The sequence below is a fragment of the Raphanus sativus genome, chromosome 5 (genome assembly GCF_000801105.2).
Source record: "Raphanus sativus cultivar WK10039 chromosome 5, ASM80110v3, whole genome shotgun sequence".
Taxonomy (NCBI): Eukaryota; Viridiplantae; Streptophyta; class Magnoliopsida; order Brassicales; family Brassicaceae; genus Raphanus; species Raphanus sativus.
In genome coordinates, this window is record NC_079515.1 from 25,088,273 (window position 1) to 25,155,900 (window position 67,628).

The 67,628-nt window shown below is 35.7% G+C and overlaps 12 protein-coding genes and 1 pseudogene across 15 annotated transcripts; 11 read left to right on the forward strand and 2 right to left on the reverse strand.

Annotated features, from left to right (window-relative positions):
- The first annotated feature begins 258 nt into the window (after positions 1-258).
- On the forward strand, positions 259-2,582 carry LOC108856646 (probable serine/threonine-protein kinase PBL1). The gene is made up of 6 exons (XM_018630495.2): positions 259-536; positions 769-1,070; positions 1,168-1,303; positions 1,392-1,537; positions 1,629-1,752; positions 1,929-2,582. The coding sequence occupies exons 1-6, from the start codon at positions 506-508 to the stop codon at positions 2,345-2,347; spliced, it is 1,158 nt and encodes a 385-aa protein (XP_018485997.1). The 5' UTR covers positions 259-505; the 3' UTR covers positions 2,348-2,582.
- Positions 2,583-6,515: 3,933 nt separating this feature from the next.
- Positions 6,516-8,211, forward strand: LOC108858015 (16 kDa phloem protein 1). Its single transcript, XM_018632011.1, has 5 exons — positions 6,516-6,733; positions 6,842-6,907; positions 7,511-7,649; positions 7,743-7,878; positions 7,973-8,211. The coding sequence occupies exons 1-5, from the start codon at positions 6,667-6,669 to the stop codon at positions 8,030-8,032; spliced, it is 468 nt and encodes a 155-aa protein (XP_018487513.1). The 5' UTR covers positions 6,516-6,666; the 3' UTR covers positions 8,033-8,211.
- Positions 8,212-10,902: 2,691 nt separating this feature from the next.
- On the reverse strand, positions 10,903-15,746 carry LOC108863005 (AP3-complex subunit beta-A). Its single transcript, XM_018637292.2, has 11 exons — positions 15,470-15,746; positions 15,258-15,334; positions 14,932-15,181; positions 14,239-14,856; positions 13,951-14,124; positions 13,680-13,806; positions 13,492-13,601; positions 13,187-13,387; positions 11,867-12,810; positions 11,495-11,758; positions 10,903-11,420 (listed from the first exon to the last, which is right to left on the reverse strand). Exons 1-11 carry the CDS (start codon positions 15,683-15,685, stop codon positions 11,078-11,080), a joined length of 3,324 nt encoding a protein of 1,107 aa, XP_018492794.1. The 5' UTR covers positions 15,686-15,746; the 3' UTR covers positions 10,903-11,077.
- A 1,170-nt stretch (positions 15,747-16,916) lies between these two features.
- LOC108860853 (FBD-associated F-box protein At4g10400-like) lies at positions 16,917-18,411 on the forward strand. Its single transcript, XM_018634703.2, has 3 exons — positions 16,917-17,741; positions 17,810-17,950; positions 18,028-18,411. The coding sequence occupies exons 1-3, from the start codon at positions 16,917-16,919 to the stop codon at positions 18,298-18,300; spliced, it is 1,239 nt and encodes a 412-aa protein (XP_018490205.1). The 3' UTR covers positions 18,301-18,411.
- A 622-nt stretch (positions 18,412-19,033) lies between these two features.
- LOC108858591 (FBD-associated F-box protein At4g10400) lies at positions 19,034-19,717 on the forward strand. The gene is made up of 3 exons (XM_018632497.2): positions 19,034-19,135; positions 19,213-19,356; positions 19,442-19,717. The coding sequence occupies exons 1-3, from the start codon at positions 19,034-19,036 to the stop codon at positions 19,715-19,717; spliced, it is 522 nt and encodes a 173-aa protein (XP_018487999.2).
- Positions 19,718-20,807: 1,090 nt separating this feature from the next.
- LOC108861087 (FBD-associated F-box protein At4g10400) lies at positions 20,808-22,756 on the forward strand. Its single transcript, XM_018634912.2, has 3 exons — positions 20,808-22,049; positions 22,130-22,273; positions 22,358-22,756. The coding sequence occupies exons 1-3, from the start codon at positions 21,129-21,131 to the stop codon at positions 22,628-22,630; spliced, it is 1,338 nt and encodes a 445-aa protein (XP_018490414.1). The 5' UTR covers positions 20,808-21,128; the 3' UTR covers positions 22,631-22,756.
- A 1,343-nt stretch (positions 22,757-24,099) lies between these two features.
- Positions 24,100-25,925, forward strand: LOC108857165 (FBD-associated F-box protein At4g10400). Of its 3 annotated transcripts, none has more exons than XM_018631109.2 (4): positions 24,100-24,286; positions 24,402-25,255; positions 25,324-25,473; positions 25,567-25,925. In XM_018631109.2, the coding sequence occupies exons 2-4, from the start codon at positions 24,404-24,406 to the stop codon at positions 25,834-25,836; spliced, it is 1,272 nt and encodes a 423-aa protein (XP_018486611.1). In that variant the 5' UTR covers positions 24,100-24,286; positions 24,402-24,403; the 3' UTR covers positions 25,837-25,925. The 3 variants fall into 3 exon arrangements, with proteins under 3 accessions (XP_018486611.1, XP_018486610.1, XP_018486613.1); XM_018631108.2 differs by having other exon boundaries at positions 24,101-24,286; positions 24,399-25,255; XM_018631111.2 differs by having other exon boundaries at positions 24,101-24,286; positions 24,445-25,255.
- A 205-nt stretch (positions 25,926-26,130) lies between these two features.
- LOC108858592 (F-box/kelch-repeat protein At4g38940-like) lies at positions 26,131-27,460 on the forward strand. Its single transcript, XM_018632500.2, has 2 exons — positions 26,131-26,832; positions 27,034-27,460. Exons 1-2 carry the CDS (start codon positions 26,355-26,357, stop codon positions 27,435-27,437), a joined length of 882 nt encoding a protein of 293 aa, XP_018488002.1. The 5' UTR covers positions 26,131-26,354; the 3' UTR covers positions 27,438-27,460.
- A 4,439-nt stretch (positions 27,461-31,899) lies between these two features.
- Positions 31,900-33,729, forward strand: LOC108836967 (FBD-associated F-box protein At4g10400). Of its 2 annotated transcripts, XM_018610053.2 has the most exons (4): positions 31,900-32,081; positions 32,198-33,008; positions 33,087-33,233; positions 33,308-33,729. In XM_018610053.2, exons 2-4 carry the CDS (start codon positions 32,274-32,276, stop codon positions 33,575-33,577), a joined length of 1,152 nt encoding a protein of 383 aa, XP_018465555.1. In that variant the 5' UTR covers positions 31,900-32,081; positions 32,198-32,273; the 3' UTR covers positions 33,578-33,729. The 2 variants fall into 2 exon arrangements, with proteins under 2 accessions (XP_018465555.1, XP_018465554.1); XM_018610052.2 differs by having other exon boundaries at positions 31,900-33,008.
- Positions 33,730-40,882: 7,153 nt separating this feature from the next.
- On the forward strand, positions 40,883-42,585 carry LOC108836968 (FBD-associated F-box protein At4g10400-like). Its single transcript, XM_018610055.2, has 3 exons — positions 40,883-41,945; positions 42,020-42,157; positions 42,240-42,585. The coding sequence occupies exons 1-3, from the start codon at positions 41,094-41,096 to the stop codon at positions 42,510-42,512; spliced, it is 1,263 nt and encodes a 420-aa protein (XP_018465557.1). The 5' UTR covers positions 40,883-41,093; the 3' UTR covers positions 42,513-42,585.
- A 3,714-nt stretch (positions 42,586-46,299) lies between these two features.
- On the forward strand, positions 46,300-47,598 carry LOC108857581 (FBD-associated F-box protein At4g10400-like; annotated as a pseudogene).
- Positions 47,599-47,793: 195 nt separating this feature from the next.
- On the reverse strand, positions 47,794-49,303 carry LOC108857582 (expansin-A16). The gene is made up of 3 exons (XM_018631578.2): positions 49,074-49,303; positions 48,626-48,944; positions 47,794-48,304 (listed from the first exon to the last, which is right to left on the reverse strand). The coding sequence occupies exons 1-3, from the start codon at positions 49,225-49,227 to the stop codon at positions 47,995-47,997; spliced, it is 783 nt and encodes a 260-aa protein (XP_018487080.1). The 5' UTR covers positions 49,228-49,303; the 3' UTR covers positions 47,794-47,994.
- Positions 49,304-59,543: 10,240 nt separating this feature from the next.
- LOC108833956 (protein REBELOTE) lies at positions 59,544-62,776 on the forward strand. Its single transcript, XM_018607337.2, has 11 exons — positions 59,544-59,700; positions 59,842-59,962; positions 60,117-60,186; positions 60,283-60,394; positions 60,484-60,523; positions 60,602-60,663; positions 60,746-61,225; positions 61,312-61,614; positions 61,688-62,014; positions 62,095-62,301; positions 62,395-62,776. The coding sequence occupies exons 2-11, from the start codon at positions 59,854-59,856 to the stop codon at positions 62,569-62,571; spliced, it is 1,887 nt and encodes a 628-aa protein (XP_018462839.2). The 5' UTR covers positions 59,544-59,700; positions 59,842-59,853; the 3' UTR covers positions 62,572-62,776.
- Positions 62,777-67,628: the final 4,852 nt, after the last annotated feature.

A 67,628-nucleotide genomic window follows, 5' to 3' on the forward strand; every position in this document is an offset into this window, starting at 1 on the left:
TGATTTAATTTTTAACTCTTTATTACTAAGAAATGCGTTAAGAACCAGCGATAATCATGCTCTTAGTGATCTTTCTGCACGTTAAGCTATATATTACCACTGAAGACAAAAAAACAAATTCTTTTCAAAAAAAAAAGGCAAAAAGAAAATTTATAAAATATAAAAACCGAAGGAGAGGAAAAGTACATCGATATCAAATTCTATTAAATATATTATTAATTTTCTTCAACTTGGTAATGTGCCTTGCTAGTCAAAGAACACTGTTGTCTTAGTTTGTGTGTTTTGTACTTTATCAGAGAGAGAGAGAGACATTTCTTCTTCTTCTCATCGTTCTTTAGTTGCCTCTCGTATCTCATCAACACCCATCATCTCTCTCTCTTATATTCTTCTTCTTCTTCACTCTGTTTCTTGATAACTCTGTTGTACACAAACACAATTCAAGAAACAACTTATTATCAGAAGAAGGCAAACACAAACTTCTTCCTTTTGCTTCCATTGTCTAGAAATGGGTTCTTGCCTCAGCTCTCGTGTCAACAGTACGTTCTCTGCAAACTTCAAAAGAGTTTCCATTTTTTTTTGTTTGTAAAAAATTTCCCGGGAAAAAAGTTGAGAACTTTCTTTCAGATTCGATCTCTCACGAGTTAATCAATGATGGGTTTTAAGAAAAAGGAATGAACTTTTCAAGAACTAAAGTTAAAAGTTTCCACCTTTTTGCTTTTCTCCTCGGTTTTGACTTTGGTCAACGCTTCGTGTTGTGTTCTTCTGCAGATAAGAGCAGTGGTCTCTACGACCTTCACCTCTCGAGTGTTCAATCTTCATCAACGGCGGCTCATAGGAGAGAAGGAGAGATACTTAGCAAGGCCAACGTCAAAAACTTCGACTTCAACGAACTTAAACTCGCGACCAGAAACTTCAGATCGGACTCTGTTGTCGGAGAAGGAGGGTTCGGAACTGTCTACAGAGGTTGGATCGACGAGACAACTCTCGCTCCGACTAAATCTAGCTCCGGTCTTGTAATTGCTGTCAAGTGTCTCAACACTGATGGTCACCAAGGTCACCGAGAATGGCTGGTACGGTGGTACACACAACAGTACTGTTCTTGTTATGTCTCTCTAATCTCAAACGTTAATTATCTGACTTTGTGTGTCTTTTTGGTGTGAAATTCAGACAGAAATTAACTACTTGGGGCAGTTAAGTCACCCGAACTTAGTTAAACTGATTGGTTACTGCTTGGAAGATGAGCAAAGACTTCTTGTGTATGAGTTTATGCACAAGGGTAGTCTTGAGGATCATCTATTCACAAGTGAGTCACAGATCAATATTTGTTTTTTTTTTTATTGAGACTCTTGTAGGAGATTGTTTGTTCTTATGTTTTGAATTGGTTTTTGAAGGAGCTGGTGTGAAGTGTAAGCCTCTCTCTTGGACTTTACGAGTGAAGGTTGCGCTTGATGCAGCTAAAGGTTTAGCTTTCCTTCATAGCGACCCTGTCAAAGTCATATACCGAGACATCAAGGCCTCCAACATCTTGCTCGACTCGGTATACAACAGCTCTTTTTCGAATAAAAGTCTTTTTGTTCTTTTTAATCAATAGACTTAACTTGTTTTGTATGGTATTGTATTGACAACAGGACTTCAATGGAAAACTTTCAGACTTTGGGTTAGCAAGGGACGGTCCAATGGGAGAAACAAGCTATGTTAGTACAAGAGTCATGGGTACATTTGGCTATGCTGCTCCTGAGTATGTATCCACAGGTACGTTTTTATCAATTTATCAGATACAAATTGTTACTAATTTATTAAGATGATGCAATCAATTGTTTGATAATGAAACACTTTTTTTAATTAATGTAAGAGTTTCATTTTTAGTTCATTTTATTTTAATTTTTACATGTTTAGTTCTTGTTTTCATACTTTTATATATTTTTCAGGTCACTTGAATGCTAGAAGCGACGTGTACAGTTTCGGGGTTGTGCTTCTAGAACTACTATCAGGAAGGCGAGCATTGGACCATAACCGACCAGCCAGAGAGCACAACCTTGTGGACTGGGCTAGACCGTACCTCACAAGCAGGCGAAAGGTTCTACTAATTGTGGACTCTCGTCTTGAGTCACAGTACAAACCTGAAGAGGCAGTAAGATTGGCAAGCATTGCTGTGCAGTGCATCTCGTCTGAACCTAAGTCGAGACCGACCATGGACCAAGTGGTCAGAGCCTTGTTACAACTGCAGGAAAGTATGGCTAAACGGGCTAAAGTTGATCCGGGTAAAGATACCAAGAAGGTTGTGGGAGTGAAAACGGAAGACAAGTACGAGAAAAAGGGATTTAACAAAAAGACTGTTGGTTTGTAGTAGGTAGATGATGTATGTGGTTTACTTATTGTGGTTAGGGTCTCATGTCTACTCGTGTGTTGTTGTAATATTGCGTGTAGTGATTTTGTAACACTGGTTGTTGTAGTTTTGCTCCTGAAATACTGATTTGGAGATTGTTTTTTTCTTCTTCTTGTTTTCTCTGTCTATTTGATTAGATACATAGTTACATTTTGATTTACTATGTCATCTCATAAAATTTTTGTTTTTGTATCTTTATCTCTCTTTTGCAAACATGGTTTACATTTTTTGTCACACTCTTTTTGCATCTAATCAGCAAGTATAAATGCAGACAGGACAGGTCTAACATTTTTTAATAATTCATCATGTTCTACACTTAAATTAAAGTGTGTGCATTTATTCTCTATATGATTTTTTATACTGCTAAAATTGCCGCTACCACGTCCACACCGTAACCACTGGTACTGGAAAGCTGGTATTGTATAGGTGGGATTCTTTATTATTAGAGAACGCTAAAGAACAAATGAATTTGAGAGAAATTTTGTTTATACTAACTCATCACGTTATGCATGTTCTTTTCGTTTTTTTCGAGTGAATAATATATGGTAGAGAATCCTTTTCGGTAGGTACGGTGATTCTTCATTGAGAAGAAGTTGTTGTCAAAGAAATGGAATATGCTGGGGATGTATTCAGGGCCAAAATGATGACCAGATTAATGTTTTCTTTTGCAACCGTTGTGGTTTGTAGAAGAAGATTATCTTAAAAACGGTTGGTGTGGTACATGTTAAAATATCATTTCAGTTAACATAATACAAGTGTAAGTTTTACATTGGATATGTGTTTACCTAAGCAAATTTACAAGCATACTCTATTTTTTTTTTTAAAAAGGGAGCAAGAAACTCGTACATCTGAGAATAGATTCACCATCATATTATAACATTGGCAACGCTTAATTATCCTTATGGTTTGTAACAAGGGTTACATATCTAACTAATCAACAATTATTAGCTTAATATCCTTTTACATTCACGAAAAACTTCGGCTACATGACATGTTGTGAAAAATGTCTTTTAGTAGTTTTTTACTTCTTTTTTTTGTTTGTTGCAAAACTCTGTTTCATAGCAATTTCTGCAGATAGTTTTTTTTGCTAAGAGAACTTTCTCAAGTCTAAAGTGGTTAAAATTTCAACTCTAAAATATTTTCAATCGGAATTTGATTATGTCTCTCCCAAATATACATTAAGATGGTCTACTATAATAGATTCGTTGATCAAAAACTATTTTTCGTGTGACCTTTGAGAGGTTTGGACCTGTGAGAGATGTCTATATCCCTAGAGACTATTACTCGGGGTGAGCCTTGTTCCTTACTCTTATGTCCTGATGCAATGAGTCTGACTTCGATTTGGTTAAATCTTTATAGATAGACTAGTTATGACTTATGTGCTGATTAGTATATGATTCTTCCTTTGTGATTTGAGCCATTTTGATTATGAATGATAAAACAATGTGTTATGCTAAAAGAAAGCGTGTGTTTCATAATGTCAAGGTGTGCAGAAAAAAAGAAGAAAAAACTGCGTTTAATTTCTTTCTTTTTGTTTCTATTTACTCTACTTAATGTTCCAGCTAAGGTCTGGAGATGAGAACTGACAAAGAGACCAGACCCTTTAGGTCTTTACTTTGTAGAGCTTTATGTTTTTGGATTGTTTTTTTTTCCATAGTACAATTAAATGTTGGAATGATTTCCCCAGGGAGTATGTTGGGTTGAAGTTGAAACAAGACCAAGCCCCACATTTGATGAAGCCCTCATGAATATATTGTTTTAGCTTATTGATCCCAAAGGATATTAAGAGTCAAAGTAGTGAAGAATGTTTTATGTTTGGAAGTGAAGAATGTTCTATGGAAGCTGTAATAAGTGAAGCATGTTCCTTATGAAGATAACTTAACTTTGGGAAATTTTACAAGATGTCTCTTGCGTTTTTTGGAGTTACTGTGCTTGAAGTGTTAAGAAAAGACAAGCTCTCGAGTAAGTAGAGATCTGCTTTTCATAGAAGTTCTCAGAAGCTGAGGTATTTGAGCATAGGTTGATTGTTTTGGTAAAATCTAACTTTTGTTCTGGTGTTGTGGTCTTCTTCTGCTATAGAAGACCATCAACCACCTGGGACGATAAGCTTCCACTGAACCATGCAGGGAACCTTCTTGCTCTAGAGGTCGATCTCATGGTCTGTGCTTTTCTTTTTGACTATGCACATCATGTGCTTCAATAGAAAGATTTTGAACGTATATGATCAGTTTAGATTGTGTTGTGTTGCACTTGTTTATGTTCACAGCTTGAGTATGTCTATGTTTGTTTGGTCACAGGACGGTCTCGTTCACTTTCAATATCTAGATCACGTTCTCCACGTCGTCCGTACTCTAGAAGGAGCAGGCACCGATCAAGGTCATAACACGTTTCATTACTTCACCATTTTTACATTTTTCCGAAGTCTAATATGATATATACATGATGGTAATATATACAGGTTTTATTCTCCAGCACCAAGAAGAAGAGGAGAAGACTATTCAGCATCTCCAAGGAGAAGACATGAGGAACGTCCACGGTCACCACCAAGAGGTCCTCCTCCTCGAGGAGAAGAAGATGGAAAATACAGTCGCAGGTCCTATTCCCCTGGCTATGAAGGTGGTGGTGATGCTGTAGACCGGGCTAGAAATGGAGACGATGAGAGTAGAGAGTAAGTGCGAGACATCACTGTGTTTTAGAGAGTAAGTTAAAGTCACTGTTTGGACATTGATTGGTCTTTTTTTCAGAAAACCAGGCTATGAACCAGAGGGAAGGCGTCGTGGTGGAAGATCAGTTTCTAGGTCCCCTTCTGGATCCAGGTCCAGATCTGTGGAGGCATCTCCAAGACGAAACTTATGTTAGTAAAGCAATATCCATCTCTCAGACCAAAGAACTTTGTGCAACTCTCTATGGGCTTTGTTTCTCTAGTAGTGGTGGGTCTGTCTCTTTGTGTGGTGATGTGATGATACTAGAGATCTTTTCTCAATTTGTGAGTTTTTATATTTTAATGTTTTGCATGAAGAAGTTTTTGGTTAAGCTTTTGATTTTGAGAAACGTATTGCAAATTTGCAAGTATCCAAGTCTTCTTTCCTATGAGTTCTCTCCAGCTGATGAAGTCAAAATCATCGACGATGTTTTTTTTGTTGAAGCATTCGTGTAGAAGTAGATGACTATGATGTGTTTATTAGGTCTATTTTGGACAAAAGTCCAAGTCTTCGGTTCTTGTTTTGGTTGGTTAGTAATCAATTCTCAAGGTGCCAATCACCATACGTCAAACCTCGAAATACAGGTTAATATGGTTATTTAGTTTGGTTGTTTGAGCATAGCATAGGTTATTATAGAGGAGTTCCATTGATGGTTTTCAAATGAATATCTGAATCAAAAAGGCAATAAAAATAAATCATAAAGAAAAAAATTAAATAAAAATTGTATCATCCGGTTCTCTGCACTCAGCTCTTTAAAACCAAAAACACCTACAGTTTAAATCATAGTTATATGTTTTATATGTGTTTAAAAAAAAGTTATATGTTTTATATGATATTAAAAATATTTTTACATTTTTGTATAAGTCTTAAAATGAAATTACTTATCTAACAAGATCCATGGTTCATAAATTAAAATTATGTATTAATACTGCTTTAAATTGAAATGATTGAAGTTTATGCAATACTAGTATATTATTTTTTAATTAATGTAATAGTACAAAATTGTAAATTTCAAAACTAAAAAAAAATATTATTAAGATTTGATACTATTATTAATTTATTATTTCTTTTATTTTTGGGATTATTATAAATGATATGTATATATATATATATATATAAATTAACTAATAAAAAGAAATAATTTTAAGTATATTTGCATAATTTAAATTTTATTTAGAAATAAGAAATGTTTTCAAGAATATATTTTCTGACTTATACTGCATTAAATAAAATTTAAAAAATCATCATATAATAGTGATTATAAATTTAATGGGTATCTTACAATTAGAGATAATAATTTTAGTGTAGTTTCTTAACATAATTTTTTACTAATATAATATTATCATATTAGTAAGATACTTAGTGAGTATCTAACCAATAAGATTGCTCTTAGTCTTTGCAATTGAAGAGAGAAAAAAAAGAATAGTGGTGGTGATAAATAATGTGAACGAGTTCTGTATTTAAGGACTTTCTCTGACACAACCACTTGTTCATTGAGATTTCATCTTTTCTTTCTTGGTTTAGAAAACTTCAAACAAACCCAAAATTTCTAATAAAAGAAAAAATCTCTCCAGAGAGATGGCTGTGGGAATCCTCGAGGTTGATCTGATCAGTGGGAAAGGTCTCAAACGATCTGAACTTTTTGGTAAATTGTTAATCTATATCTTCTCTCATTCAGATTTGTTATCTCTTTAATTGTGGTTTGTTCTTGGCTTTTTAATTTTACATAATTTGATGTTTAATCCATTTGAAGGTAAGATAGATCCGTATGTTGAGATTCATTACAAAGGACAAACCCGCAAAAGCAGCGTTGATAAAGGTAAAAAAGTTAACTCACGTATTACATTCTCTCCATATACTCCAGATCTCAGCTTTTTATTCGTCTTTTTAGATTGACTTTATCTCGTTTCATGCGCCAGACTCCATCATTATCATTATTTTAGTATTAGGGATAGTATTATTATTTTTTTAAAATCACTAGGACTTCAGAAAGAAACAAATTGCTAATACTTTTTCTTGGAGGAAAACAAATTGTCAGATTTAATGGCTGTAAGGCTTTTTGTGTTGATAACAGTAATATATAATGGCTGTAGTTCTTTTTAAAATTTGTGGTATTTGATTTTGGACCAGCCATGTACAAGATGTTTTTACTTGTTAAAAGTATAACTTGATCAAATGAAGTCATTAGATAATCACTTGATCTACAAAAACTAGTTTAATAACTGTGTTGTTTGGTTTCATTAGTATTCTGTGATCATTAACATGTGTTAATCTCAAAACTTCCTATTTATAACTTACATAACGATGTTTACTAAATTCTATAATTTAAGATGAAAAGAATACTTTGTCAATACAATATATTGATCACATAGACTTTCATACTAGATACTTTATTGATATTTATGTTATTTTAATGGAAAAGATGGAGGTAGAAATCCTACATGGAATGAGAAACTGAAATGGAGAGCAGAGTTTCCTGGCTCTGGCGGCGACTACAAACTCATTGTCAAAGTCATGGACCATGATACTTTCTCCGCCGATGATCCCATCGGCGAAGCTACGTAAGTATCATGTATATACACACTAAACTTTGCTTATGCACTTGACTGAAATAAAAAGCAATAATACTATGTGCGAATATAAATGATAAACAGTATATACGTGAAAGAGTTATTGGAAATGGGAGTGGAGAAAGGAACGGCTGAGCTAAGGCCGACCAAGTACAATGTTGTAGACACCGATCTCTCATTTGTCGGCGAGATTCTCCTCGGAGTTTCTTACTCTGTTATGGTTATTACTCTTTCTTTTTCTTTATCTACTTTTTTCTAACTTTATTTGCCATCTTATTGAAGCTCTTTCATTTCTTTTTATTGGGAATATTCAGCAAGACAGAGGAATGGATGCAGAAGAGTTTGGTGGATGGAAGCATAGCCAGTTTGATTAATTTCTCCTTTATTAGATGCTCGTTTATACTTTCCAGGTTTTACATTTAGTGTGAACACATTAAGCATTTCTTATTTTCGACTAAAAAATTCTTAACACATATTGTATGTCATCGTGTGTTGTGGTGAATCTCATTGTAATGTCATCTTATTTTAGTGTGAACACAGTAAGCATTTCTTATTCAAGAAAGTGTAAAACGCTGAGACAAAGATGACTCTGCGCCTGCCGCATAAAATACTTAAGCATATATATAGATTGATATATTAGAGTAAAACATTTTAATCAAATATTGTTTGATGTTCTCAAAATCATCAAATCTCCTTCTGAAAATGTTCAAATGAAATATTTTAAGGAGTTCTGATTGTGAAAACTCTTTAATAAATATATAAATATTTATAGATACATATAGCAAAAATACATTGTTCGAGACATTTTTGTTGGAGTTGTTCTATGCAGTCTGAAATTAATATAAAAGTAAATTAAATATTTTAAATAAATATAATGTAATATAAAATATTTTGCTTTATTATTTTTTCTTCTTCAATTGCCTACTTTTATTTTCCAAGTTTTATCTTTAGTGTGCAAAGTCGACGATAATAGATGTATCAAATTATTTACTTTTATTTTTATTATTTAAAACAAAAAAACATTTCCAAAAACAAATTACATAGATCTAAAAAAATTTATCTCCAAATATAAAATTTATGCATAATCAACGTTAATAGATGTATAAAATTAACTTACTAATTCTATTTTCTCTATATTTCTCCAAATCTTAGCATTTTATCAGCCTTTTTAGTTTGATTTCTGTCATTTCATGTGCCAAACTAGTTCTCCATTTCATGTGCCAAACTAGTTCTCCATTAATATTGTTCTAATTTTTTCAAATAATTACTAGGACTTCAAAACGATTTTACTCAATCTTTTTTTAAAAACAACAAAAAATTTACTCAAACGTAAGAAAAAAACACATTAAACTTGAATGTAAAAGTAAGCTTACCCATTTATAAATATGTATTGAACAAAAAGTCGATCCATTAGGCGCACACTCTCTCCTTACCACCCTTCTCTATAGTGCTATTTGAAAACCTTCTAACTTCTACCCAATAGAAAGCCTATGTTAAATTTTGTCCCATTTTGAGCAATTCTTCTTTTAAAACTAGAGTGTACCCACAAATTATGTTCCCTCATCCACTGTTATCAACCCTCCACACACCTTCCATCTCAGTAGGAATCAACATCGGGTATGACCTAAAATAATGCTGATGTTCGAACAGTATGTCCTATTCCGCAGTAGCAATCCATTGAGTCCGTGAAGAATGCAGTATCGCATTGACAACTGCAATGAGATCCTATTAGTATTATGATTTATCTATCTAGGCAATCATTGTTCATGATTAACGAGTATCTAGATATCGTCTCATTGTAATGTCATCTTATTTTAGTGTGAACACAGTAAGCATTTCTTATTCAAGAAAGTGTAAAACGCTGAGACAAAGATGACTCTGCGCCTGCCGCATAAAATACTTAAGCATATATATAGATTGATATATTAGAGTAAAACATTTTAATCAAATATTGTTTGATGTTCTCAAAATCATCAAATCTCCTTCTGAAAATATTCAAATGAAATATTTTAAGGAGTTCTGATTGTGAAAACTCTTTAATAAATATATAAATATTTATAGATACATATAGCAAAAATACATTGTTCGAGACATTTTTGTTGGAGTTGTTCTATGCAGTCTGAAATTAATATAAAAGTAAATTAAATATTTTAAATAAATATAATGTAATATAAAATATTTTGCTTTATTATTTTTTCTTCTTCAATTGCCTACTTTTATTTTCCAAGTTTTATCTTTAGTGTGCAGAGTCGACGATAATAGATGTATCAAATTATTTACTTTTATTTTTATTATTTAAAACAAAAAAACATTTCCAAAAACAAATTACATAGATCTAAAAAAAATTATCTCCAAATATAAAATTTATGCATAATCAACGTTAATAGATGTATAAAATTAACTTACTAATTCTATTTTCTCTATATTTCTCCAAATCTTAGCATTTTATCAGCCTTTTTAGTTTGATTTCTGTCATTTCATGTGCCAAACTAGTTCTCCATTTCATGTGCCAAACTAGTTCTCCATTAATATTGTTCTAATTTTTTCAAATAATTACTAGGACTTCAAAACGATTTTACTGAATCTTTTTTTAAAAACAACAAAAAATTTACTCAAACGTAAGAAAAAAATACATTAAACTTGAATGTAAAAGTAAGCTTACCCATTTATAAATATGTATTGAACAAAAAGTCGATCCATTAGGCGCACACTCTCTCCTTACCACCCTTCTCTATAGTGCTATTTGAAAACCTTCTAACTTCTACCCAATAGAAAGCCTATGTTAAATTTTGTCCCATTTTGAGCAATTCTTCTTTTAAAACTAGAGTGTACCCACAAATTATGTTCCCTCATCCACTGTTATCAACCCTCCACACACCTTCCATCTCAGTAGGAATCAACATCGGGTATGACCTAAAATAATGCTGATGTTCGAACAGTATGTCCTATTCCGCAGTAGCAATCCATTGAGTCCGTGAAGAATGCAGTATCGCATTGACAACTGCAATGTGATCCTATTAGTATTATGATTTATCTATCTAGGCAATCATTGTTCATGATTAACGAGTATCTAGATATCGTCTTTAATTATGGACATTTGTGTTATTTTAATGGGAAATACAGAGGTAGAAATCCCTCATGGAATGAGAAAGTCAAATAGAGAGAAGAGTTTTCAGGCTCTGACACTGACTATAAACTCATTGTCAAAGTCATGTACCATGATAAGTTCTACGTACGCATCATATACACTAAACTCTGCTTATGCATTAACTGAAATAAAAAACAATAATATGTAATGAATAAAATTTACAGGCATGTATCAAAAATAAAAATGTTATGAAACAAGAGTTTGGTAACGTATTACATTCATCACATGGTGGCGACATATAGTAAGTATATGACGAAAAAGAAAGTAAAACTCAATTTTGCTCAACCATGAAATTAGCAATCCTGTTCAACAGGTTTAAACCGAAAACCGTTTCTTCGCAGTTGATCTTAACTGTTAAGTTCAGATCTTCATTGCATTTACCTTCCACTGTGATGGTAATCAAAAGAGGGATCTCACTGCTCAAGATTTTGCTGCTGAATCTCAAACGCAGCCCAGTTGCATCTTCAAGTGTGTTTGCAACTGGCAAATCCACAGATACAAGGTGTAGATTTGAGTTGCTAAGCACCTTCAGCGTTATAGACTCGCAGATGCTAAGAAACTTGTCTTTCCCATTCTCCATTCTTGTGTCTCTGACATGATCTGTGAACGTGCACCTACCAAAAGCCATGATAGGTTAGAGAAGATCAATATGGTCGAAGTTATGATTAAGAAGAGAAAGAGCTGTAACCTTCGACTATACTCGAACATTCCAGGTAACCGAGATTCTGTGGCTAAGAACTCCTCGATGGGTATTGGAAACGGTTTGACAAGGTAACCGAGATCAGGTCGTAACTTGACAGGAACCTTCTTGCCATTGTAGTGTAAGCTTAACCTCATGGGAAGCAGGTGGTGATGAAACCTAACCTGGATATGCCTCTTTGCGCTCTGACCTGGTTCAAGGCAACTGATTTCCTCCATTGGGATTAGTGTTGGCAAATTGTTGTAAGATGCACTGCACAATGAGATAATCAGAAAAAAATAACATGAGAACTTGTCTTTTCATGTTAGCTCAGAAAGCAGGTTTTGTAAATCAATTGAGCATAATGAAAGTAAAACTCACTTTGCTTTACCCACCAAAGTCTGTTCAGCTGAGTCTGATACTTTCATGGCTTCTTCATCCTCCAAGTTAACCTCAACGATGGGTTCTTTAGAACAGTTCTCAAACATAACTTCTACACAAACGTGTAACGGAGATACAGTGGAGACTTCGGATAAAAAGGTATAGTCTATCTTCAAGCCACTGCCATTTCCAGGGTCTAAGAGAGTATAGGTTTTAGGCTTTACACTGTTTCCGATATCACCAATGGATATTTTGGCATAAGAGCTCTGATTCCTATCTAGTGCAGATGGAGTTTGATTTGATGTGCTAGACTCCTCGTCTAACCACAGATCCAGGGCTCTTTTTGACCTTAGTTCTTCCTGGTCGGTGGAAACGCTAATCTCTGAAAATTGAATTAAAGGATCATTTGCATCGTTGGCCTCATTTCTTTCATCACCATCACTGCTGAATTCTGAACCGTTATATGATTCAGAATCATATTCAGAAGAGCCATCCTCATCCACTGTTTCAGAAGATTCCTGAGAACCACTAAAATTATCTCTGGCCTCTCTTTGTCTGTTAGAATCTAACAGCTGATCATGTTCTTCAAAGACAAAACTACAGGGCTTTGGAAGGGGTTCATATCCAGGAGCCGCATGAAGAACTATCTGCGACAGAGATCCAGGAAGATAGAAACGGCTGTGCAGGGCTAAAGGTGAAAAGGGCTTCAGCTTTCTTCCAAAGACATGTTCCACAACATGCTCAGCGATAGGAGCAATATTTTCTTGTGATGCCACGCTGTCTTCTGCTGGCTCATGACAAGCTAATTTGTATGACAGCATTTTCTTGAGGAAACGAGTTCGATCACGAACATCATAGTTTAAGTCACATTCTCCCAATTCAAGCACATAAAGCACAATCCTCTTCAACATCTGAAAATCGTCGACCTCTGCACTTATTAGAACCTGCAAATATGAAGGTAATTAGAAAATTACTTGGTCAATATCTTTTCAGAACTGTACAGAGACGTGCCTAAGTAAAAAATACATATCAGCATAAGCAGTTAGTATTTTTTGTAATATGCTGAAGATAATTTCACAGGACATAAAATCCATCGGATGTAACTCTTATACTATAAGCTTACAAATGGATCTGGTATTTTTCTGAGAGAAAAAAAATGATCGTTCATATAGCACAACAAATGTAGATGGCATCTCGCATTAAATCATATAGCAAATCCTTCAACTGGTAAATGTATAGATATAATAGTGGTTATATTTAGGTTTCCTAAACAATATTGAACTCAGAAGAAGGGCCTTGAGGCAACCCCCCTAACTATACCTTAGCAGCAGTATTAAGAATCTGCAGTTTAGTCTCTGATGCCTCTGATTTAAAGCTCCATGCAAGGTACTTGGTTATTGTGGTCAGCATCTTCGGAATGATATGACCCAACGAGCAGTAGACACCTATCATCCAAATTATAGTTGCACGAGCAGCAGCTACCTTGACTGAATCCAGACTACGAAATAGTTGGATTATCACCTTCAAACAAGAACAATTTACAAAAATGTCAACAAAATATTTGAGATCATTATAATAGCTTGATAACGTTGAGATTCTTAATAAAGTGAATGAGCTGTATATACTTTCTCATGACTGAGGGGAGCTAGCTCTATGATAGTCTGAATTGACAACACGGCTTGCACCAACACTCCTGCTTCTCCATCCACTAACTCGAGATCGCCAGCAAAAGATTCTGCAACATTGTAAGAACTAATTTAACTTAACTGCAGAGTTTAACTAGTAAGTGCAATGGAAATGAATCATAACATACCTTGTCTAACTAATGCTAACAATCCATTAAGGCATGCAGTTGGAATTTCTGGCAGTCTTTTTGCGCACAAACCAATTGCTGCAACTGTATCTGCTGCAAATCTCCTGTCTGGATCTTTGATATAATCCTGGAAAAAGCTCACGATTACAAATTTCAGTCATGGACACAACATTTCTGCTAAAAAAAGAAGACAAAGATGAAGATCAATGTTCACGCAAACTTTCCAGAATGAACATGAAAGATCTATATCATATTAAGGATTAAGTATTACCTCGAACTCTCTCAAAATGGAAGAGATAGATGAAGTGGTCGCAATGAGAGAGAGCATCTCGAGCTTATGTGCTTTAACTTGATATGCATCTGATGAACAAATAAAGAAATCTTCGAAGTGTGGAGCAAAGAGAGAAGGGACTGCTTTGGCAAAAACTAGGATATTGCACAGGACCTGCCACAAAATATGAATGAATAAACGCTCAGAGAGCAGACTGTATCACGCCTACACAGAAGTATGTAGAGTAAATGGGATGAATCAGATAAACATAAATAAAAGAATGGTTACCACATATTTTGAGGCAGTGGATGATCTAAGCAGAAACAGGAGCGGTTTAACAATCTTTTTAACATCTTCCAGAGGCGCCATTATCCACTGAACACCAGCTGCTGCTAGTACAACTGCACTATTGTTACTCCATAACAACGGGGATGTACACTGAAGCAGGATCTTAACATCTTCATTATCTCCAACAGATGTGGTCTCTTTCGTATCAAATGAAGATGGCTCCATATCCACGCAATTAGATCGTGACAGGTACTCGTCTGGACCTTCAATGTAACACTTAGATACAAGCCTGACAAGATTAGCATCCAACGAATCACTCTTATCACCATCCCCTTTATCACTGACCAGACCCTCCTTCTCGTAGAAGCTGTTACTTTCCAAACCATGTGAAGACAGCATCAACGATTCCCGTACAAGTCCATGCCTTGCAACAACGTAGCGCAAAAGAGTACCTATGAGTAGTATCTGACCCCACTCCTCCACGTCAGGAAGAATCTGGCACAACTTCTTATAGTTCTTCCCGATAACTCCGAAGTTATTTGGACAGATGGAGGTGAATGCCGCTGCCGCCGCTCCAACCACTCCTGGAGAGTGGTCATTCAACAATATCCCCACTAGCTGCATAAACGAAAACCAATCGTATTCAAATCCTATAAACTCATATCTATAAAAAGAAAGTATTTTGAACTAAACCTCTTCGATCGCAGGCGCGTGTTCTTCAAGGCGCAAATCATGCAACTTCGGAAGAGCATTGGCAGCGCACTTTCGAACATAAACGGCTGGATCTCTGGCGCATTTTCCCACAGCTGCAAGTGCAAGAGGCGCGATTACGTGTAAGCGAATCCCCGCCATTGTACGAAGCGCCCAAGCTCTTACCAACGGGTTTGGATCCCCCAAGTCCTTCTGGAAGTAGTTGATCGATAGCAATGCTTCATTAGGACGCCTAACCAAAACCAAATGAAAGCTAATATGTAAGTTACATTCACATATAAACATGTATACTATATGGTTTCACATACTTTTCAGCATAGTGGAGGAGATACAAGTAAACCAGCTTCTTCACTTTCGATGACTGTGACGCCACGTTCTTCACCACCTGCCAATTGAAAGACAGTTTTATGAATCTGAGCTCTACTGATATTTCTAGGATTGTAATTTTAAGATCATTCGGCTGATAATGGAATTCTATTGAATCGAATGGGATCATCAAATCAAGTCGGCGAAAAGGAACCTGGGGGAAGAAATTGGAGACGTCGAAGCCCTGAGCGATGAGAGCAAGGAGACGCTTGAGAGCTTCGCATTTCTCGGATTCGAACTTGCTGTCGAGAAGTGGAGCGATGCTGACGTCTTCCGGATCGTCGTACAGGTGAGCGTCTGTGCCGATCCGGAGCACCGCGGCTGAGGCCTTGCTCAGAGTATCAGCCGTGGAACCAAACTGGTTGAACATCGGATCAAATCCACCTCCGGAAAATTCAGAAAATAACTAACCGAGAGAGACAGATACAGAGACGATGAATGATATGTAGATCGTATACCGGTTTGATTACCCAAACTAAGCCCATTCGTAGTGGGCTATTTTATAACCCAAAGCTCATTAGAGTGGCTTTTTTTATAAAACCCAAGGCCCATCTTATAAATATGTATATTTATTTCCGTCTCTACCCCTTGCGCATAATTTAAGTTGCCGTCTTCTTCATCGATGTTTTTTTTTGTTTAACCTGGGGGTATCCCAGGCCCAGAAGGCCCAGACTAATCCCCAAGGGGAAGGAATGCCCACGGATAGACGCCCCTCCCAGTTTTTCAAATGGGCCGAAAGCATGGCCCATATCCGTGTGGGTGACAAGAGCGTTGCAAGGTAGTTCCCTCCGGCGTGGATCGAACCCCCTACCTGGGTGCAGGCGGGGACCCGTCCTAACCATTGGGCTACAACGTCTTGTCTTCTTCATCGATGTTCTGATTCGTTTCCTGTGATTTTCTGTTGCAAATGTTTTGGGCATGATATCAATACCGAAAACCTAGTATTTAGGTGTATAGTTACACTTGCAGTTCTTATTCGCCGCTAGCGAGTTGGTTCACTATCATTTATACATTACTACACTGTTTTGAAAAATTATAAAGGGTAAATGTAAATTTGTAATGGTGTAAAAACGGAAAAGGATAAACGAAAGGTCGGCCCAGTACCACGCCTACCAAAAAAATTATAACATTTTCGGTGAGTAAACCTTTCAGTGACCAATGCATGAGTGATTACGGGAGTAAACCATTCATTGACCCAATGCATGAGTGAGTGATTGGTGTAGGTAATTATTAATGGGCGTGGAGTCGTGGACAAAGCTGGTAGTTCCGATGCTCATCTTCAGATAATTTAACTCCTCCATGTAGAGATACATTACTTTTTATATACGTCGATTCTTTCTCAGTCGAACAGTCTCTATAGTTCTCAAATCCCAAGCAAACAGTCTGATCAAGATACATTACTCTTTATATACGTCTGGTCACTTCTGATTTCATCTTCGGATTCTGGTTCTTCGTGAAACACCCATCACTTAACTTTCCACACTTTTTAAGGTTTTGTCTCGTTCCTTTCTTTTGTCTTTGGTTTTTGATTATTGATTATTTCTAATTCATTAGTTTAGTCTTAAAGGTGGTTTTGTGTGTGTTTTGTCTCCTTCTCAGATATGGACAGAATCAGTGGGTTGTCTGATGAGCTTCTTCTTAAGATACTAATGTTGGTTCCGACGAAAGTAGCTGCATCCATAAGCATCTTGTCGAAACGGTGGGAGTATCTTTGGATGTGGTTGCCTAAACTTGATTACGATCATAGAGATTGTTCAAAGCCTGAATCCAAGAGGCTACAGTGTTTTCTTGACCATAATCTACCATTACATAGAGCTCCAGTTATTGAAAGCTTCCGTCTTGAATTAGATAGTTCACGTTTCAAACCGGAGTGTATCAAGATGTGGGTTGCAATAGCTGTTTCTCACTGCCTACGTAAGCTGGAGATAAGATATGAGTCTAAGTCAAACATTCTGCCGAGTAACATGTATATCTGCAAATCTCTCGTGGTCTTGAAACTGGGTGGTGATATCCTCTTGGATGTTCCTCGAATGGTTTCTCTTCCCTCTCTCAAAACTATGAAACTTCAAAGTGTGAGATTCTTCAATGAAGAAACTCTTCAGCGGCTTCTATCTAGTTGCCCAATTCTTGAAGACCTTGTGGTGGATTTACGTGAGGATGACACTACTCGAAAGTTGACTGTTGCTGTTCCATCTTTGCAGAGTTTGTCACTCTATATACCTAAGAGTCATGAGATAGATGGGTATGTGATAGTAACTCCTGCTGTAAAGTATTTCAAACTTGTCGATGATAATTACAAGAGTCACTACTGTTTGATTGAGCATATGCCTAACCTGATCGAGGCACATTTGGATGTCTCACTCCCTGATATCAAAAGTCTTATTGGATCAATCACATCTGTCAAGCGTCTTTCAATTTGTTCAGCGGTAATTATTTTCCCATTTATCGTTTCATTTATGTAATCATTTGTCAGTAATTTTAGTATTGTGTGCAGGCTATGTTTGATGAAGGCTTTGTCTTCAACCAGCTTGAGCATCTGGAGTTATGTATATGCAAAGATCATTCCTCCAATCAACTTTTCCGACTGCTCAAATCTTCTTTGATATTGCAAGAATTAAACCTTTACTCAATGGAAGTAAGTTTTTTGGTTTAACTTTGTATAGGGTCTGATGCACAACCAAGTGTCATTCTAATTCTTTTGTTTGATCTCAGGATCATTTTCCTCAATATATGGATTACTGGAATGAACCAAGTACTGTTCCTGAATGTCTGCTGTCTACTCTGCAAAATTTCAGCTGGTCGTTTTCGTTATACTCGGGAGAACCACCAGACAGAGATATTGTGATTTACATTTTGGAACATGCTGTTCACTTAAAGACTGCAACAATCTCGTCATATGAATGTGAAGTTCCAAAATTTGAGATGTTACAGGAGTTGGCACTTTCTTCTAGAGCTTCAACAGCATGCAAACTCATGTTTGAATGAGTACGTTATCATTAAAATTGGTCTTGCTCTTTTTCTTTTCTTTTTTTTTGGCCAATTGGCTTGCTCTTCTATTCCTTGTATTTGCTCGGACTCAGTTTCGTTTGTCGTCGACTCAGAAAAGTTGTTTTCTTCAATAACTTGTTTTTTCTATAATGTTAGGAGCTAAGTTATATAATCATTTTAATATTAATATGTTAAGGGTATGTATGTGCAGTGGCGGAGCCAGCATAATCAATTAGAGGGGTCAATTTCTTTATAAGCATCTATATTACATGGGTCAATGAGTTAAAATGGTGATAGTTTTCAATTTTTTTCTTCAAAATACATGTAAAAAAATTTGGTTCCTAAAAATCACATGGGTCAAGTGACCACTGTGCTAAAGCACTGCCTCCGCTGTGTATGTGTATAAAACCTTGTAACGGAAGAATAGAGACAAAAGAAAAATCTATGTACTGATGACAATGTTAGAGCCATAAGCCATTGAAAAAAAAGGATTTATTAGTGTATATGAATATGATCATGTAGTGTGTCTATCCATGCGTGTCTCGGTTGGAGTTGTATCAATATGATTCATGTTTAAAAGGAGATCCAGAGAAAACACCGAAGCACTTATTTTACTTAACAGAAAGGTAAATTATTTTTAAATGTTACAGATGGGTATGTGATAGAAACTCCTGCTTTAGAATATTTCAAACTTGTGGACCATAATTGTAATGATCACTACTATTTGAACATGCCTCACTTGGTCGATGCGTATCTAGATGTTAATCTCACTGATTTGAAGAGTTTTATTGGATCAATCACATCTGTCAAGCGTCTTGCTATATGTTCAGAGGTGATCGATCGCTTTACTTTTTTTATCAACTCATTTTATGTAATCAAATGTTAGAACTTTTTAAGTATTGTACGCAGACTATGCTTGACGAAGATTATGTCTTCAACCAGCTTAAACATTTGGAGGTATGTATATGCAAAGACCATTTCCCCAGTCAACTGTTACGGCTGCTCAAAGCTTCTTCCAACTTGCAAGGACTTCACATTTTTTACATAGAGGATGTAAGTTTTGTTTTATTAAAACTTTCAATTTTATTGAGTCTGACGACGCACAACCTAATTTATTTATTTTTTGGTTTGATCTCAGGATCATGATCATATTCCTGATGGTATGGAAGACTGGAATCAACCAAGTACTGTTCCTGAATGTATGTTGTCGAGTTTACGTAGTCTCAGCTGGTCGATGTACAAAGGAGAACCACAAGAGAAAGATATTGCGATTTACATTTTGGAACATGCTCTTCACCTAAAGACTGCAACAATCAAGTCATCATCTGAATCGGATGTTCCAAAATTGGAGATGTTAAAGGAGTTGGCTCTTTCTTCTAGAGCTTCAGCAAAATGCAAACTCATGTTTAAATGAGTTTGTGATCGTTAAATCGTGTCTTGTTCTTCTATTCCTTGTGTGTTTACTCGGACTAGTTTCGTTTGTTTTCAATTCTGAAAACTTGTTTTCTAAGTAGAATTTTTATTTCTATATGTTGACAGCTAAGTTTTATGATCACTATAATATTTTGTGAGTGTCTAAATTCAGAACGGAGAAAACTTGTCATTAAAGAAAAGAGAATAAAGAAAAAGCATCTGGTGCATTGATGTATACAATGATGGAGGCTTGGAGTCTGAATTATTATTGATGGCAAAACTCATAAAACAGAGGATTGAAAGTTGACGAAGAAAATAGAACAAAAAAACAGAGCATTGAAAGTTATGTGATCAATTAGAACTTAGCAAAGCATCATTGTTCCATGAGTTAAATGAAAAATGGTTTTAGAACCCACTAACTACCAGGAGACGCAGAGATAATCAATGCTTCATTTGGACGCCTAAAGAAACCAAATGAGAGGTAATATGTAAGTTACACTCGCATACTTTTCAGCATAATGTAGTAATTACAAGTAAGAAGAAAGAAGAAGAAGGTTTAGAAATGTGAGGAAACAGAAGTAGAGAAAGACTAGGAATCCACATGGGAGAGAGGTTTTGAAGAAGAATCTGTGTTTACTCTCTCTGCTTCTACCCTTAGCTGGAAAACCAAGGGCTAATAAAGCTTTCTTCTTTAAGGTTTTGGATTTGCTTTTCTCAACTGTTTTGGCGTTGAGATATTTATCAGACATTGTCTCTCATTGGTAAGCAAGGTTATACTATTACTGCTGGGCATTAATTTAAAACTGATCATTGCCTATTTGGGACTAAAATCACAGTTGATGAACCGGACAGTATCTCATTTCATCATCAATTCGTCGATAGCGGGTTGGTTTCATTATTTCATTTTTTAACCGCCAGATTGTTTCACACTTGTATAAATGGTGGTAAACTGTAAATCTGTAAAGGTGTGTCAAACGAAAAAGGAGATGTGGAATCATCGGCCCACAAATTAGGCCCACCAGTGATTCGCTAACCTTACATGTGTTGGAGTAGCCTGTGGCGCGTGTGGACGAAGCTTTGTATTTCCCGATAGACTCCCAATAACTTCTGTTAATTTAATCTCCCTTCATCGTTGGTCAAAAAAGAAAAAAAATCTCTCTCTACATCTTCCTTCTCGTAGATTCACTGCTAATTCGCTTCATCTTCCTTCTATGTCGATTATTTCTCAGGCAACCTTATCAGTCAATACAGTACTAACAAATGCTTTCCCAGTCTTCAGGTCACTACCAGTTATCTTCTGACTCTGCTTTCTAGTGGAACACTCATAACCTAACTATCCAGATTCTCTAAGGTTATGTCACATTCTTGTCTCTTTGGTTTCGCTTGTTAGTTACTAACTAGTTTGGTTAGTGATGTTCTCTTCTGTTTTATGTCTAGATTCTGTCGACAGTACATTTGGGTTTGTTTATATGGACAGAATCAGTGGGCTGTCTGATGAACTGCTTCTTAAAATATTACTGTTGGTTCCTACGAAAGTTGCAGTATCCACAAGCATCTTGTCGAAACGGTGGGAGTATCTTTGGATGTGGTTGCCCAAACTTAAGTACGGTGACAAACACTGTTCAGAGCCTGAGTGCGAACAGTGTTTCCTTGACACTGTTCAGAGCCTCAAGCTACGGTGTTTCCTTGACAGAAACCTGCCGTTACATAGAGCTCCGGTTATCGAAAGCTTCCGCCTTAAATTGTGTAATCCAATTTTCAAACCCGAGAATATCAATTTGTGGGTTTCAATAGCTCTTTCTCACTCCCTACGTGAGCTGGATATAGTGTATAAGTCTGATCCGGATAAGCCAATCGTATTACTGAGTAGCTTGTTTACTTGCAAATCTCTCGTGGTCTTGAAACTCGATGGGGATATCCTCTTGGATGTTCCTCGGATGGTCTCTCTTTCTTCTCTCAAAACATTGAAACTTGTATCCGTGATATACTTCAGCGAAGAAACTCTACAACGGCTTCTATCTAGTTGCCCGATTCTTGAAGACCTAGCTGTGGATTTACGTGATGATGACACTACGGGAACGTTGACTGTTGCTGTTCCGTCTTTGCAGAGTTTGTCACTCTATATACCCCGTGATTACGTTATAGATGGGTATGTGATAGACACTCCTTCTTTGAAGTATTTCAAACTTATGGATCATAACTATAAGAGCCACGACTGTTTGATTGAGAACATGCCTTTCCTGGTCGAGGCATGTGTAGATTGTTCTCGCCCTGATATCGATAGTCTTATTGGATCAATCACATCTGTCAAGCGTCTTGCTATATGTTTAGAGGTAACATAATCACTTTTTTCCATTTATCAACTCGTTTTTATGTAATCGTTTTGTCAGTAATTTTTTAATAATGTGTGCAGACTGTGCTCGATGAAGGTTTTGTCTTCAACCAGCTTGAACATCTGGAGGTATGTGTATGCAAAGACGAGTCCCCCAATCAACTTTTCAGGCTGCTCAAAGCTTCTTCTAACTTGCAATCACTACACCTTTTTCACATAGAGGATGTAAGCTTTGTTTATTAAATCTTTTTTTTTATTGCGACTGATGCAGAACCTAGTTTAAGTCTAATTCTTTGGTTTTGATCTCAGGATCATGTTACTAATCATCATGGTATGGAAGACTGGAATCAACCAAGTAGTGTTCCTGATTGTATGTTGTCTAGTCTGCAAAGTCTCAAATGGTCCTTGTACACAGGAGAACCAAAAGAGAGAGATTTTGTGGTTTACTTTCTGAAACATGCCGTTCACTTACAGACTGCAACAATCGAGTCATATCAGTGGGATGTTCCAAAACTGGAGATGATAAAGGAGTTGGCACTTTCTTCTAGAGCTTCAACAGCATGCCAACTCATGTTTGATTGAGAGTATTTTGATCTTTTAAATTTGGTTTTTTTTCTTCGGTTTCTTGTATTTGCTCGGACTCGTTTTGTTTTGTGGTCTTCAACTCTGAAAACTTGTTTTCTTCAGTAAAATTTTATTTCTGAGTTATATGATCACTTTAATAATTTTTATGGGTATTGACGTGTATAAATACAGATGGGAGAAATCTTTTAACTGAAGAAAAGAGAACTGAAAAGCACCTGATGTATACAATGTTGGAGCCACTGGAAAAAGGGATCTGTCGTGTATTTAATATGATCATGTATAATGATGAAGAAAAGAGAACCAAAAACAGATCATCTGTGCCTAGCTCTACACTACGTATTAGTCCCCATCTTTCCTGCGAACGTGATCGCATTTCACCATAAAATCGCCACTAGCGAATTGGTTCGTTATCACTTAATTCACCGCCGCACTGTTTTAATAAATTAAACTTTCAACCAACATCCGTGCAAATAACTTTTCATTTTATAATTTTTGAGCTTAAAAAACTATATGATTTTTTGATTTTTTTTTGTTATTGAACTAATACATTATTTTTATATAAAAAGGTGAAAATTTTGGTGAGATTGTTTATAACTTTTAAATATGTTTTGTCATAATTAAAAATAAACATTGAGTTTTATTTAAAAAATTAAAGATTTCGAATAGCATATTTTGTAAATAGCACTTAAAGAAATGTTAGCTATATTCTATTATATTTCGTATATAATTATTTTAGATAATATAATTTTGTAACTTTAAAATAAATAAATAGATAATATATAGTTGTAAATATAAAATTTTAACACATGTTAACAATTTTATTTTATTTTATATAAAATATTACATAATTTGCAAATTTTATTCCTTTTAAATGGTGAATAATATTTTAATCTTTTAAAATGTTGAATACTATTTCATTTATTTATTTAAATGAAATTTATTTTTTAAATATGTTAATTTACCGATTTAATATTATTCATATCTAATCCATATCATTCATATATTACTTTTATTTTAATATAATATAGACAATAATTATAAAATTTATTAAAAATAGCATAAAATTTTATTTTATTTTATAATAAACTTTATTTAAAATTAATAATAATAATATTATATTACTATTTACGAAATTATTTAATATTTTTGGTAAGATTTTGTTAGATTTTTTTCAATAAATTTATAATTTAATATCTTTGTAGTTATTAAGTTTTTTTATAAATCTTATATATTCTATAAATTAATGTAAATAATCAAATATACGTAATTAAAAATGGTACTAGTGTAATTTTTTTATAATAGATAAAAATGGTATTTTTCTCTTTTTTTAACAGAGATGGTGAATCGCAAATTTTGTAAACGAAGGAGGAGCCATGAAAGGTCGGCCCTTAATCAGGCCCATTAATACCCGGCCCACCAAAGATTTAGATCCGGTGAGTAAACCATTCGTTGAGCGTATTAATGGCGTTGACGAAACTTTTGGTAACCCCCCGTTTCATCTTCCTTCTTGGGGACGATTCACTACTCTTTATATTTGTCGATCCCTTCTCAAGCCAACCCGTCTCTTCAGTACTAACAAATCCTTTCGCAATCTTCCGACTCTGTTTCCTTGGGAAACGCTCACTCATCATCTAACAATCCCGATTCTCTAAGGTTCTGTCACGTTTCTTTTGAGTCTTTGGTTTCGCTTTTTACGTATCCGTGTGGTTGGTTAGTCTTTTAAAGTTGTTTTTGTTTTTTGTTTTTTGTTTTTTGTTTTTCTTAGAAGAGATGGACAGAATCAGTAATTTGCCTGATGAACTGCTTGTTAGAATATTATCGTTTGTTCCGACGACAAAAGTAGCTGTCTCCACAAGCATCTTGTCGAAACGTTGGGAGGATCTTTGGATGTGGTTGCCTAAACTCGATTACGGTCGCAAAGATTGTCCAGTCTCTGAATGCGAGAGGCTACGGTCTTTCCTCGACAGTAAACTGCCCTTACATCGATCTCCGATCATCGAAAGCTTCCGTCTTGAATTGTCTAATTCAATCATTAAACCGGAGAACATCAACACGTGGGTTGCAACTGCTCTCTCTCGCAGCCTAAGTGAGCTGGATATCTCATTGCATGACGACACCGATCCGCCTAAGTTTCCAAACATACTCCCGAGTGACTTGTTTACTTGCAAATCGCTCGCGATCTTGAAACTTGCTGGTGAGATCCTCTTGGACGTTCCTGGAGGGGTCTCTCTACCTTCTCTGAAGACTCTTAAACTTCAGAGTGTGAGATACTTCAACGAAGAGACTCTTCAACGTCTTCTATCTAACTGCCCAGTTCTTGAAGATCTAGTGGTTGATTTACGTGAATTTGATGAGGAATCTGCGGGGAAGTTGACTGTTGCTGTTCCATCTCTGCAGAGTTTGTCAATCTATTTATTCTATTATCAGGATCTAGATGGGTTTGTGATAGAAACTCCTGCCTTAAAGTATTTCAAACTTATGGATCACAATATTATTGGTCACTACGTTTTGATCGAGAAGATGCCTGACCTGATCGAGGCATATCTAGAAGTTACTTTTACCGATTTGAAGAGTATTTTTGGAGCAATCACATCTGTCAAGCGCCTTTCGATATGTTCAGAGGTAATCATTTTCTAGTTATTATTAAAAAAAAAAAAATCATTTGTCAGTAATTTTATTATCGTGCGCAGGCTATTAAGAAGCTTGATGATGATGTTGTCTTCAACCAACTGGAACATCTGGAGGTATGTATATGCACACTGTTTGCCTCTGCGGATCAACTTATCGAGCTGCTCAAAGCCACTTCCAAGTTAAAGAGCCTAGGCATTTCCTTCTTTGATGTAAGTTTGTTTGTTAACTCTCTTTTTTTTTTCTTTTACGGTCTGATTCACTGTTTGGTCTTTTTTAAGTGTAATTTATGTTTTTGACATCAGCAACATACGCCTTCTGGTATGGTTTGCTGGAATCAACCGACCACTGTTCCTGAATGTATATTGTCGAATCTACAAAGTTTCAGCTGGTCCAAATACAGAGGAGAACCAGAAGAGAGAGATGTTGTGGTTTACTTTCTCAAACATGCTCGCCACTTAGAGACTGCAACAATCAAATCTTCAGAATCGTCGCGTGTTGCGAAATCTGAGATGTTGAAGGAGTTGGAGCTTTCTCCTAGAGCTTCAGCTACATGCCAACTCATGTTTGATTGAGTATTTTGATCTTTGAAAATTTGTCTTGTTAGCCGACTATTTGAACAATTGACGGTTATCTAATTTTAAGAAATGGTTTTTCCATTTTTTTTTTTAAGTTAGCCAACTATATTAAAAGTTAAGTATTCATCAAATATCTTAGTGAATAAAATAATATAATAAATAGAAAGTTTACATTATTTAAAGAGTTATTTAAGACTGTTTACCTATTGAAAACGCTTATCTTTTAAACATGCCAACTCATGTTTGATTGAGTATTTTGATATTTTAAAATTGGTCTTGTTAGCCGACTATTTGAACAATTGACGGTTATCTAATTTTAAGAAATGAATTTTCCATTTTTTTTTAAAGTTAGCCAACTATATTAAAAGTTATAAGTATTCACCAAATATCTTAGTGAATAAAATAAATAGAAAATTTCATTATTTAAAGAGTTATTTAAGACAGTTTACCTATTGAAAACGCTTATCTTTTAGGTATTTGCTTTCCTCTCTTGCACGGCATTGTCGATCTTGACGATGGTTTCCAAAATAAAGGCAGAGGATGAGAAATCCTCAAAACTACTACCGTCTCTGATTCCCTCACTTCCTGAAGATGTCATCATTGACATCTTAGCGCGTTCATCAAGATGGGACTATCCAAAACTCTCCCTTGTTTCTAAGCACTTTCGATCACTAGTTGCTTCGCCTGATCTATACGCAAGAAGATCCTTGTTGGCCTGCACGGAGACCTGTCTCTATGCTGTCCTCTATGACTATGATGCAAGCGACTTGGACTTGGATATGTGGTATATCCTCCGCCGGAAAGCCAACGGCAGTCGCTGCTTGGACCGTATCCCGATCCCCTCGACGCTTCCCGTTTTGGAAACATGTTCAGCATCCTCTGTGGAAATAGATTCGAGAATATATGTGTTTGGTGGGATTGACCATCAAAATATGACCACAAATGCGTTAATAATGGATTGTCGATTCCATGGAACCTCTCCCAAGCATACCTGTGCCTATGGCTAGTAGATTATCTTGCTTCATCGACAAGAAAATATATGTAATTGGAAATTGCAATCGTTACCCAGACAAGGCTATGCTGGTGTTCGATATAGAAACACAAATGTGGGAGCATGTGGTGACTAAGCGAGAGATGACTCAAGTGCTCAGAACAAGCAGTCGTTGTGTGGCGATGGCTGATAAATATACACAGTGGATGGTTATAAAAGCTATGTGTACGAGCCAAAGGAAAGTAAATGGGAAATAGAAGATATGATGAGTTCTGAGTATTGGATGGATCCATGTGTGGTTGATAATGTATTGTACTACCATGATTGGTGTTCGAAAACCTTAAAAGCCTATGATCCAAATCACAAGTGTTGGCTATTGGTGGAAGGCTTGGAAGACTTGTTGGTGACAATATGTTCAAATTGGTCATATGCTTTGAACTACGGTGGGAATATGGCTTTGTTTTTCAGTAGACCAAGTGATATTTGGTGTGCGGAGATTTCCCTGGAAAGACGTCAAGGAGGGAAGATTTGGGGTAATGTTGAGTGGTGTGGTCATGTTCTGACTGGATATTTTGGAATTAGGAAATTTCTAGCTGTTACGGTTTAATGCATGCAACTCAACTTCATATATACATAACTTGTGTTTTATTTAAAATTATTATGTCCAGCTTCATCTAAATGCCTCTTTCATTAATCTAATCGACCATCTGAATGTCCAGATGGTAACATATTGGTTTGGATTTAAGTTTGTAACTAGATTTTGACCCGCCCTTCGAAGGGCGGGTATAGTTTTTGTTTTAATTTTTATTTTAGAAATTAAATTTTATATTTGTGTTTTTGTATACATATCTGTGTATACATTTTTAAAAATTATTACTAAGAAGTTTTGATAATTTAATTGAATTTTTGATTTTACATAACTATAAACTTTTACCCAGTGTTTTGAAATTTGATCTGGACCCGCAGTTGAATCGGTAAATTTGGTGTTTCGGTTTAAGTTTTCAGAAAAAAATTATTTTTTAATAAACCGGTAAAACCATGAAAATCCATTAAAACCTAGAATCCAGTTACCAGTGGAAACACTGGTAGAATCAATATATAACTTTTTTTAAAAAAATTAGTTATATTATTAGAATGTTTTTTGTATTCTAATTAGGAAGTTAGATTTTTAGTTTTTATAATAGAAAAGATTATATAATTTTGTGGATTATGAATATATTAACAAAACTAATTTTTTAATTTAGATTAGTGTATTTTTTTAATCGATGATCTATTATAATTTTATGATGGTCCACATTATATATATATATATATATATATATATGTGTGTGTGTTGTAAAATATAATAAAAGAAAATCCATAAGAAATCTGCATAACTGATTCGTACAAAAAATTAATTTACATTATTTTATTGTAAATAAACTTAAGAAATATATTTCCATCAGCCTTTATATATATATTTCTGTTTTAATAGAATAGATATATTCCAAAATATTTTAAATTATACAATTTATTTTAAAATTTCAGACAAATGTAGCTATATATTAAATTACGAAAGAGATTTATTAATATACATTATTGTAGCATGTTGGAAGCTTGGCCCATTTTACAAACTTTTATTCTACAGATAATCATTTAGTGTGTATTGTTTCTTTTATTTTTTTGAGTCGCGTTCTTGTAATTGTATCTCTCCAAAAATATTTTAGATTTCTCTGCAACATTTCAATGGCCACCGTATTTTCCTAACTGATCAACTCTTACGTTTTGCTTGTTTCAAAACATTGCGATAGATAATCACTTCCAATATGAAATATTTGAATAACATTTCTTACACATCAGTTTGATTATTTAACGCTTAGACAAACAAAATTTTAAAACTGCCATAATATATAACGCAGTTGACAGTGCAAGAATTAATTATTTACTTTGGCTTAGTACATTGAGTTGTTGTTATTTTCACAGCATGTCACGTGTTCGAACCTATTACAACATTTTTTTTTTGTTTTTATAAATAATTTATTTAATGAATGGTACTATTGTAAATATATCGTCGTCTTCCTAATGACAGCTTTAGGGTTCTGCAAAAACATTTCCATGGCCGTCTAGAAAAGTTATCACTATAGGCTGCAATATTGCGTTTTTCTTTCAGATCCTTCATCAATTTTGTAGATCTGATATATAAATTCCATTCCAAACATTCAAAACCCAGAAAAGTGGATTATGTTTAGAAAACCAATTTATTAACCAAATTTGGTTAAATCGCAACCGTAACCTCCGCCGAGCAATCAATCACCACGTCCGCGTTTTGGAACCTACAGATATGTATGTTTTTGTGATTAAACCTATGCAATCTTTTGTTTGTATTATACTCACACAAATTTTAGTTATATGAAATTATACTTTCTGAAATTATAGTTAGTTGACAGTTCCAGAAAGAGAGAAGTGCGTCCCGATTTTGGAATTGAATTAGTAGTTATAATATTTGTATAAAATGCATAATTATCAGTTATTATTAATATTTAGAAGGTGGTTATATTTTAAATTGGACCTAACCCATATCAATTGGTCATGCTGGAGAATTAATAGTATTGACTAGATTAGGACCCGCCCTAAAGGGCGGAAATTGATTTGTCAAATTTCAATTAATAATATATGGTATATATAATATGTGTATATAATATTATATATATTTTGTGTAATATTTATATATATACATATTAGACATATATAATATTTTATAAAATATATATAAAATTTAATAATGTTATAATTTGTGTTGTACTTGTTATTAGTTTGTATTTAATCTTCTTTCATTTTTAGTATAATAATTTGCCTTGTCACATCTTTTACCTTTTAACTTATACACATTGTTATGCCTTTTTTCAAAAAAAAAACTTATACACATAGTCTCGTAAAATGTAATATATAAAAAAACATATTTAAAAATCTACTGACCATATGCCACCATTATTTGGTTGTTTGAACAAAAAAAAAAATCATGTTCTTGCATAACTGTGTATGTTGTGATATGATGTAGGTGAAGAATAAATATATGGAAGTAAAGTTCGTGATACGAACATGAGCCTATGTTGGTCTATGCCACATTATTTGGTTTTTGGAAGATCAATGAGCATAAGTATACACGGTCTTTGTGTGTTTACGTTGTAAATGAGTCGGATATTTTTTCTCTTATGTCTGAAATGATATGAAACTCGTTGATTTAAGAATGGTTCAGTTTTATATGATCTAATTATATTAAGAGATTAACCAAAATATTATAAAAGTGTTACTGGTTAGGTTTAACTAATCTATGTTGGTTAAGATTTGGTTTAATTTAAGTTGGTAGGTTGCATTGTATAGGAGGCATGATATATTCTAACAACAACTATGAAAGAGTCCAAAATTTAAATGAGAAATTCAAATAGTAGATAATCCCTAAATTAATAGATTAGATGCTTACATTTAGTTCTCTGGTCAGTTAGTTCAAAATTCGTTTTATGTAACTAAATTCAGAGTGTGAATGAAAAACAAAAAGAATTCTCTTGTTTTCTCTATAGTTTCTGAAATCTTCTTTCATTGTCCGCGTCAGTTCGTTTGGTTCATTGTGCAGGTCAAAACTACATGGTTTCAATATATTTCAAATCGTTATCTTTGGTGAAAAAAAAAATGAGGATTGTAATGCGAGTTTCTGGCCGATAAATTCATTCAATGGGAAGGGGGAGGATATAGAAGCTCTGAAGCATCTGACGCGCTTTTTCCATTAGCCATAATAACCAGTGAATTATTCCTTTTCAGTCTCACAAATATAATATTATATGTTACTAGATATTAGACACGCTTCATAATACCAACATTTTGTCACAAAAAAAACAGATGTTTTGTTCGTCTCTCCAAACTAAAAGTCGCTTCGTACCTGCAGCTATGCGTAAACCGCATCATTTATATTTTGTGAATGTCTGCTGACTTTAATCAGGGAATCAGTTATGTTATGGTGCTTTTGTTTGTATTGCACTCTTAACTGTTCACTGATGTCTCTTAGACAGCTTGATGTGGATAACAATAAGTTGGCTAGTCTACCAAATAAATTCATGAAATTGTGTTTTAAAATGATTTCTAACCTTGTAGATATGGTCTTGTTACGAGTTAAAACGTGTGTGTTTAGAGTCTTTTAACGAGTATTTTTTTTTTGGATACTGTTGCTTTGATTGATAAATCATGTTTTTTTCTTTTTTCTCTAAATCAATTTTTTTAAATCGCGTTTTTTTGTAAATCGATCCTTTTTTAAATCTTATTTTTCATTTTTCTTAAATCACGTTTTTGTTTTTTTTTTTTAAAAATCAAATTAATAAAAATAAAAAACTGAATATTTCCAATTATTTTATTCTCATAATTTTCGGAACTGATTATTTTAACTGTAGAATCTATATTCTACTACATAATGTAGAATACATCAAACATGTTTGAAATCGATTTCTACTAGTTTTAGATTTACAATAAATGTGTAGATTCTGATTTCTACAGATTTTAGATTTATAGTAATGTGTAGATTTCGATTTCTACAGATTTTAAAACAATATATTAAGCGCGGAATATGTTTTCCAGACATTTTTAAATTACTATTATTTATGTAGAACACATATTTTAAACATAATAGATCCTGTGAAAAAATAAATTTTATTTTCTACTTCGTAGAATGTCAATTTTACTTTTTCTAGAACATAATATGGAATTATGATTTAAATATTTTTAGAATTATAAAAAAATATCACTAAGTTGATGTAGTTATTCAATCAGTACTTATTATTTTCCAATTTTTTTGTTTTGTAAAACTATTTATTTTCGAAAATACTAAAAAACAAAAGAAAATGATATAAATAGAAATTAACCTAATTGGACACAGTTATCATTTTTTGCGTAAAACAATTTTTTTTTAATAAACTGCAAATTTGTAAACGAAAAGAGGAGCCATGAAAGGTCGGCCCTTAATTAGGCCCAGTAACAAGCCCCAAAAGATTTAGATCATTATTTTACGGTGAGTAAACCATTCATTGACGTATTAATGGCGTTGACGAAACGTTTGATAACCCCCACATTCATCTTCCTTCTTGGGGACGATTCACTACTCTTTATATTTGTCGATCCCTTCTCAAGCCAACCCGTCTCTTCAGTACTAACAAATCCTTTCGCAATCTTCCGACTCTGTTTCCTTGGGAAACGCTCACTCATCATCTAACAATCCCGATTCTCTAAGGTTCTGTCACGTTCCTCTCTTTTCTCTTTTGTTTCGCTTGTTACTAATCCGTGTGGTTGATTAGTCTCTAAAGATATGGACAGAATCAGTAACTTGCCTGATGAATTGCTTGTTAGAATATTATCGTTTGTTCCGACGACAAAAGTAGCTGTCTCCACAAGCATCTTGTCGAAACGGTGGGAGTATCTCTGGATGTGGTTACCTAAACTCGATTACGGTCGCAAAGATTGTCCAGTCTCTGAATGCGAGATGCTACGGTGCTTCCTCGACAGGAAACTGCCGTTACATAGATCTCCGATCATCGAAAGCTTCCGTCTCGAATTGTCTAATTCGATCTTTAAACCGGAGAACATCAAAACGTGGGTTGAAACAGCTCTTTCTCGCTGCCTACGTGAGCTGGATATCTCATCACATGACGTCATCGATCCGCCTAAGTTTCCAAACATACTCCCCAGTAACTTGTTTACTTGCAAATCCCTCGCGATCTTGAAACTTGCTGGTGAGATCCTCTTGGATGTTCCTCCAGGGGTCTCTCTTCCTTCTCTGAAGACTCTGAAACTTCAGAGACTGAGATACTTCAACGAAGAGACTCTTCAACGGCTTCTATCAAACTGCCCAGTTCTTGAAGATCTAGTGGTTGATTTACATGAATTTGATGAGGAATCTGTGGGGAAGATGACAGTTGCTGTTCCATCTCTGCAGAGTTTGTCACTCTATATACCCTATTGGCAGAATCTAGATGGGTTTGTGATAGAAACTCCTGCTTTAAAGTACTTCAAACTTATGGATCATAATATGAGTGATCACTACTTTTTGATTGAGAAGATGCCTAACCTGATCGAGGCATATCTTGAAGTTTTTCTTCCTGATTCGAATAGTATTTTTGGATCAATCACATCTGTCAAGCGACTTTCGATATGTTCAGACGTAATCATTTTCTGATTATCAACTCTTTTTTTTTTCTTTTAAAATCATTTGTCAGTAATTTTGGTATATTGTGCGCAGACTAATATGCTTAATGGAGGTTTTGTCTTCAACCAACTGGAACACCTGAAGGTATGTATATGCACACTGTTTGCCTCCGCGGATCAACTTATCGAGCTGCTCAAAGCCTCTTCTAAGTTAAAGAGACTAGACATTTCCTTCTTTTATGTAAGTTGTTTGTTAAATTCTTTTATTTTTCTTTTAGGGTCTTTTTAGCCTAATTTATTTGTTTTTGACATCAGCAACATACGCCTTCTGGTATGGTTTGCTGGAATGAACCAACCACTGTTCCTGAATGTATATTGTCGAGTCTGCAAAGTTTCAGCTGGTCCAAATACAGAGGAGAGCCAGAAGAGAGAGATGTTGTGGTTTACTTTCTCAAACATGCTCGCCACTTGGAGACTGCAACAATCAAGTCTTCAGAATCGTCGGGTGTTTCAAAATCTGAGATGTTAAAGGAGTTGGAGCTTTCTCCTAGGGCTTCAGCTACATGCCAACTCATGTTTGATTGAGTATTATTTTTAATCTTTTAAATTTGTCTTGTTCTTCAATTTCTTGTGTTTGCTCGGACTCATTTCGTTTGTCTTCAACTCTGAAAATTTGTGTTTCTGCATAATGTTTTGAGAATCGATTAATGACCAGGAGACACAAAGATTACATGTAATCACGCCATTTTTATTCCGACTAAGTCTTGTCTTCAAGCACATGATTAACTGGGTTTAGTATCGATCAATATGGTTAGTAAAGGATTTGCAAATTGATCCACCGTCCTCACTCCAAATGTATTCCTTGTCAAAAATATGAAAATCATCATTTTATGTTATTTAGCTTACATGTTGTGGTTTCGCAACTGGATTGTTAATTTTTGGAATGGAATAATGTGGAATGGCTTATTCCATTAATTCCATAATTTTTTTCACCATTTGCAAGGAATGAAATGGAATACTCATTCCATCAATTCCAAAAATAAATAGATAAAATACAAAGAGAATCTCCATGACAAATTTGATCATGAATGAATGGAATGAATTCCATTCCATTTTTTGCTGTATTCCATTCCCTATCATTCCATATTTTTCTTTTTTTTTTTTTTTTTTTTTTGGCTCAACAACTACTTCTTATTACTTCCAAATCAAGTTCTTACAACCAAATTATCAGACTCTAAACAAGAAGACAACCAAGAAGGCGACATAGAATATAACTTGGGGACAAAGGACGTAAACGTAGAAGTCTCCCTTGCTATCCTATCCGCGGTTTTGTTACCACTCCGAGGATAATACACAACCGTGATCTCCTCCCTCATCGACATAAGTGCAGCTATCTCCTGGATGATGGGCTCCAACAGTGGCCAGGTTTCCTCCTCTCCATTTATCATCCTCATCAACTGAAGTGAATCGGTTTCAAACTGTACTCTGTCATATCCAAAACCTGTCACCGTTTGTAAAGCCCACCTCACTGCCTCTGCTTCCGCCTCTATAGCTGATCTCACTTCTGCCAGTTTCTTTGCACCAGCCCATATCAATCTCCCCCGATGATCACGTAGTATCCAACCAGCTCCACCATTTCGTTCTTCTTTAAACCACGCTGCATCTGAGTTACACTTCAGATACCTCTCCGCTGGTGGTTTCCATTTGACCTCCGGTTTTGGGGCTGTGGGCTCTTTAACCTCCTTCTCTTTCACCTCAGCTCTGCTAATCCACTCAAGCACATCCTCCCAAACCTTCCAGACCGTTAGGGCTGCATCATGATCGTTCCCTCTAAAGACGAAATCATTCCTGTTCTTCCATAACCTCCACATTAACCATGGCGCAAAGCTCTCTTCTACCTCTTCCAGTGGGTACTCTTTCTTTAGATTTAAGACCCAGTGGATATTGGCATACAGAGAGTCCGACCATACTCCAGCTGGAGGAATATGAACATTTGCCAAAGCCCAAACTAATCTGGCATAATGACACTTAAACAGCAGATGGTTTACGCTCTCCTCCTCATTTCCACATCTACTACACATCTTTTGTTTAGCTATGTGTCTGTGCACCATATTTAACGCCACCGGGAGTGCATTGTTGAGACATCGCCAAAGAAAGTGTTTAACTTTGGGACTAGTCTCCACCTTCCACACCTGCTGGTAAATGCTATCTAGACTTGGTTGGGTGACTTTTCTAGCTTCAGGTGCGCCTGTGACCTCATTCATTTGAACCCAATAGCCCGACTTAACAGTGTAGTGCCCTGTTTTAGTATAGTCCCAGGAGTAAGTATCCTTGCTTCTTTTTCCTGCTGGTCTTATTTTGATGATCTTTTCTTTGGTTCCTGCTGTAAACAGCCTCTCAATCTTCCCAACATCCCAATCTCGACCATTCTCACAAATCAACTCACTTACTCGCATATCAGAAGACAATGGTTCGCGGTTCTGACCTGGTACCAACCGTACAGACTGGATCATTGAAGCCGGTGTGTTTCCAATCCATCTTTCTTGCCACAGCTTCGTGTCTTTACCGTTCCCAATTACAACCCGGGCTCCTTGCTGAATGAGCTTCTGTGTTGCATGAATGCTGCGCCACGCATAAGAGGGTCGAGAACCCAGGTCTGCATTGAGGGGATCAGAGTTCCTAAAATATCTGCTCTTGAAAATCTTAGCCATTAGGGATTCTGGTTTTTTGATCATTCTCCAAAGCTGTTTCCCTAATAATGCCAGATTATAAGCTTCCAAGTCTTTAAAGCCCAATCCTCCAACTGCCTTCGGTTTACAAAGACTATCCCAACTTTTCCAGTGCATTCCTTTTGTTTCATGACCATTCCTCCACCAAAAATCAGCCATGAGTGACATAATCTGCTTGATAGTAGTCTTAGGTAAGAGGAAGCACACCATTGTGTATGTTGGCATCGCCATTGCTACAGCCTTTAAGAGTACTTCTTTTCCTCCTGGAGATAGGAACTTAGACTGCCATCCATGGACTCTCTGGTTCAAATTCTCTTTGATATAACTCAGTAAGGATACCTTTGAACCTCCAAATGACTCCGGGAGTCCAAGATAGAGCCCATCGCCACCCACTGTCTCTATTTGTAGTTTCTGCAGAATCTCGTTTCTTCTATTTTCGGGAATATGCTTCCCAAAGTAGACACTCGACTTTTGGTAATTGATCTTCTGTCCTGAAGCCATACTGTAGACTCGGAGAATTTGTAAAATCTGCTCTAACTCCTCCTCAGATCCCTTACAATAGAGCATACTGTCATCTGCAAACAGAAGATGAGAGACCGGTGGGGCTCTTCTCGCCACTCTGAGTCCAGATATCTTCCCTGAATTTTCTGCGCGTCTCAGCATTTGCACTAGAACTTCAGTACACATCACAAAGAGGTAAGGTGATAGTGGATCACCTTGTCTCAACCCTCTTGATGGAACGATCCTGCCGAACGGGGAGCCATTAATGAGCACTTGGTAGTTCACTGAAGTCACACATGCCATAATCAGCCTCCTCCACTCTTCAGAGAAACCCATCGCCTTCATTGCTTTATTTAAGAAAGTCCACTCTACACGGTCATAAGCCTTAGATAAATCTGTTTTGATGGCAATGAACTCCGACGCACACTTATTGTCTGAGCTCAAAGCATGAAGGAGTTCATGTGCAATCAAGATATTATCAGAAATAAGACGGCCTTCGACGAAGGCAGCCTGTGTTTCTGAGACTACGCTGGGGAGGACCTTCTTCAATCTACTAGCCAACAGTTTGGATACTACCTTGTAGGCGACATTGCAGAGGCTAATAGGTCGGAAGTCACTCATCTTCTTCGCATTCAGCACCTTGGGGATCAAACATATGTTGGTTCCATTCATCCCGTCCTCAAGTTCTCCAGTGCTGAAGAACTTTTGCACCATAGTTGTAATGTCCAAGCCACTTGTATCCCAGAATTGTTGAAAGAAGTACCCGTTCATCCCGTCTGGACCAGGACACTTGGATGGGTTAATTGCGAACACTGCTTTTCTAACTTCCTCCTGCGATACCGGCTGCATTAGATGACTGTTCTGCTCCGCAGAGATCAGTTCTGGCATGTCCTGCCACTCGACCTCGTCCAAACCAACGTCTTCTGATGAGAACAGGGTCTTGAAATACTGCTCTGCTACTCTTCCTAGGTCCTCATCAGCGAACCATTCGGTCTCTTCCTCGTCGATCAGGCTTTTGATCCTATTCTGCGCTCTTCTGTTTTTGGTCACCGCATGGAAGAACTTCGTGTTCATATCTCCTGATCTCAGCCAGTTGATTCTGCTTTTGAGAAGCCAGAAAATCTCTTCATTGTGATATTCCTCTGCCAGCTCCTTTCGTAGCCTCTCGAGCTCTTCCTTTTGAAACAATTCCTGGCGGGTTGCTTCATCAATTTTGTAGCTCTGCTCCTGGATTCTCATGGCTGAACTTGGCTTTGCTTGTCGCTTCCATACAGATATAGCCTTTCGGCAAGTAGAGATCCTGCACATCAAACTTCCTTGGCCGCTGCTAGCTGCCCTCCAACCCCTTGTGACTGTCTCTACAAAACCCTCTCTTTTAACCATCCTATGATCGTACTTGAAGCTCGTGGGTTTCTTTCTCTGTAGACCATCCAGGGAGATGATGATCGGGCTATGGTCCGACTGCACTCTTGGTAGGTAGAAGGTTGTAGCGTGCGGGTGGGCTTCCAACCATTCTTGATTTGCTACCGCTCTGTCCAACCTACACTGCACCAATTCATTGTTCCTCTTTCCTGCCCAAGATAATGGATTACCTTTGTATTTAACATCCCATAGACCCCAGTTGAGTAGCATCTGCTTGAACTCCAAACCCTCTCGATCTGATCTGGCTACTCCACCTGATTTTTCTGACTGATCAATCACCTCGTTGAAGTCACCCATTAATACCCAGGCACCCTTCCTATTGGCTCCGATTCTCGAAATTCTTTCCCACACTTCACCTCTTTTACTTCTAACTGGATCGCCGTATACACAGGTGAGAAAGAACCAGAATCCTTGCCACCTTACTTGCAGATCAATCACCCTTTTATTCGCTTGAAGGACTTCAACTTCACAAGAATTCCTCCACATAACCGCTAAACCTCCACTCTTTCCCCTGGCATCTATAGTGACAAGATCATGAAAGCCCAACTTCCCAACTATAGATTCCAGGTAACCTCTCCTACTTTTGGTCTCACTGAGGAATATTATCTCAGGCGAATACTGACCATGTATTCCCTGTAGATGTCGAACTGTCGGGGTATTCCCCAGCCCCTGACAGTTCCAGCTCAGGATCCTCATATTGACCTCGAAGGGTTGGTATTACCCATCAACCCTTCTTTAGTCTGTGCTCCACTTGCCAATGCTATCCTACGGACAGAATGGTTTGGGAAATGCGCTGCTCCAAGAGCAGAATGAACTGGTGTGAAAGCTGCTACACGAGCAGAATGTTTGCCCTCCAAAGGGGTACTGCAGTCAGATACTTCAGTCGTCACCCCCAGTCGTTGAAAAACCGATGGACCCAGCGGATCCTTTTCTGTTGAAGTCTTCCTAGCCTTCTTAGATTGTCTCTCACCACTGCTGTTCTGTCTCCTTCTCTTTGAGGGCTGTGAGTCTTCCACGGTTCTGACATTGACTGGAGTTGAGAATCTCAAGCTCCCTAGTCGTTCAAAGACTGAAGGAGGACTGCGGCTGCCTTTGCTTGATTTACCATCATGTCTCTCCCCCGAGGATGTTCCACTAAGTTTCAGGCGAAGGTCCTGCGAGGAGGTGTTATCTGCTCTGCTTCCCCTGCTTCCTTTTGAACCCCACTCTTTCTCAAAACCTCCCAATCTGTTGAAAACTGAGTCTGCTTCAGCAGGTTCCACCCCTTGTTCTTTCCTTCCCAGTCTTTCAGTAGCACTTTTATTTCCACTCGTTCCACCAGAGCTTCTGGTATTTGCAATAGATTCTTCAGTGCTTCTCGTCTTTTCCGTTCCTCCCTTTCCTTTTATCGGTTGCCAGACTAGTTGGGGTGTTGAGCTGACTCGTTTCCCTCTTCTCTTCTCCTCTTGAAGTTGTTCCTTCTCTTTTCCACTTCTTCGACTTAGTGAGGCTTGAGTACTTCTGGCTGGTTGGGAGCTTCTGGAGCCTCCTTCCTTTGAAGGACCTTTACTTAGGCGTTCCTTAGCTAAGGATTCTTTCTCCTTCAGTTTCTTTCTAAGGTTAGGCTCCTTCCTCTTTTCCTTCTCCTCCCTTACTCCCACCTCATTACTCATGATCTGTAAGGGGCACTTAGATTGATCATGTGTGAGTCTCTTACATGTGTAGCAAACTTTGAGAAGTTTTTCGTACTCCAGCTCCGTGGGGTATGTGGCCCCAGATTTCAGTCTCGCAATCCTTCTGAACTGTAATGGTTCGTCTGAGTTGACAGTAATCATAGCTCTCACATACTCGATGGAGTTAGAGTTCTTAGCGTGAAGCTCTACTTTATCTACTTCCCCCAGTGGCCCTAGTAGAGTATCGATTACTTCCTTCTTCAGCATCTGTATAGGGAGACCTCTCACTCTAACCCAGAAAGTTATCTTCTTCAAGTAGTCTTCTGATGGGTTCGGGCTCCATTGGTCCAAGACCACAATCCAACCATTGACAAACCAGGGCCCTTTGTTGAGGACATATTGGAGGTCTGTATCTGATCTGAAACTGAACTGGACCTTGTCCTCTCCTACTATCCTCCCCTGTGTTCTATCCTCTAGCCCCCAGATTGGTGGTAGCGCCTTAATCAGACCTCCCACCTTATGGGCATGAGGGTTCAAGCAACGAACAATGACACTCAACCGGTTCTCTTCTATTAGATCCTCCAGCTCCAGCTCTGGGATATCCACCATTTCACCTTCATCGAGAAGCTCTAATTCCTTCAGCTCCTCCATGAGAGAGGGCTCTTTCTTCTTCTTGAAACGATTCATCATCGCGAAGCCACAAGGACTTAATGAAAGCTTGCTTTTGGATCTGCTTCTCTCGATACGGCGCACCAAGAGAAATCGCAAAGCTACTGGACCGCCTTAACTCCCCATCTCTTCTTAACGAAAGGTATCAGCTTTGGTTAATGGGGGTTTATGCGGAGAGATTCAGCTTAGCACCGGAGGGAGATGGCACTAGCTAAAGACCGTACGCGGCTGGATCTACTGGAATAGGTCTCGAACTGTTGTCTGAGCTTGAGTCGCCGCCGTCATCGCCCTTTAGGGTTCTCTCTGACCCCCCAAATCACTTTTGTTAAGAGCAGAGCTGTTTAATGTTGACGAATGCTTTTTTTTCTGTTTCCGGCTTCTTCGCAGTAGGAGCTGAGAGTGTTCTAATCATTAAAGGAAAACCCTAAATACTGTTATCATTCCATATTTTTCAATTCCACAAATTCCAAATTATTTTACAAGTTACACCCAAGTTATTAGTGTCTAGTAGGCATTCTGCCACACCTAAGTTTAATTCTCTATGGAAGATTATTTACGTTGTTTGGTTCTCTGCAAAGATGTGAAACTATTTTTTTCTTAGAAGTAAAATAAATTTAAGGAGTGATAAATTATTATATTTAATTTGTGGGTCTATGTTGATATGGTAATTCGAAACTTTTTGAAGATACAATGCCAATGTTTTGGTTATGCTCAAGGAAATAGGGTCAATGCCGGCTCGATCTTGAGGAAAACTGGCGTGACTAGACGAATGGTAAATTGCAAATTTGTAAACGAAAGAGGAGACATAAAAGGTCGGCCCTTAATCAGGCCCAATAACATGCCCACCAAAGTTTTAGATAATTTGTGGTGATTAAACCGTTCATTAACCTAATTCATGAGTGATTGGTGTAGGTACTAATGGCGTGAACGAAGCTTTATATCTCTGATGCCGAATAACTTGTGTGATAACTTAATCCCTTCATCTTCCCTGTTTCCTTGGGAAACACTCATCATCTAACAATCCGGATTCTCTAAGGTTTTGTCACGTTCCTCTTTTGAGTCTTTGGTTTCGCTTGTTACTGATTCGTGTGGTTTGGTTTGTCTTAAACATGTTTTCTTACACTGGGAATGGTTTTTAAAGAGATGGACAGAATCAGCGAGTTACCTGATGAACTGCTTGTTAAGATATTATTGTTTGTTCCTACAAAAGTTGCTGTATCCACAAGTATCTTGTCGAAACGGTGGGAGTATCTTTGGATGTGGTTGCCTAAACTCGAGTACGGTTATAGACGTTGCTCAGAGCCTGAAAGCGCGAAGCTACAGTGTTTCCTTGACAGAAATATGCCATTACATAGAGCTCCGGTTATCGAAAGCTTCCGTCTTGAATTGTGTAATTTAAATTCTAAACCGGAGAGTATCAAAATGTGGGTTTTAACAGCAGTTTCCCACTGCCTACGTGAGCTGGATATACTACATGAGTCTTATCCTGCTAAGCCAAATATATTGCCAAGTAACTTGTATACCTGCAAGTCGCTCGTGATCTTGAAACTGGATGGGGATATCCTCTTGGATGTTCCTCGGATGGTCTCTCTTCCCTCTCTAAAAACTCTGAAGCTTCAGAGTGTGAGATACCTCAACGATGCAACTCTTCAACGGCTTCTATCTAACTGTCCAATTCTTGAAGATCTAGTGGTGCAGTTACGTGATTATGGTGACACTTTGAAAAAGTTGACAGTTGTTGCTCCAGCTTTGCAGAGTCTGTCACTCTTTATACCCTATAATCATGAACTAAATGAGTATGTGATAGAAACTCCTTCTTTAAAGTATTTCAAATTTGTGGATTATAGCGATTATGATCACTACGGTTTGATTGAGAACATGCCTTACCTGACCGAGGCATATGTAGATTGTTGTTGCCCTGATATCTATAGTCTTGTTAATTCAATCACATCTGTCAAGAGCCTTACAATATGTTCAGAGGTAATCATTTTCTTATTTATCAACTTATTTTATGTAATTAACTGTCATTTATAACTTTATTATTCTGTGCGCAGGCTATTCTCAATGGTCTTGTCTTCGATCAACTTGAACATCTGGAGGTATGTCTATGCACAGTGCTATCCTCCAATCAACTTGTCCGACTGCTCAATGCTACTTCTAAGTTAAAGAGACTAGACATTTCCTTAATGGATGTAAGTTTGTTTGTTAACTCTCTTCTTTTTAACGGTCTGATGCACAACTTAGTTTCACTCTAATTTTTGTGTTTGTTCTCAGGATCATGATCCTCATCAAGATATGGATCACTGGAATGAACCAAGTACTGTACCTGAATGTTTGTTGTCGAGTCTACAACGTTTTAGCTGGTCGACATACACAGAAAAACCACAAGAGAGAGCTATTTTGGGATACATTTTGAAACATGCTGTTTACTTAAAGACTGCAACAATCAAGTCATCTGAATCGGATGTTCGAAAACATGAGATGATGATAGAGGAGTTGGCACTTTCTTCTAGAGCTTCAACAACATGCCAACTCATGTTTGAATGAGTATTTTGATCATTAAAATTTGGCTTGTTCTTCAATTTTATTGTATTTGCTCGGACTCGTTTCGTTTGTTCTCAACTCTGAAAACTTGTTTTCTACAATAAATTAATTTTATTCTATATACTAGTAGCTAAGTTACATGATCTTTTTCATTTGTTTAAGGTTTTAACTACAGACCGGAGAAAATAGAACAAAAAGCACTTGAGGCACTGATGTTTACAATGTTTGGAGAAAGAAAATGATTAACCTGGTTTAGATAATAACTTCAAGAGCACACTACTTGATCCGTGCGCCCGCACGGGTTGTTATTTTCATTTTATATAAATGAATATTATTTAAATTTTTATTGGTTTATATTTTAAATATTTATCATATTTTAAATATTTTATAAATACAACAATCAAATAGTTTACGTGCTGTAGAAAATAGTGATCCGTATCCGCTACTAAACTTTTGATAAAATATTGACCTATTGATATGTTTGAGTAATATTTTTTTAACATGAAATTAATGTAATAAGAATTTAAATATTTTGATAAGATATGGATCATACGGTGAGATTTAGATACATTAGAAAAAGAATATTTGCTTATAAACATTAAATATTGTTTTATAAAGATATTTAATTTTTGTTGAAAATAGTTAATAGTAACTGAAATGACTAAATGTATATGTTAGAAATTTTTGAAATATATATAATCTTAGTTGCGATTATATTATATTAAAAATAATATTCACTTAAAAATATTTCATATTGTTCTATAAGTTGTTTAAAGATATTTAAATCTTGGTATATATAAATTTTATTGTTCAAAATAATTAATGGTAAGTTAAACATATATTTTAAGAATATTCAAAAGATTGTTTAATATCGAATTTAAACTTGATTTTTGTTCAAAATAATTAATGGTAACACTATCCAAGTTTAATATAGTTAAAATCGATTTTCAATTTGAATATCCTTAAAAATTAGCTAATTTGTTTAAGGAAAATATTAAATATGAAAATTAAGCTAAATTTGATTTAGGAAATGGTTTAATAAATAAGAAAAAACAATGATTCCTTAAAGATATGTTCATTTAATTATTTCAGTGGCATGTCATTGTAAATAAGTTGGAAAACTTAGGGATATTTTATATTTGTACTTCTGTTTTAATAATATAGATGATTAACCTGGTTTAGTATTAATCAATATGAATAGTAAATAATTGCAATTTCATCCACCATCCTCACTCCAAATACATCCCATGTTAGAAATACGAAAATCTAATTTTTTATGTTATGGAACTTATTCTATCTTGACTTTCGTTTCTACTGGAATTTTTATAATAATACTCAAAATTCCATATCCAATATCACAACTCACAAGTAGACTGTGTTTGTAGATAAAGTTATCATTTTAAAAATACAATTTTATAAGTCATTCTCACATGTCATCTATCTTATTAAAACAGAAATATTATGTTGGACCTAACATTTATTTTGTAAGTTTTTAAATTAAATACACCTTCATACTTTATAGTTAAACCTACATTAAATCATTAATGTTCCTTTCTTTATACTACTATCCATGTTTCCAAACAATATACTTATTTCTTTATACTACTATCAATATTTCCAAACAATATATTTTTATACTACTATCAATGTTTCCAAACAATACAATAATTAATCTTAGTTATTTTATATATATCATTTTCTCTTTAAAATTTTGTAGAAACGTTATAATTTCATAAATTGCAAAATAATGAACTTTAAAATTTGGATTATAAGATTACAAATTATGAAACTATTACAATTTAAATCCAATTAGATTACATATCGGTCATCCATCAGTTCAATCGGTTAGTCTCGGGTTTTAGTGATTTTTTTAATATGTATATTTTAAAAACCTAAATTGAATTGTCAGATCTCCGGATTAACCGGTATAATCACAATCGGGTTGAATTTAAAAACACTGATTTAAATGCAAAAATATTTTAAATACACACTCTTTAAAAATTACCAAAATATTTGTTAAATTATTAGTGAAATTTTTCATCGTAAAATATTCTGCGCTTCCAAAGCGCGGGTCAAAATCTAGTTCGACATTACAAGTAAACTTATATGTAATTTAACCACTGCAGGCTGTTTACATTTTTTCCTAACAACCATTTCAGATTACAGTACAAATTATAACAATTTTGTCAAGGAATAAATGGAATGGATCTATTCCATTTTTCTACTGCGTTTCATTCCCTTTATTCAATTCCTCTCTATCCCATTTATTCTTTTTCTGATTTACCAGTTACAGCCTAAACCTTTCATTAATGTATTTCATTAGTGACTGGTTTTGGTACTCGTGGCGTAGACTAAAGCTTTTGTATTTCCGATGCCCAATAACTTCTATTAAACCCCTTCATCTTCCTTCTCGTAGATTAACTACTATATATAAATTGGTCCGTTCCTTCTCAAGTAACCCCATCTCTTCAGTAGTAACAAATGCTTTCAGTAGTAACAAATGCTTTCACAGTCTTCTGGTCACACTTCCTGTTTATCTTCTGATTAGGTTTCCTTAGGGAACACTCATCACCTATCTATCCGGATTTTTCTAAAGTTTTGTCACCTTCCTCTTTGTCTATTTTTTTTTGTTGCTTATTAGTTTGGTTAGTCTTTGAGATTTGTTTCTTCTGTTCTGTGTCTAGATTCGTCGACCGTAACAGGGGTACATTTGGGTTTGGTTTTTAAGCATATGGACAGAATCAGTGAGTTGTCCGATGAACTGCTTCTTAAGATATTACTGTTGGTTCCGACCGAAGTTGCTGTCTCCACAAGCATTTTGTCCAAACGGTGGGAGTATCTTTGGATGTGGTTGCCTAAACTTGAGTTCAGGGTTTACTCAGAGAGTGAATGCAGGAAACATGGCCGTCTTTTAGTACGTGCAAGTGGAGCGGTCGAACAGGGTCCAAAATTTTAGAAGGTCCATAATTTAAGTAATAGTTATAATTTTATAAATTTAAAAGCATATATTTATAAAATATAATTAAATTTATAAAATATAAGATTATCTATATTTGAATTTAATAATTTTCATAGTTATAACCAATAAATATAAATTACAATTCTTTATTTTGTTTCTATAACCAACTAAAAATGCAATAAATTAGGAAGTTATTAGTATTTCTGTCACTTATATATTTTGGAAAGTAAGAAATAGTTGTTGATGTGTGTTTAAATATTCAATTGTAGTATAGAAAGTCAATATTTTAATTTGATTATGTTTAGGAAAAAAATATTAATAAGTGATTATAGATAGAGAGAAAAATATATATTTTTTTCACCGTTTTTTAAGAAAAAAAATAGCAAACACAAAGCAAAAAAAAATCTAGTCTACAACTTTTGTAGACAAGAAAAAAGAGTGCCTTGTCTTTTTGTCTAACTAGTATCTAGATTTTGTTACTCTATTATATTTATAGATTATAATTTCTAATTTGGATATAATAAACGTAAAAAAAATTGAAAAACTAAAAGAATGGCTAGAAAAATGATCAAACTTAATGATTTGATCGATGATTTTGCATTAAAACCCAGAAAATAATGTTATTTAGATATAAAATAATTAAATTGATGTATTTATTTTATATTATAATGATATTTTGTAAAAAAGTCTAAATTATTTTAGATTACTAAAAAATGTCTTTTTTGAACAGGGTCCGTATAAAGTTTGAGACGGCACTGGCAGGAGGCTACGGTGTTTTCTTGACAGAAATATGCCGTTATATAGAGCTCCAGTTATAGAAACCTTCCGTCTTGAATTATTTTGTTCATGTTTAAAACCTGAGAATATCAACATGTGGGTTTTAAACGCAATTTCTCATTGCTTACGTGAGCTGGTTATCTTACATGACAACACTGATCCGGCTAAGTCAAACATTCTTCCGAGTAGCTTGTATATATCTGCAAATCTCTCGTGGTCTTGAAACTGGGTGGTGATATCCTCTTGGATGTTCCTCAAATGGTTTCTCTTCCTTCTCTCGAAACTTTGGAACTTCAAAGTGTGAGATTCTTCAGTGAAGAAACTCTTCAACGGCTTCTATCTAGTTGCCCAATTCTTGAAGATCTATTGGTGGATTTACGTGAGAATGATACTAGGGGAAAGTTGACTGTTGCTGTTCCATCTTTGCAGAGTTTGTCACTCTATATACCCTGTGATCATGATATAGATGGGTATGTGATAGAAACTCCTGCTTTAAAGTATTTCAAACTTTGGGATCATAATACTAAGAGTCACTACTATTTGATTGAGCATATGCCTTACCTGATCGACGCACATTTAGATGTTAGGCTCCCTGATATCAAGAGCATTATTGGTTCAATCACATCTGTCAAGCGTCTTACAATATGTTCACCGGTAATTATGTTCCCTTTTTATCAACTCATTTTTATGTAAATCATTTTGTTTTGTCAGTAATTTTTAATAATGTGTGCAGGCTATGCTTGAAGGTTTTGTTTTCTACCAGCTTGAACATCTGGAGGTATGTATTTGCAAAGAATATTCCTCCAATCAACTTGTCCGGCTGCTCGAATCTTCTTCTACCTTGCAAGGACTACACCTTTCGCTCATGGATGTAAGTTTGTTTGATAATTTTCTTTTATGGTCTGATTCATTATCTGGTTTTTGATAAATTCTTTTGGTTGATCACAGGAACATGATGGTCCAGAAATGGTTTACTGGAATCAACCAACTACTGTTCCTGAATGTTTGTTGTCGAGTCTGCAAACTCTCAGCTGGTCTTTTTACAAGAAAACAACAAGAGAGAGATATTGTGGTTTACATTCTGAAACATGCTCTTCGCTTAAAGACTGCAACAATCGAGTCATCTCGATCGTCGGCTGTTCCAAAATTTGAGATGTTAAAGGAGTTGGCACGTTCTTCTAGAGCTTCGGCAGCATGCCAACTTATTTTTGATTGATTATCTGATCTTTAAAATTGGGTTTCTTCTTCAGTTCTTGTATTTGATCGGACTCGTTTTGTTTGTCTTCAACTCCGAAACTTGTTTTCTACGGTAAATTTTATTTTCTGTATGCTGAGTGCTAAGTTATATTTTCACCTCTAAACTCTCACATTAAATAGTTATCACTAATTTTTATGTTATGTAACTTTATCTCGACTTTCGTCTACTGCAATGTTTATGATGATACTCAAAATTCCATATCCAATGACACAAGTAAACTGTGCTATTAACTCTTTTTAAAATACAATTTATAAGTCAATATTGTAGCTGGAATTTCTCACATCGAAAAATGAAAACAGAACAAGTTTAATTAGTACTATAATGTAATTCGTCATTACAAGCAAACTTATATGTAACTTAAGCGCTGCGGGCTGTTTACATTTTTCTTCAACAGCCACTTCAGATCACAATATAGAAAACATAACAGAAAATCAAAGTTATAGATCTCGAATTTGGTGGAGGAGCTTCTTCGATTTACTCACAAATTCACTTCAGACCCTGAAATTCTTTCCGACAAAGGTTTGTCCAAACTGCCAGTTTGAAGGTACGATGTTCCATGAAGTCGAGGTTCTATGGTCACTAGCCGTGACACGGAAGGAAAGTGACTGACCAACGAGGACGGTATTAGACTGCCAGTTCTGTCCCCAGTTCCTAGTCAAACCCATCCAACCAGTCTTTGATCCTTTCACGCTCGTCCTGGCGATGTCTCCTGCTCCAGCCACGTTCGTGATCAGCACCAAGTTGAAGTAACGGTGACCGTTGATCGTAAACCTTATCCCTCCACTCTTCCTGCATGCCACCCTATAGAAATATCCCACAGTTCTCGAGCTTAGCATTTTGAACCGTTACATTTTTAGATGTTCAATATAAGAAAAATCAAGCCAAGTTAACCTTAGTACTATTACAAATCAAATCTAACACTTGTAAGTGTACATGTAAAATTGGTACTTGGCATAACGAGATGAAACATTGGATTATAACCACAAAAAATTAGTGGTTAATATAAGTATATTAGTCGGTTCTCAAGTTGGTAAAGAAAAATTTATATATCAATAATTTAGAAATTGTTTCAAGCTCCATAAATCTCATGGTGGGGCATGTGTAGGTGTAAAGTTTAAATACCTGCGGTATGAGATAGGAACAATGCCGGCACGATACTCGGCGATCTTGAGAAAAACTGGCATGGCTAGGTCGAAATGCGCACGTGGCGGGTTGCACCAGCCACCATTGTCGCTAGGCTGAGCAAAGTTGGGAGGACAAAAGTTGGTTGCGGTTACGAAGACAGAAGGACTGCCTGAATGACACCATTTAGGATCATTGACACATTTGATTTCAAAGCATGCCCCACAGGTTAAGCCACTGTTGAAAAGCGCCGTGCTCAGAGCCGCCGTGTTAGTGCCGTATCCTTGGCTATATAAATTCCCGTAACCGCATGCGCCACCTACAAGAGAGTAAAGCAAGAAAATAATTTATAAGAAAAAACAGAGTGCTCTGTTTTTAGAGAGTATGTATAATGAATGATTGATGAAGTGTGGTTTTTGATATGAATGTTTGAGGATAATGGGCTCACCCATGGTTCCTGAAGCGTCATCTCCACCGTAGAAAGTGGCGTGAGCGGTCTGCCAAGAGCCACCGGAGTAGACGCCGGGGATCGCAGCCTTGGTAAGGCTCAAGAGGAGAAAGAGAGGGAAAATGGTAAGAAGAATAGATGGAATAATTGCCATTTTTTGTAGATGTTTGTATAGAAGAAGACTGTAGTCTAAAAGGCTGAGAGACTTGATGATGGTGGAAACATCACTTGTTGATAGCTATTTATATACGCGGAGAGAAACTCCATAGTTAGAGAAAGAGAGATTATTGGCCGATATTAGTATTTTCTAGACATATGAATATTTAGAGGGTAGATTACAACGTGTGGTGAAAGACATGTTTGTAATCTTGTTTTTATTGCAATAATATGGGATCATGGAGTCTTTTATCCTCTTAGTCTTAGTTTAGGGATCTATTAGTAATACAATTTATTCTGAGAGCAACTTCAAATTAAAGAGAAAATTGCCAAATTTCAAAAGAAGTACACGAAAGATCTATTGCTAATTTTAATATACTCATAAACAAGCCACTCATGCGATATAAATTAGCAAACAATTGGTATGTTTTGAAAGCACAGATGGTGATATTGTTATGTCAAGTTAATAGCAGAACGGTGGAATAGGTGAAATGATATAGTAGAGAAAACATCAACGTTAAAAAAGTTTATAAGGGCATCTCCAACCGTACTTCATTTTCTACTCCAAACATCATTTTGGAGTAAAATCCTCTCCAATCCCACTCCATTTCCAACTCCAAAATGGAGTAATGGCTAGGGTTACTCCATTTATGGAGTAATCTTACACATTACTCCATTTTGGAGTTGAATTTTTTTTATTTATGAAATGGTCCTCTAAATCTTTAATGTTCTTATTTCTTACTTAAATAATATTTTAAAATGATACAACAACATGAAAAATAAGTTATTTCATTATTTAATAATTTGACATAAGATGCATAACATAATTAAATAACAAAAATAATATAAAATGAAAATAACATAAAATAAGTGATTTAAATGTCTGATTTCAAAAAAAAAATACTCGATTTAGGAATATCAAAGATAAAGAAACTCATTTTTTCATTACGAAATGCATTAATCGACCATTTGTGGGAAAATATTATAATGCTTATTATTGAACCAACTTATACATTATGTTTTATTGTATTTTTATGATTTTTGTACCTTTTAATAATAAATGTTTAATTTAAATAAATTATATTTTAAATTATTTTTGCAAACATAAAATAGTTGGGGTTAATTAGTAAACTTTTATAAGTATAAAATATTATTAACAATTATTAACTATATTTAGAATAAAAAATGGAGTAATACATTGAAGTAAAACATCACTCCATTTTGGAGTTACACCATTTTGGAGTAAAATTTGGAATAATACATTGGAGATGCTCTAAGCAATTACGAAAAGGATACGTTCGTAGATTAACATCGCTTTATATATGTTTTCTAACTGGATTTCTGTATTGTGCATTATATATTATCAAAAAATTACAGCACACAACATATAGTAAATGGTACGAATCACTGCTAAAATATCATATAAAGTGATTTGATTTGTATGGAATAACTTCTTTTTTTTTATGAGAAAGATATGGAATCACAATTTCAACGTTAGAACATTGCCAATATGATATATTATTAAAATTTATTAAACCAAAAACGTTGTTACAACGAATGCAACTGTACTTCTAATATGTTTTTGATCAAAGTCTGATGTATACGAAAGTTTTTTTTTTCTGAGGAATGACATTCATACTGTCCGAAAGTTTCAATGGTGTTTTTACGCTTTTTGACTAAGTTTCAATGGTGTTTTTGCTTCTTTTAAGTCTTGTTTAATTTAAGAGAAAAACAATTCTTAATTTTTCTTAATTAAAAATTAAAAAAACGGTTTTTATATTAGGTTAAGAACTCTACTCTAAAACTCTACAATAAACATGACTTTAATTTAAAAATTAGTTTACAAAAAAAAATTAAAAGTTGTGCACAAAAAAAAATAAGTTGTTTTGTTAAAGAACAGCAAGTTAGATCTGTCTTATTTTCAAAAAAAAAAAAAAAAAAAGTTAGATCTGTCTTCGTATTTATGATATGCTATTTATCATGATAATAGTTTGTAAAATTAAAAGAAAATAACTCGATTTACATACAAGTTGTTGGTTATATAAAAGTTTTTATTAAAAAAAAAAGTTGTTGGTTATATAGACGTACAGCTTACGGCGTACTAAATTATCAATGTTATTAATTTGGAAAGTAGTAAACATAAATATTTATTCAGTCATCCATGCATATATTTTCCTAGAACTTTGGAATTTTTATATGAGCACCCAAAAAAAATTAAAGTCAACCACACATTATATGATGGAAGTCTAGTGAAAATCATTATCACTTCAAGTTTTGTTATTATTAGGAATGTCATAAATGTAAATGTTTATACATCAATGGCACAGATGATTATTAAAATGTATAATGTCCGTGTACTATTCATTGATTTGCTTTCATAATGAGAAGAAAAAATAGTTGGGAAAATACAAGAAAGTGAAGCATGAGATGAAAATAAAGAACAAAAGAGAAAACAGTTAGGAGCGGTGAGGGTGGAAGAACATTAAGGATTGGTGATGACAAGGCATAAGCACCAACCGGATCTTGTTGTAGCTGCCAAGTCACGCGCCAGCAAAATATACATACATGCATACGTGTTATGTTAATTAATTAACCAAAGTTTATAGATTCTCGTGGAGGTAGATTTCCTCTTGTAGCTGCCAAGTCACACGCCAGCAAAAATAAACATACATGCATACGTGTTATGTTAATTAATTAGTCAAAGTTTATAGAATCTCGTGGATGTAGATTTCCTTTTTTGAGGTAGATATGATATTGCGAGACTACTGTATTTCATAAGTCATGTTTAGTTTAGATTAAAAGAAACGTAACTAAGATCAATTCTACATAATAAAGAAGAATAGTGTACAATTGGAGTCTTGGACTTGGTTACGTGTATATTTTTCCAGAATGCACATGAACGCTTAAGGAGCTGCTTTATCATGAGAACACATATGACATACCCACTTGCATGTGAATTTATTAGCTACCTCTCCTCTCATGATAATTTCACCTCTTTTCATTTATTTTCGTTCCAATGCAACAAATCTTATTACTCTCTCTTTGTTGTATATATGTTTTCTTTTTCCTTCACAATTGATCTAACATGATTACCAAAAAAAAACTCTCAAATTTCACTCCCAAAATAAAATCACATTACTACAGAAAATATTGTGTAGCTTTAATTCGACTATTTTATATAACATAATATTATTTGTGTTTGTTTGGATCTAAAATAATATACGATCCATGATATCCTGCTTTACGCCTGCCCGTGTGTATTAAATGTTGTCACAGTGTATGGAAGTTACATTAATGTGAAAAACAAAGTATGTCAAAGCAAACAACAGATATACTAAAAACAGGTCTGATGCACTGATCCAAAGGACAGGCCTTGTACGATATATCGTACGAATCCGTATATCATCTGGCAATGAAAACACGTTGCGCTCTAGAGGCGTTTGATTGAACATGATAGGCTGCTGCACCTGATAACTCGGATACATGATACATCTCAACATACGTCTCTGTACTATAATTTATAATTTTCTGTTCACGTTACGTAAAAATAGCATCTTGATTTTTTTTTTTGTTTATCAGCTATCCATATTACTAGATCAGGTTCTGATCACCCGTTTGATGAAAAAAAAATACTAGATCAAGTTCTGATCAGTGATATTTGTCAGAAGAGCACTTCCGTCTGACCATCTTTTGTTATGTTTTTTTTTGATAACAAATACTAGCTTATGTTGCTAATAAGTCCGTCCAAATATTTCTGTTCATGGGATGGGGAGATATGAAACAGGCTCAAAATGTGCCTTTTTGAATATACAAAAAATGTGCCTTTAAAGGAATCATTAGACGATTTACATTAAACATGATACATTCTTGTTAGGTTTAGCTTTTCGATTCAGTAAACGATTTGAGATCTTATCGATGCTGTTGTTGTTTGATTTGCAGGTAAACGAGTAAAGAAAAAACGTAAACGCAATCAACACACAAGATTTGTTAACCCGGACTTCGTTTCCTACTGTCCGGGGAGAGATCGGAGCTCTCAACTGATCACTATAAGCGTTTGAATCAAGTACAAAGTCTCGGTATCTTTCAACACAAGTAAAACGGATCACACCGAGTTCTATGTGCAAAGACTACCTCTGAAATACACCACTGGTAATCAGATTCTCCGTTGGATAGATCGCGATCAGCTCTCCACCGTCTCCGTCGCGATCGTCTCCGAGATAAGACTCTTCTCCTCTTGATTCTCTTTGCTCTGATCTGTAACTAACTCTGTTACACTCGCTTGCCACTTGACTTGTGATGATGATGAAGCTGATATAGCTTCATTAATCAATACCTCGTCGTTTTGACTAATAGGCCGGCTGCTTGCTTTTCAGGTGACGACGTGAAGCCCACATCAATTACCCGAAACCCATATGAAGCCCACTTCCGTTTTAGATCAGCTGGATGCGACAAACATTCACAAACTCCACCTTGTCGATCTGCTGTCTGAAACCCTAGATCCCCCTTAGGCGAAACCAGAGACCTCTCAACCTGTCGTGAACTCCACCCAACCTTACCAATCGTAAACTCTCCTGACGAAACCTTCATCACATCTCGATCCAATCTCTCTCTTCAGTTTCAATCTCAACCGATCGAACTTCTCAGCTTTACCGCCGCCGATAAACAAGTGTAGATCCTTCACCGATCTGCAGTTGTCTTCTCACTCTTCAAGCAGGGTAAACTCCTTTTCTCTTTGTTTTTTCTTCAATCGTATTTTACCATACGATTTAGCTTTTGTCGACTTATTATCCCAGAAACTAACCCGTTTCCTTTCTTTGATTGCGAGGTAACCAAATCGACAAGGTTACTGCAATCTCCACCTCATCCAATCAGGCGAGGACTTTGGCCAGCTCCAGACACTTCTGAAACGCCGGACCAGGTAAACACTTCGTTAGGAAGTCAGCTGCATTTAGAGTAGTATGGACCTTGATTAGGTTAACGGAACCCTCGTGAACCTTATCTCTGATGAAATGGTATTTAGTATCCATGTGCTTAGTCCTGCCATGGTGAACTGCATTCTTAGCTAGGCATATTGCACTTTGCGCATCACAATATAATTTGTAGCTCTTGAAACTGAACCCCAATTCATCACAAATCATCATTAACCATTTACCCTCCTTCGCTGCTTCAGTGAGAGCCATATACTCAGCTTATGTGGTTGATAATGCAACTACAGACTGCAGTGTGGCTCGCCAACTGATAGTGTTCCCACCAACTTGAAAAAGATAAGCTGAAACCGATCTCCTCCGATCCAAATCTGAATTGTAATCTGAATCACTGTAACCAACAATCTCGAACACTTTTTGCTTAGTGAACGTTAGACAAATATCCAATGCTCCTGTTAAGTACTTGAAAACCCATCTGACAGCATCCCAGTGAGCTCTTCCTGGTTGAGACATGTATCTGCTGATCAGACAAATAGCAAATCCCAAATCAGGTCTAGAGCCAATCATTGCATACATTAGGCTTCCAACCGCACTAGCATAGGGTATCTTATCCATGTAGTCAGCTTCTTCCACGATCTCTTTATCAGATAACTTTCTCAACTTGTGTTGCGAGCTAACCGGTGTCACAACTGGTTTAGCTCCTTCCATGTTAAAATTCTTCAATACTTGTCTCAAGTATTTCTCCTGTGAAAGCTTTAGAATCCCTTTCTTCCTGTCACGTATGATGTCCATCCCCAAGATACGAGTAGCTTTGCCTAAATCTTTCATTTCAAACTCTGAACTTAGACTTTCCTTCAACTTCTGAATTCTCCTCATATCTTTAGATGCAATCAGCATGTCATCCACGTAGAGCAGTAAGAAAACTTTATCCTCCAAAGTCTTTCCCTTAAAATACACGCATGGATCATGAACACTCTGATTGTACCCCTGTCTCTTCATGAACTCATCAAACCTTTGGTTCCATTGTCGAGGAGACTGTTTCAATCCGTACAATGACCTCTTAAGTAAACACACTTTAGACTCGTCTCCCTTCTCAATAAACCCCTCTGGTTGACTCATATAGATTTCCTCATCCAGAGTTCCATGTAGAAATGCAGTCTTCACATCTAGTTGTTCTAGTTCCATGTCGTAGTTAACCACCACTGATAGCATGAGCCGAATAGTCACATGTTTTACAACTGGAGAGAAGATTTCGTTGTAGTCAATACCCTCGATCTGAGTAAACCCTTTTGCAACCAATCGAGCTTTAAACCTTGGAGGTTCAACTCCAGGAATCCCTCGTTTATACTTGAAAATCCATTTACAACCCACAATCTTCTTCTTTCCTGGTTTGTTAACCACTAGCCAAGTCTTGTTCTTTGCTAAAGAATCAATCTCTTCCTTCATAGCTAGCTTCCAGTACTTCCAATACTTGCTTCTTTTAGCTTCAGCCACAGTCTTAGGTTCATCTATCTCAATATCCTGAGCACACAGCAACGCATACGCAACCACATAATCTCCTCCTTCCTCATACATTGATGGCTTCTTAATATTCCTCTTAGCTCGGTCTCTGGCCAACACATAATCACTCAAGCTTTCTGATGACGTTTCTGCCTCTCCCTGTTCAACTGAATCAGACTCTGAGCTGTCTGTATCTTCTACCTCTGAGCTAGACGAATCATTCACTTCCTCTGATGTAACTCCACCTGATTCTGTATCCTCAAATGTTTTATCAAAGTTGAATGACACTCTTTTACCCTTCTTGTCTTGTTTAGAAACCTTAGGAACTGACTCCACCTTATCCTTGAACACTTTGTCTTCATTGAATGTCACATTTCGGCTGACAGTACACTTCCCATCATCTGGTAACCAAACTCGATAACCCTTAACTCCCTGAGGGTATCCAACAAAATAACCCTTCGTAGCTCTAGGACTCATCTTGTCTTGAACAGTATGCACAAACGCTTCACACCCAAACCTCTTGAGATGCTTAAGTGTCACCTTCCTACCCGACCAAACCTCTTCAGGAATTTTAAAATCCAATGACGACGTAGGAGAATGATTAATCAGATACACTGCCGTAGATGCTGTCTCACACCAAAACTGTTTCCCAAAACCTGTTTCAGCCAACATGCTTCGCACCTTATTCATAATCGTTCTGTTCATCCTTTCTGCCACTCCGTTCTGCTGCGGTGTGTAGGAACAAGTAGTGTGTCTCTTAATACCTGAGCTCTTGCATAACCCATCAAACGCTTTGTTACAGAACTCCAAACCATTGTCTGTCCTCAGACACTTAATACGTTTCCCTGTTTGGTTCTCAACAAGCTGTTTCCACTCTTTAAAATTCTGAAATGCTTCATCCTTAGTTCTTAAGAACTGAATCCAAACTTTCCTTGAATAATCGTCAATAAACGTGATGAAGTATTTGCATCCTGCAAGACTCTCTTCGACACCTGGTGATCCCCACAAGTCAGAATGAATGTACTCTAATGGTCCTTTAGAAACGTGCTTCCCTTCTTGAAAACTTTGCTTCTGAGCTTTCCCTAAGACACATTCCTCACAGAAGTCGAGTGTGTGAACCTCTTTACCATCAAGATATCCTCCTTTTACCAGCTCATTCATACACTTAAGTCCCATGTGACCTAACCGTGAATGCCACATCTTTGTAGTATCGATCTCAGGTCTAGCAACTGCGACTGTTCCCTTCTGAACACTCCCATTCAAGAAATACAAACCTTCCTTGTAGGTTCCAGTAATCACACGTTTTCCATTTCTAGAAAAAGTAATATTGAAACCAGATCCCTCATAACTGCACCCACTCTTCTCAAGCTGCCCAAATGAAATCAGATTTCTTCCCATTGTAGGCATATAGCGCACGTTAGTTAAGATCACTTCACTATCATCTGGATTCACTATCTTCATCTTCCCAATACCAGTCACTTCACTATAAGTGTTGTTCCCCATCAGCACTTTCCCTCCATTCACTTCTTCAAAGTCAAACAGAACCTCTTTGTCTGGAGTGATGTGAAACGTACAACCTGAATCCAGAACCCACTGATCACGAGTGTCATGTACACTTGCTGTCAAGATCATTGGTTGTTGCCTCTGCGCAACATTGGCATTCTGCTGTTTGTTTCCATCTTTTCTCTCTGGACAGTCTCGCTTGAAATGACCCTCACGACCACAAACCCAACACTCTCTTGGTTTTGCTGGAGTCTGTGACCTTGAGTTTTTCTTGTATCCACCTTCTCTGCTCTTACTTCTTCCTCTCCCTTTCTTTCCATTTTGACGCTTCTCCCCGTTTGCATTAGATGCAATCAGTCCCTCAGCAGTTGAGCTTGACTTTCCTACAAGTCCCTTCTCTCTTAACTCAGCTTCCTTAGAGTAGGCTGATGTCGTGACTTCCTTCAAGGTCAGCGTCTCCTTACTGTTACCATACTTCAAAGTATGAACAAGGGAGTCGTATTGAGGAGGCAAGCTTGACAGCACTTGAATAGCCTGATCTTCATCAGAAACCATAATGTTAAGACTTGCCAAATCATCTACCAACTTCAAGAATCCATCTAGATTTTCCTCAATAGACTTCTGCTCAGACATCTTGAAACTTGCAAAACTCTGCTTCAGATAGATTCTATTCGGCAACGTCTTAGTTTGATAGTCAGCTTCAAGTGCTCTCCAAACTCCCATTGCAGTCTGTTCTTTCATCACCTTCCTCAACACAATATTAGTAAGACTCGCACAGATTAGATTTCTTGCTCTAGTATCTTTTTCTTTGGCTTTAGGATCAGGATCCTCTTCTTTAGCTTGCAACTTAGAATCTGCATCATCTTTCTCAGATGATCCTTCTCCTGATTCAACCTGCATCACTTTACCGAGTCCCTGCAATTCAAGTTGCATAATCATCTTGAACTTCCACATCCCAAAGTCACCTTTCCCATCGAACTTCTCCATCTCAAACTTCGTAACTGCCTCCATCGTAACCGAGCTTGCAAACCACACAGATCAACCGAAACTTAGGATCGATCAGCGCCCTGGATCACGATCACTCGCGATCACTCCCTGCACTATAACCGTGCTCTGATACCACTTGTTAGGTTTAGCTTTTCGATTCAGTAAACGATTTGAGATCTTATCGATGCTGTTGTTGTTTGATTTGCAGGTAAACGAGTAAAGAAAAAACGTAAACGCAATCAACACACAAGATTTGTTAACCTGGACTTCGTTTCCTACTGTCCGGGGAGAGATCGGAGCTCTCAACTGATCACTATAAGCGTTTGAATCAAGTACAAAGTCTCGGTATCTTTCAACACAAGTAAAACGGATCACACCGAGTTCTATGTGCAAAGACTACCTCTGAAATACACCACTGGTAATCAGATTCTCCGTTGGATAGATCGCGATCAGCTCTCCACCGTCTCCGTCGCGATCGTCTCCGAGATAAGACTCTTCTCCTCTTGATTCTCTTTGCTCTGATCTGTAACTAACCCTGTTACACTCGCTTGCCACTTGACTTGTGATGATGATGAAGCTGATATAGCTTCATTAATCAATACCTCGTCGTTTTGACTAATAGGCCGGCTGCTTGCTTTTCAGGTGACGACGTGAAGCCCACATCAATTACCCGAAACCCATATGAAGCCCACTTCCGTTTTAGATCAGCTGGATGCGACAAACATTCACAATTCTTTATTACTAGCTAGCATGCTATCATAATGACTTGTGGAAACGTACATAAGAACCTTTCTAATTGGTTTTGAGAACAAATCATGTCTGTGATTGAAAATGAAGCTATGTGCGTTTAGATAATTAATTTGGCTTTACATCAATAACACGGATAAGTTACATGTTCACTAAATAAATCAAGCGTAAAATACAAGTACGTATAGATTGTCACTACGAACGAAGCAACAGATGAAATCATGCAGAATGATTAAAACATTATAACTATTTTTTTAACCTGCCCGTAAAAATCGAAGGTTTAATCAATATTTTTTTTTATTTTTTTTTTTAGGTTTAATCAATACTTAACCGGTAAATACATAGGGAGTAGAGTAGCAGCTAAAAGTCCAAACACACATTTAACATTTTGGGTGATAACGAGATTATACAAGTTCGTCCATAAATTACAAGCTCGACAGTAATAATCAAACTATGAAACAAGAGTCACAAATGGGCTTTTTGGATTTACAAGGTTGGGCTTAAAGTGTGAGATTGTGAAATGAAATCTGAACCGATCTAGTTCCGATAGTTTTCCAAAGAACTGATTCGAACCGAACCAGCCCATCCCAATTGACAAAAACAAACGCACTTTAAACGGTGAAAACGCTAATTTATGTCATAAAACGCATAAAGCTTTAAAACGTTTCAACTTTCAAGAATAAAAAAAAACTAACCTAAAACCCTAAAACCTTTAGCGCCGCGTTATCTCACTCTCAACATCCTCCCCTTCTCCTCTCAGACCAAACCTCTCTGAAGCACCCTCTCTCGCTTGCTTTTGTCTCTAAACGGTAAAGTCTCTTCCTTTACTTCTCCAAGTTCGTTAAAACCTAATAATTTGTAAACTGTAAAGTCGTAAACTTTACCTTAGATTCAGAACTCGAATTTAACGACCTCGTTACTGAATCGTTATGTCATATGTGTTGGCACAGTTTGGTTTTAAAATGGGTAAGCTTGGGAAGAAAGCTAGAAAATTTGCGAAGAAGAATCTCCAGTCTGTTGAGAAGCGTTACAGGAAGCAGAAACCCTTTCTCAAACGCAAATTCGCTAAAAGTATGTTCCTTTTGACTTACTTACTTTGTTTACGGTAGTGGAGAGAGAGAGAGAGAGAGAGAGAGAGTCAATGGTGTTTCTTGCAACAGTTTGAGAAAGTTAGGATCTTGTCTAAAGTCTATGTTTTATTAACTTGTGTGATTGATTTGTTTAGGAGACGCGCGTCGATATGCAGAAGATGAAGAAGAAGAAGAGAAGATGGTAGAACAGCCACATAAGAAGAGGTAAAAAAAAGTACAAATCCTTTTCACTCAAACAGCTGGCTCAGTAATGTTTCTTATCTTTGCGTTACATTGATTTTCGCCTATGTGTGTTTACAGATGTATTGAAGAAAATCCTCAGGACATAGTCATAGATGCTGTGTTTGACAAAGATGAAGGTGGAGGAGCTCTCGACGGTGTTGATTCAGATACTGATGGTTATCTCCCTGAGGTACTCTTTTAACTTTGGGGTTGTTTGTTTGATGAAGTTTCTCTGTGATGGTGGTACCAAGTATTCACAGTGTTTTCTTGTGTGTTCAGGACTCTGACTTTACAAATGCTATTGTGAATGGAACACAAGGTAATAACCTCTACCCTATGTTGCTTGTCTTCTTGATGTTTTCTTCTTTACTGTTTGACTCAATAGACAAGTTCTCAGGTAAAACCAGTGAAACGGAGCTTAAAAAGAAGACCAGGAAGCTTGGTAGGTTGAATAAAAAGGTACTAAACTATTTGAGACAATTGTAACAGTTGTTTGTACTATGTTTAGATTTTGTAACATGCTCGTCTTGTTTTGTTTCAGCAAAGTGAATCAGATGCAATGAAGCTTAAAGTACTCTCAGGATCTGTTTTAAGCTCTTGCTGTAACCTAGTTGACGAGGAACAGTCTGTTCAAGCGTTAACCAGTCTGTTGAACTGGTACCGAGCTGCGTGTCTTTACGGACAGGAGCCATCAGGAATCACAAGCCCTGATACATTCTATGACATAGAAGACAGCGACACGTTCGCCAATGTCTTGGTCTTTGTCCTCCAGAAAGCCGATCACACTTTCAGGAGCATTCTTGGATTATCAGGCTCTGCTAACAAGGAGAAGATTCTGAAGCTGAAGAACAACCCAAAATGGGATAGTGTGGAACCGCTGATCAGATCTTTCTTTAGAAGTACCATGCGTCTTGTCAAGCAGGCTTCTGATTTGGAGATTACAGTCTTTGCCCTCACTCAACTTAGAGTTTCTATTGTGTTCTTCGCCGCGTTTCCAGAGCTGCTGAACAAACTGATCAAGGTAGAGAGATTCATTGACAGTTGTTTATTTACACTCTTAAAGCTTATTTGAGGAAGGTCATGTTTTAATTGTGTTCATCTGTGCAGCTTTCTATTGATCTGTGGGTAACCGGTGAAGAGACTCTATCACAGCAAGCTTTTCTAATCTTGAAAGACATCAGTAAGGTGTTTAACTCAGAATGCTTCGACGCCTGCTTCATCAACATGTACAAAGCCTTTCTACATGACTTTGATACTCCAAAGGCAGATTCAGAAAAACGTCTGCCTCTCCTCAGAGATTCTCTTGTCGAGATCTGCTCTCAAGATATGCAGAAGTCTTATACTAAAGCCTGTGTTTCCATCACACAGCTTGCCAAGTTACTGAAGATGGCTCTCGCTACAAAGAACAAGGTGCTGCTTAGTATCTGCAAATTCTTTCTTCTACTTGAAAATTTTCTTAGTTTCTTTCAATTTTTGTAAGCAGGAAGCTGTGGAGAAGATACATAGCGGACACTACACAAGTTGCCTTGATCTCTGGGTGAGTTTTATAGCCGCCAACGTTCAGGATTCTGATCTCCAGTCTCTGCTTTATACTGTAATCCAAGTCATCAATGGAGTTGCAACACTGTTTATTGGACCACGGTACCTGCTCCTAAGGGTTAAATGTATTCAATGGCTCAATCACCTCTCTCGTGCAAGCGGTATATTCATTCCAATAACTTCTCTGGTGTTGGATATGTTGGAATATAAAACCACTAACGACGGTGAAAAGCAGAAGAAGAAGAAGCTTGAAGCTGTCTCAACAGTGAAGGTTCGAAAGATTCTTTCCATTGTAGATTCCATATCATCTCTTTGGGTAAAAGCTAATAATAGATTCTTTGTATTTTGCAGCTGCCTAAGAATTGGTTAAAGTCTCAAAACTTCAAAGAACAGTGTATCTTCTCTGTGATTGAGCTCCTTGCGACCCACTTTGCTCAATGGAGCTTCCACATATCGTTTCCAGAGCTTGCTACTATCTCCATTATGAGGCTGAAGAAGTTTAACGAGAGAAGCACTATGGAAGGGTTGAAGCGTGTGGTGAAACGCTTTATCGAGCAGGTAAAGCAACAACCAAAACCAAACCAATCTTGGCTTTGAGATCATTCTTGTTCTGAGACTTGTGTTTTTGTTTTGTGTTGTGTTGTTGTTTAGGTGGAGATGAATATTGAGTTTGTGCAAATGAAGAGAGATGAAGCGGCTTTCTCTCCAAACGATCAACAAGCGATAGAAACGTTTCTTCAGCTTGAGAAGAGAAGCAAGACTGCTCCATATACACAATACTACCAAAGCATCATAGACAGAGGTCTTGGAACCAAAGTGAAGAAGTGAGAGAGGTTAAGTGTGGGGGGAATAATCATTAATACAGTTTTTGGTTTTGCAACTCATATGGTTAAAAGCAGAGGGAAACATTTTTTGTTGTCGTTTAGATTTTGGATTTTTCATGAATTATTTTTCAGAAACATACAAAACATTAATGCAATTAGTCTATTCAGATTAAAGTTATTTTAATTTCAGAGATTTTCTTTTGTCAACATTTCAGAGATTATTGATTTGTTCTTTCTTCGTGGTTGATTGGTTCGCTTTATCTTCCTATTTTATCTTTATTTATTTTTAAAGCACTAAACTTTAACTTTATTTTTGTTAGTCAAAGCCTACAACAAATTACTATTAACTTTTACCAATCATGCTTTAGATTTATTTTTAAAGCTATAGCAAAAAAAATTAAAGCAAATTTTTTCTTATGATTTTTAGGCAAAAAAACCTACATCCTTATTTTATAGGCTGTAGAAATTTTAAAATGAAAAAACTATTTATGATATCAAATAAATTAGATAATCATAATAAAAATATTTATAAATATTTTATTTTAATTCTAGGTGTTTTCAAAACTGTTGAAATATTTTATATAACATAAAATATTATTTCTATATCATATTTTAAATAACAGTAAACTTTGATAATTTATAAAAATCATTAATATAAATTATTTTAGTTGATAAAAATAATTATTTTATATATACATCACATATTTTATTTTCAAATATCTACAATATATAACCTACACCTACAACAAATTTAACTACAGCAAAAGTCTCTGAAAAAAATCTACAGCAACAACTTTACATCTACAACAAACTTACCTACAACTAAACTATTACAGCTAAATTTTCATAGCCACAGTCGAACCAATCACCCATTTTATCGCTAAAGAAAATCTTTTTCTCAGCCTGTAATGTATTGAAGGACTATTACTTTATTCCATCTGTCTTAATGCGATAAAATTTCATTAAATACATGATAGCTGATTAACGAGTTAAAATAGCTTCATAACTAGGGGTGTCAAAATGAGTTACAACTCATGAGTTAGCTAAGCTCACCTCATTTTTTCATGAGTATGATCACTATATTTTAGGCTCATTTAATAAATGAGTCTAATGATCGAGCTTAAAAAAGATCACGAGTTATATGAACGATCGTTAATGAACATTAGCTGACTCATGAGCTCGTTCATTTCTTATGGAAAAAGATAATTTTTATATTTATCATATTTATCTTTAAAACTAAAATGTAAAATATACATAAGTAATATAGGAGTAAAACTTTTAAAAGTTATCTATACTTTTTCCGAAGAAAGAAAAAAGAGACTATCATGTTTAGAAATTATCAAAATCTTCTATATAAACCCACGTTAACCATATCATCTCTCACAAATTTCATTGATCTCAAATTTGACATACATCTCCTCTCACTTTGCTTATCGTAACTCAGAACTCACGGTAAATTATTTATGATTAATAGTTTTATTAAATTTTGAATAATACTATAGAAGTAATTTTATCGATATTTAATTTAATATAGTTATAATTATTTTGTGTTAGATCACGAGTTATCTCATTTAACTCATGATCTAGATGATCCGAGTACGAGTTTACATATTGAAGCTCATATAATAAATAAGCTGATCTGAGCTAACTCATGAAAGAGCCGAGCTTACTATGAGCTGAGCTGAGCTGAGCGAGCTAGCTCATTTTGACACCCCTATTCATAACCAAAAATCCAAGGTCTAGTGTGGGACGTTAGTGTCACATCGATTATAATATTGTTTAATAACTTAGTTACCATTTTGTTGCTTTTAGAGTACTTCTTTACTGTATATATAGAATAATTATTATGATGTAATAAGTACCTAACTTCAGAGGAGGACTTAAATAAAACGCAGTCTGACGAGATTCTTCTGCAAAATTTAAAGCACAATGGGTTTCTCAGAGTCTCCACGACGAGATAAGTTCAGTACAATAACTCCTCAAAAAAATTAACGAGTGAGAGGCGATTGAATTATTAGAATATATTTGGATTTGCCCAATAAATTTCTATACAACATTTATTTTTTAGAATAGCATGTACTTCTTTTACTTGGTCTTGTAAATGAAGATGTTTTCTTTTTGTCCGCTTAAATAAAGATGGTATTGGTACACATATAAGTGCAAGTTCTGTTTGCTTTTAGTTTGTTACATAGTTAAAATTGAGTTTTATACAGTATAAAATAGTGAATTATATATGGTCACTTAACACCAACTCGGTTGTAATGTGTCTCTCAATGTAAGAAAATATGTTGCAAATACACATCTTGCCAATGAGATTAAGAAATCAATTTGGGAAGGAAAGTTTAAAACATCACTAAGATCAATATTCAACTAGGAACTTTATTTTGATTTTTTAAGGGGGCGGATCTTCGAAATAAATGTTTGATGATGAGTTACTCCAACAAAAAATCTCAAATACATCTTTATATCTTTTTGCACATTAAAATTGTATAATTTTTTTTTCGGAACACAAAAGAAAATTGTATAAATAAATTACAAAATACACAATGCAAATCACACGAGAGAAAAATTACACATACATAATATTTCTATTTTTGTTATTCTTAAATAATTTAGATTTTAATTTAAACATATTTATATATTTTATGTATGTATATATATCATATATATTTAAATAATATGTAACTGAAAGGATTAAAGTGACACAAAAAAATAATTTAGTAAAATTATATGCAAGTTACATAACTATACTAAGGAAAATTAAAAGTAAATATGTTTTGAGGTTTTAAATAGTAAAACCTAAATATTTGAGGATGTGGAGATTTGTTGTAGAATCAAAAATCTCAAAATTTAAGAATTTGAAAATTTGTTGGAGGTATTCTAATTTAGTCTTTTATCTCTTTGACCTACTACGATAATTTATAGCGAATAGTATTCGTTTATAAGAAATCATAATGTATGCATTGTTTGTGAGTAAAACTGGTTTAGCTTTACGAAAGAGATCAAACAATTAGAATCACTCTACAAATCTCCCTGCAGAAAGAAAAGTAACAGAAAAAAGTGAGACCTACTTTTGAATTTTCCACTAATATTTATAAAATTCTTGTTGTCAATACAGAACTACAATAAGCAAAAAAAATATAGCTTCTTACATAAATAAATCAAAATTTCGGTTATATCTGATGTGCGAAATTAAATCTTATTGTTTTGGACATTTACATGGATATGAATCTTTGTTTTCTATCTATTTAAATAACTGGAGAAAGAATCTATCTATGAAATGCATTTCTTCTCAGAGATTAGTCTAGGTTATACCATAGCTTCGGGACACCTCCGTATTAGTTCAAAAAAATTTGGGTTTTGTTTTCACATCGCACGAAGAGTTTTAAGCAATGTGAATAATTTATTGTCAATATCAATAGGATTTTTCCATTAGGAGATATAACTAACAGATCTAAGTCAACAATCACAAAATGACTAAATAACGACGATCCAGTTGAATCAACTCAAACACAATATATGCAGGATATAGACATGATCTTATCGTTAAAAAGAATTCCTAACAGCACAATCAAAAAGAAAAGATTAAAAAGAACTCTAGCAAATGTTGAGATAAAAAGGGTAAGATGTTGAAGCAGCAATGTAAAAAATACAAGATAAGATAGTTAAGTTATGTGGTTCATATATCGGTTTCTTATAATGTATCTCATATTGTACTTATAAAATTGAAAATTCATAAGAGAATTAACATACTTTCACTGTTTTCCACTATTTAAAAAAAAGATAACGGTATGGTAATTGAAAAAAGACCTAGTATTAGTAATATGGATATTATGGACATAGTATGTCATCTTATCATGTAATTAACTGACATTGGTAAGAAATTTAAAGCAGTTGGCAGTAGGAGCGCTGGAGAGGAAGGGAAAAGAGGTATACGAGGAGACAGACGCAGAGGGTGAGAGCCCTAAAGCGTTTTCCAAATGAAGAAAGCTAATAAGAATAGGCCATATATATTCAGAGTAATCATAAACTCTCACTTTTGTTTGTTCTGTAAATTGTCAGCTAAATTTAAGGGCTACACAAACCTACGAAGTACCATCTTACACTGAAAGCATTTAATGTGTCATTACCCACTTCCTATATGTATTTTAGAGACGAGCTTATAGATCAATCTCATATTATACGAAAATATCATCTATATATTTGTCGGCAGCAGATATTCCAAAGTATTCCTATACATAGGAAAAAGCCATTTGCACAAAAGAAATTGATTATGGTTATGTGGGTTATCCTCAACTTTTCTCTGATTATCACTTATATAGGCTCCTATCACTTTATATATTTCAAATTTTATATACTAAGATACCTAAAGAATATGCGAGGACATTAGCAAGTGGAACTGATACATTCGACCTTGATATTGTTAACAAAGATGATATATATGTAGTAGGAAAATTTTCATTGTTGTAAAGTTAACACATCAAGTATATTTAATTTTTTTGTTGCATAACATTTTAAATAATTTAAACTCTTTGCTCAAAAAAACATTGTAAATAATTTGACATGGCCCTAGTTATTAGTTATAGAAAATAATAAAGGAAGTATTGGTGTACACATGACAACAATATATAAAATGATATGAAGAGATGGATGTGACGATAAAAAATTAAAAAGAAATAAAGGGGTCCCGTACGAGGAGGAGGATTAGCCTCTTTGGCTCCACTTCTCATGACTCCGTACCAGCGGGCAACTGCAACCACGTCAATGTCCCATCTACTCTGTCTTCGTGTTGCCCTTTTTTTATTCTTCAACTTGGTACGTCCCATTTTATTATACGCACTCACTTATGTTTTCTTATAAATATCTGCGTAATTACAAACTTTTTATCTGCATACAGGCAGCAATAGGGTTCTGTGCAATAGCAACCCTCGTTTCTCCCCCACATGTCTCTGACACTAAATTTTTAGTATTGACAAGAAATAATCTGGACTTTATTCGATTGTAATAGCTATATATATCTGTGTGTGTTCTTTGTATAACCGGAACTCTAAGACGAGTCCA

Bases quoted from the DNA above. Each gene is read 5' to 3' on its own strand.
- LOC108856646 (XM_018630495.2), top strand. From the start codon at position 506: ATGGGTTCTTGCCTCAGCTCTCGTGTCAACA. The intron at 1,538-1,628 runs GTATACAACAGC...TATTGACAACAG, and splicing joins CCAACATCTTGCTCGACTCG to GACTTCAATGGAAAACTTTC. The intron at 1,753-1,928 runs GTACGTTTTTAT...TATATTTTTCAG, and splicing joins TCCTGAGTATGTATCCACAG to GTCACTTGAATGCTAGAAGC.
- LOC108833956 (XM_018607337.2), top strand. From the start codon at position 59,854: ATGGGTAAGCTTGGGAAGAAAGCTAGAAAATTTGCGAAGAAGAATCTC. The intron at 60,395-60,483 runs GTACTCTTTTAA...TTGTGTGTTCAG, and splicing joins CTGATGGTTATCTCCCTGAG to GACTCTGACTTTACAAATGC. The intron at 62,302-62,394 runs GTAAAGCAACAA...GTTGTTGTTTAG, and splicing joins TGAAACGCTTTATCGAGCAG to GTGGAGATGAATATTGAGTT.
- LOC108858015 (XM_018632011.1), top strand. From the start codon at position 6,667: ATGGCTGTGGGAATCCTCGAGGTTGATCTGATCAGTGGGAAAGGTCTC. The intron at 7,650-7,742 runs GTAAGTATCATG...AATGATAAACAG, and splicing joins GATCCCATCGGCGAAGCTAC to TATATACGTGAAAGAGTTAT. The intron at 7,879-7,972 runs GTTATTACTCTT...GGGAATATTCAG, and splicing joins GAGTTTCTTACTCTGTTATG to CAAGACAGAGGAATGGATGC.
- LOC108863005 (XM_018637292.2), bottom strand. From the start codon at position 15,685: ATGTTCAACCAGTTTGGTTCCACGGCTGATACTCTGAGCAAGGCCTCA. The intron at 13,807-13,950 runs GTAATACTTAAT...AGCTTTTTCCAG, and splicing joins CCATTTTGAGAGAGTTCGAG to GATTATATCAAAGATCCAGA. The intron at 13,602-13,679 runs GTATGTTATGAT...ACAATGTTGCAG, and splicing joins GTTAGCATTAGTTAGACAAG to AATCTTTTGCTGGCGATCTC.
- LOC108836967 (XM_018610052.2), top strand. From the start codon at position 32,157: ATGGACAGAATCAGTAACTTGCCTGATGAATTGCTTGTTAGAATATTA. The intron at 33,009-33,086 runs GTAATCATTTTC...TATTGTGCGCAG, and splicing joins GACTTTCGATATGTTCAGAC to ACTAATATGCTTAATGGAGG. The intron at 33,234-33,307 runs GTAAGTTGTTTG...TTTTGACATCAG, and splicing joins TAGACATTTCCTTCTTTTAT to CAACATACGCCTTCTGGTAT.
- LOC108860853 (XM_018634703.2), top strand. From the start codon at position 16,917: ATGGACAGAATCAGTGGGTTGTCTGATGAGCTTCTTCTTAAGATACTA. The intron at 17,742-17,809 runs GTAATTATTTTC...TATTGTGTGCAG, and splicing joins GTCTTTCAATTTGTTCAGCG to GCTATGTTTGATGAAGGCTT. The intron at 17,951-18,027 runs GTAAGTTTTTTG...GTTTGATCTCAG, and splicing joins TAAACCTTTACTCAATGGAA to GATCATTTTCCTCAATATAT.
- LOC108858591 (XM_018632497.2), top strand. From the start codon at position 19,034: ATGCCTCACTTGGTCGATGCGTATCTAGATGTTAATCTCACTGATTTG. The intron at 19,136-19,212 runs GTGATCGATCGC...TATTGTACGCAG, and splicing joins GTCTTGCTATATGTTCAGAG to ACTATGCTTGACGAAGATTA. The intron at 19,357-19,441 runs GTAAGTTTTGTT...GTTTGATCTCAG, and splicing joins ACATTTTTTACATAGAGGAT to GATCATGATCATATTCCTGA.
- LOC108857582 (XM_018631578.2), bottom strand. From the start codon at position 49,227: ATGGCAATTATTCCATCTATTCTTCTTACCATTTTCCCTCTCTTTCTC. The intron at 48,945-49,073 runs GTGAGCCCATTA...ACTCTCTTGTAG, and splicing joins TGACGCTTCAGGAACCATGG to GTGGCGCATGCGGTTACGGG. The intron at 48,305-48,625 runs GTATTTAAACTT...ATATTTCTATAG, and splicing joins GTTCCTATCTCATACCGCAG to GGTGGCATGCAGGAAGAGTG.
- LOC108861087 (XM_018634912.2), top strand. From the start codon at position 21,129: ATGTTCTCTTCTGTTTTATGTCTAGATTCTGTCGACAGTACATTTGGG. The intron at 22,050-22,129 runs GTAACATAATCA...TAATGTGTGCAG, and splicing joins GTCTTGCTATATGTTTAGAG to ACTGTGCTCGATGAAGGTTT. The intron at 22,274-22,357 runs GTAAGCTTTGTT...TTTTGATCTCAG, and splicing joins ACCTTTTTCACATAGAGGAT to GATCATGTTACTAATCATCA.
- LOC108858592 (XM_018632500.2), top strand. From the start codon at position 26,355: ATGGTTTCCAAAATAAAGGCAGAGGATGAGAAATCCTCAAAACTACTA. The intron at 26,833-27,033 runs GTGCCTATGGCT...AAATATACACAG, and splicing joins AACCTCTCCCAAGCATACCT to TGGATGGTTATAAAAGCTAT.
- LOC108836968 (XM_018610055.2), top strand. From the start codon at position 41,094: ATGGTTTTTAAAGAGATGGACAGAATCAGCGAGTTACCTGATGAACTG. The intron at 41,946-42,019 runs GTAATCATTTTC...TTCTGTGCGCAG, and splicing joins GCCTTACAATATGTTCAGAG to GCTATTCTCAATGGTCTTGT. The intron at 42,158-42,239 runs GTAAGTTTGTTT...GTTTGTTCTCAG, and splicing joins TAGACATTTCCTTAATGGAT to GATCATGATCCTCATCAAGA.
- LOC108857165 (XM_018631109.2), top strand. From the start codon at position 24,404: ATGGACAGAATCAGTAATTTGCCTGATGAACTGCTTGTTAGAATATTA. The intron at 25,256-25,323 runs GTAATCATTTTC...TATCGTGCGCAG, and splicing joins GCCTTTCGATATGTTCAGAG to GCTATTAAGAAGCTTGATGA. The intron at 25,474-25,566 runs GTAAGTTTGTTT...TTTTGACATCAG, and splicing joins TAGGCATTTCCTTCTTTGAT to CAACATACGCCTTCTGGTAT.